The sequence below is a fragment of the Mobula hypostoma genome, chromosome 2 (assembly GCF_963921235.1).
Source record: "Mobula hypostoma chromosome 2, sMobHyp1.1, whole genome shotgun sequence".
Lineage (NCBI taxonomy): Eukaryota > Metazoa > Chordata > Chondrichthyes > Myliobatiformes > Myliobatidae > Mobula > Mobula hypostoma.
The window spans coordinates 29,446,118-29,518,206 of record NC_086098.1 but is presented as its reverse complement, the minus strand read 5'-3'; the positions used below and the strand labels follow the sequence as shown (position 1 = coordinate 29,518,206).

The 72,089-nt window shown below is 40.0% G+C and overlaps 1 protein-coding gene across 1 annotated transcript; it reads left to right on the top strand.

Annotated features, from left to right (window-relative positions):
• The first annotated feature begins 17,524 nt into the window (after positions 1-17,524).
• LOC134338765 (syntaxin-7-like) lies at positions 17,525-68,207 on the top strand. Its single transcript, XM_063034814.1, has 10 exons — positions 17,525-17,612; positions 34,451-34,638; positions 37,507-37,576; positions 39,029-39,119; positions 39,408-39,545; positions 47,830-47,879; positions 51,255-51,348; positions 55,030-55,102; positions 62,990-63,072; positions 63,898-68,207. Exons 2-10 carry the CDS (start codon positions 34,539-34,541, stop codon positions 63,991-63,993), a joined length of 795 nt encoding a protein of 264 aa, XP_062890884.1. The 5' UTR covers positions 17,525-17,612; positions 34,451-34,538; the 3' UTR covers positions 63,994-68,207.
• Positions 68,208-72,089: the final 3,882 nt, after the last annotated feature.

The window sequence follows — 72,089 nt, the reverse complement described above, 5'->3', positions numbered from 1 at the left end:
GAAGTACTTTGGCCTACATGTTGAGTAGTAAAGTACAGATCTGGTTACACTGTGTAAGTGATATTTCACTGTATTCTTTTACAGTTAATTAGCAGTATGTTTTTGCAGATGGTGAAATACATCATGTGATAAATTGAATTCTGTTCTTTCTAAACCAAAATGTTATAGTGAAGGTAAAGTTGATTATCAGTGCTATTTTCTGTATCACTCTGATATAACAGAGTGCCATAGTAGCTTACTCTAGCAGTACTAATTTCCTCCTTACCTACAGAAATGGCCCAAAATATTGTTGTGTTTGGTTACTTCGAAACATTGCTGAATACTTTCTGGAGCTAATATTGACAGCTCCATTGTCATCCCTGGTTGGCTTACAGAAAATAATAATTTTAATTTTTACATTAACAAAATATCCAAATTGAAGCCAGCCCCTATTACCTATAAACACAAGAGATTCTGCAGTTGCTGGAGATCCAAGAGAACACATACAAAATGCTGGAGGAACTCAGCAGGTCGGGCAACATCTGTGGAGAGGAATAAACAATTGACATTTTGGGCCAAGACATCATGACTTTAATTTCCCTGACCTCAGTTCGTTAGTCACGAACTGACCACTTCAGAAGAGCTAATACTACGGGGTCAAACAACAGGAATTCTGCAGATGCTGGAAATTCAAGCAACATACATCAAAGTTGCTGGTGAACGCAGCAGGCCAGGCAGCATCTATAGGAAGAAGCGCAGTCGACGTTTCAGGCCGAGACCCTTCGTCAGGACTAACTGAAGGAAGAGTGAGTAAGGGATTTGTTAATACTACGGGGTCATCTATTGTGTCCAGTGCTCCTGATGCAGCCTCCTCTACATTGGTGAGACCTGTCATAAATTGGGGAACTGCTTCACTGAGCACCTCCGCTCTATCTTTCAAAAGTGGAACTTCCTGGTGGCCAAATATTTTAATTTCAGTTCCCATTCCTGTTCTGATATGTCAGTTTATGATCCCCTCTTGTGCCAAGATGAGGGCACCCTCAGGGTGGAGGAGCAACACTTCATATTCCACCTGGGGAGCCTCCAACCTGATGGCATGAATATCCATTTCTCCTTCCAGTAAAAAAACTCTGCCCTCCCACCCCCTTCTTCCTCTATTCCCCAATCTGGCCTGAAATTGTCCATTATAAAACTGTATTATAAAATAAACAAGACTGATTAACCCAAGAACTCCACTTAATTAACTTCTTTTGCATGCCCAGAGATGATGAGGTTAGACTGTAAGAAGAGATTGAGTTGCCTGGGACTGTACTCGCTGGAATTCAGAAGAATGGGAGGAGATCTTATAGAAACATAAAAATTGCTTCTACTAACTCAACAAGGATCTTCAGGCAAATCTTAGCTTCTTTTAGGCATATCCTTGCTTCCTTATTTTTCTTAAGCTTATCCTCAGGCATACCCTGGGTTTTTCTTTCATCCCGAATGAAAAATCTCCTTTCCTCACTTACTGTACTATTTCCAAGGATTCCACTAATGGGTTTCTTTAGTGTCAGGACATTTAAACAATGACTGCCACATGGCTGGGGCCAATTTATTGACATCAGCGATGGCATGAGAGTTGTGCTCATTTCCATTAAAGCACATCCCTTGCTTCATCCTACTTTTGAGCAAAATGACGTCAGAATGTGGTGAGGCTGCAGATCTACCGATTACTTCCATTATAATTGTTCAGGTCTTTTAAAACTAGATTCTGTGACTAAGGATTACAAATAATGTTCTTTTCATCACACTTTCTCTGTAATTGTAACACTTTATTCTGCATTCTGTTATTCCTTCTCTTCATACTGCCTCAAAATCCATTTTTGTAATGAAATGAACTGTATAGGTGACATAAAAAGAAAGTTTTTTTTCTCTGTATCTCCATACACATGACAATAATAGATCGACTGCAATTATGAGCTACCCAGGATTATATTAACGTTGGAGTGGTTCAACTGGTCTGATGGATTCGAGATTACGTTACTGGATTCCACTCTCATATATAATCTGAAATTTATTCTCTCTGCCATTGATGATCACGACATCAACTATCTCACCCCAAGCTTTGATATGCCATTAAATCTCCCCTTCTCTACATTCTTCTGCTTTATAACAGATCGGATTTTCTCTCCTATTCTACTTTATTCTTAATACAATTTGATTAAATTCAGGCTAATTTGTACAAAAATGGCAGAACTTGGAGTGTATTTTGTGTTTTGCTCAAGTCATGCTTCCACATTATTTCTCCAAAGGTCCCAAAGGATGGAAATGCACCTGCTTAACACACTCTAAAATAATCACTTTGAGTCAACAAAAATCTCCTCACCAAAATCTGAGGACATGCCAAAATTTAGAGAGATATCCCACTGTCAAGTCAAGTAATAAGTTACAGGATTATATCTTTCAAATATAGTTCTATTCTGTTCACTTGAGCCACTCACTTGAAGTAGCAGTACAATGGTATACTGTCAGAGAGAGATGCTGAGGTAATCTCAACATTAAAACAGAGAACATAAAACAGTAACACGAGGAAATCTGCAGATGTATGTGTGTTACATAAAACAGTGCTCTACAGGCACAAATTCTTCAGCACAATGTATCCATGCTGAATATGAAGCCAAATTAAACAAATCGCATTTTCCTGCACACAATTGATATCTCTCTATACTTTGCATGTTCACGTATCTGATTAAATGCTTCTTAAACTCCACTATCATGTATACTTCCACCAATGCCACTAGCAGTGCATTCCAGCCACCTCCCACTCTGTGTAAAATCTTGCTCTGTACATTTCCTTTAAAGTTTCCCTCCTCCCTCATAAACTCCTAACCTCATACCATCAGGTCATATTCATGTAGCTTTGGGAGCAATTCGTGTGAAAATCAACCAAACCAGCTGAAGGGAAAACTCCACGTGTAAACTAAGCTCTGGAATACCTGTCCAAATACTTATTTATATCACTTTGTTAAATTTTGTTTATGACGCACTTTAGGATCTTATACCACTCATAATGCTGCACAGCGTGGCCAAGTGGTTAAGGCGTTCGTCTAGTGATTTGAAGGTCACTAGTTCGAGCCTTGGCTGAGGCAGCGTGTGTGTCCTTGAGCAAGGCACTTAACCACACATTGCTCTGCGACGACACCGGTGCCAAGCTGTATGGGTCCTAATGCCCTTCCCTTGGACAACATCAGTGGCATGGAGAGGGGAGACTTGCAGCATGGGCAACTGCCGGTCTTCCTTACAACCTTGCCCAGGCCTGCGCCCTGGAAACCTTCCAAGGCGCAAATCCATGGTCTCATGAGACTAACAGATGCCTATAATGCTGCACGAAAATACAAACTGTTATTTGTGGACTGGGCCCAAGCAATCATAAGATTGTAAGAACAATCATGAGGGAATTAGTTTAAATCTCACAATGGCAATTTGGAAATTGAATAGAGTTCAGATTACATGGAAGTGGATAATATTTTGAGAAGCACAAACAAGAGAAAATCTGCAGAGGTAGAGTCCTGATGAAGGGTTTTGGTCCGAAACAGCGAGTGTTTTACTGTTATTCATAGATAATGCCTGGCTAGCTGAGTTCCTCCAGCATTACAATATTCTGAGAAGTTTGCTTTATCTAAGCCTTTGAACCGAAGCTGTTCCCCACTTGTGTTTACTTTGGCTGTGTAGATACTACAATTGGGTTGTTGTTCCTCTCAGTGCCTTGCGGCGCATTGGGTGGTATCCTTACCATTTCGTTTGTATTTTTTATGAGGCCAACTTGCTCAACCCAGCACAGATGGGAAGCGTACAAGGAGGTGGCTGGATTCGAACCCAGGACCTCTCACCTCCAAGTCCAGTACAGATGCCACTATACCACCTGCTGGCTTACAATTGGGTTGGTGCAGTTCTAATATTGAAATATATCTCATGTGTTCTACGCAAATTACACATCCTTATTTTTCAGAATAAACGGGTGAAATGCTACTGTGAAACAACACTAGAGGACAGTTATTTTGAACAATTCAGAAACATAATAAACTTTATCTGACTTCTATTTGTAACTTAATTTGGATCAACCTATGAAATTCTTTCAAGGCAGTGAATGGAGTTATGGTGAATGTAAAATGTCAAAAAGATAGAACTTTGGATTTTGGAATGAGAAAGTGCTGAAAATGCAATGTTTTGAATCTCATTGTTCATTTCCTATCTCTCTCCTCACCTTCATGTAATTGCTTTTATTTATACATCCCCCAGACAGCTTAACTGTGACTCTCCTTCATTGGAAGTCCTGGGGAATCGAGGATGACATGCATGCATTCCAGTTCTATATATTCTGAAATGACTGATGAAGCTAATGTGAGACCTGAAGAATTTACTACAAGTGGGACCAGGAGGCATAGGTGAGTAGCTTTTGAGATTTGAAAACTTCAGCTCATAGCCCTTCGCCTCCTGTATGTTCAGTGTCTGTCTAAATGCCTCAAAGTCTCTACTTTGACTACCTCTCCCCACTGATCAAACCTCCTCACCTCCCCCAGCAGTACATTCCAGGATCCTACCATCTCTGTGTAACAAACACCTTCTTTAACCTTTCCTCTTTTCACCTTCAAACTGTTTCTTTCCATTCAAAGTTTCCACTGTGGGAGAAAGAATCTGATGGTCTATGCTGTCTATGCTTCTCTTAATTTGACATCAGGTAATTGGTCAGACTCCAAATGAATTAGGACAATACTTGGAGGGCTCTAGGTGGTATTATTCTCTGCCTTGAGGAGCCAGGTACATGTAGTCTAAATATCATGTGTACAGTCTGACAAGAGACCAAGGCAAGGATCTGGCTAGGACCCAAGTGCTCGAGTATCCGAGACTGGAAGTGAGACACGATGCGAGAGTGAAACGAGAACAGAGTACAAAGCTAGATGCTAGGCAACACTCACAACATGCTGGAGGAACTCAGCAGGTCGGGCAGCATCCGTGGAAACGATCAGTCAATATTTCGGGCCGGAACCCTTCGTCAGGACTGAAGAGGAAAGGGGCAGAGGCTCTATAAAGAAGGTGGGGGGAGGGTGGGAAGGAGAAGGCTGGTAGGTGCCAGGTGAAAAACCAGTAAGGGGAAAGATCAAGGGGTGGGGGAGGGGAAGCAGGGAGGTAATAGGCAGGAAAGGTGAAGAAGGAATAGGGGAAAACACAATGGGTAGTAGAAGGAGGCGGAACCATGAGGGAGGGAGTAGGCAGCTGGGGGAGGGGTCACAGTGAAATAGAGATAGGGGAAGGGAAGGGGAGGGAATTACCGGAAGTTGGAGAATTCTATGTTCATACCAAGGGGCTGGAGATTACCTAGACGATATATGAGGTGTTGCTCCTCCAACCTGAGTTTAGCCTCATCATGGCAGTGGAGGAGGCCAGGTATGGACATATCCGAATGGGAATGTGAAGCAGAGTTGAAGTGGGTGGCTACCAAGATATCCTTTTTTTTTGTGGCGGATGGAGCGGAGGTGCTCAATGCAGCGGGCCCCAATCTGTGTCGGGTTTCACTGATGTAGAAGAGGCCGCACCGGGAGCACCGGATGCAATAGATGACCCCAACAGACACACAAGTGAAGTGTTCCCTCACCTGAGAGGACTGTTTGGGGCTCTGAATGGTGGCAAGAGAGGAGGTGTAGTGACAGGTGTAGCACTTACGCTTACAGGGATAAGTGCCGGGTGAGAGATCCGTGGGGAGGGACGTGTGGATCAGGGAGTCGCGGAGGACCGATCCCTATGGAAAGCGGAGGGGGTGGAGAGGGAAAGATGTGCTTAGTGGTGGGATCCTGATGAAGGTGGCAGAGGATAATGTGCTGGATCCAAAGGCTGGTGGGGTGGTAGGTGAGGACAAGGGGAACTCTGTTCCTGTTGTGGTGGTGGGAGGATGGGGTGAGCTTGCAAGCTATAAACCACCAGGTTTACTCCTTTGAGACCTTGAAGGGTCCAATGAATTTGTGCGCCAATTTCCTAGACTCCACCTGGAGAGGCAAATCTTGAGTAGACAGCCAGACCTGTTGGTTGCCCAGATTGCAAAGCTGGTCACTGTCTCCTCTTGAGGTTATCCTTTATTTCAGCCTTCCATGTAGAGGCCAACAACATCTCCCAAGCCTAGTCCATTACTCTATGCAGTGCTGGGCGAGGTCTTTGGCCACAGGAACCCCAACCTCAGACTCCTGCTCAGGGAATAGTGGCAGAGAATACCCCAAATTGGCAATCAGATCAAGACATCTTGTGCATCAAATGCTGAAAAGTGTCATGGGTGAACTCTGCCCACATCATATGGTCACACCACTTGTCTGGTCTTTCTGAAGCTAGGCACCTTAGGGTTCGTTCCAAAGCTTGGTTCACCCACTTTGTCTGGCCATTGGACTGCAGGTGAAATGCAGAGGAAAGACTAGCTGTTGCTCCAATCAACTTACAGATCACCTTCCAAAAACATGACGCGAATTAAGGACCATGATCTGACACAATATCCAACAGAAAACTGTGGATCTGAAGTTCTGGTGCAGAACAATTTTGGCTGTCTCTGCCACAGATGGTAGACTGTCCAAAGCCATGAAATTGCAGGCCTTCAAAAAACGATCAATAATTACCATGATGAAGATCTTCCCCTTAAAAGGAGGAAGATTCGTGACAAAGCCCATGGATATGCGTGCCCATGATTTGTCTGGAACAGACAGGGGTTGAAGAAGCCCTTGAAGTTGGATACTGAACTCCTTGTTCTGGGTGCACACCACACATGCCTGCATGCAATTTCAGACCTCTCTCACCATTCCAGGTCACCAGTATCTTCTCTTGATGAACTCAAGGGTCCTGGTGATCCCTGGGTGAGCGGTCACTCTCGAAGCATGTCCCCCATTGAAGTATCTGAGACCAGACAGATCTTGGGATGAACAGCTGACCTGCAGGACTGTTCTCAGAAATCTCCCCTTCCGCCTGGGCTTTGCGAACAACAGCATTGGTTCTTCAATGAATTGGCGCTATCATCTTGGCTTAGGGCAAAATGGTGGTAGGCTGCTTCTCTCATTTGTTGTCAAACAGACAATACAAACCATCTAGTCTCTGGTTTTTAGACCCCAGATTTTAGGTCAGGACAAAATTAAAACCGTTAAAGAAAAGGGATCACCTGGCCTGCCTGAAATTCAGTGTCTTGGCCTCCTGAATGTAATCCTTCTGATCTGTCCAAATGATAAAAGGGTTTCTGGCCCCCTCAAGCCAGTGATGTCATTCCCCCAAAGCCAACTTTACAGTGAGCAGCTCTCTTTTCCCGATGTCATAGTTCACCTCTGCCGGGGATAGCCACCTGGAGAAGAACGTAAACAGGAGCAGTTTACTGTCTAAAGCTGTCCATGGAGACAACACTGCACCCACTCCAATGGCCGAAAGGTCCACCTCCACGATGAAGGGTATGTCTGGGTTTGGTGAAACCAAAATGGGAGTGGTCATGAACTGGTGTTTGAGCTCTGCAAAAGCAGTGTCCACTTTGAAAGTCGAAACAAAAGGGCCGAGGGATTTCTTGGAGTTGTCGGCGGAGCCACTATGGAGCTTAAGTTCCTGATGAACTTCCGGTAAGAGCTGGAAAATCCCAGGAACCATTGCATTTGTTTCATATTGGATGGTTGTGAACAATCTCTGACTGCCTGGGTCTTAGTAGGGTCCATCTTGAGATTACCATCAACCAAACTATCTAATTGCCTTTAAAGATCATAAAATCCAAAGATGAAATGATGGTCACATGAAATTTGGACTTCTCCAGCTTGACATAAAGTCCAAGGTCTAGAAGCCTCTTTAAAATGTCCCTGACATGAGAAGATTAGGATATCATCAAAGTAGACGAAGGTGTACTTATGGAGAATGTCGCCTATAAAGACCTAGAAAACTGCTGGAGCATTCACGAGGCCGAAGGGCATGATCAGGTATTCATAGTGCCCTGTCCACATGTTGAATACAGTCTCCCACTTATTGTCCTTCTTTATATGGACCAGGTTGTACACACTCTGCAGGTCTAGCTTCAGGAAAACCCTTGCCCCTTGGAGAATCTCAAAGGCAATATTCATAAGTGGAAGTGGGTAATGATGCTTTTGGGGGGGTTATGTGATTCAGCACTCTATAATCAATGCATGGCCGCAGGCTCCCATCCTTTTTCCATACAAAGCCAAAGCCTGCACTAGCTGGTGAGTGGAGGTCTGAATGAAATTCATGGAAAGAGACTCCATTATATACTCCTGCACTGTGTTTTCCTCCGAGCCAGAGAGTGCGTATTATCATCCCCATGGAGAACAAGCACCAGGCAGAAGATCTATACCACAGTTATAAGGTTGGTACAGTGGAAGAGTTAAGGCCTTTCTCTTGCTGAAGGCCTCTTCCACATCCTTGTGGACAAAAGGGATTTCAACCAGTTTGGATGTAGCAGTTCCCTCCAAACCCTTCTCCAAGGATGATCCCTGAGACTCCTTAGGTAGCAGGGCAGATTCAACAGACCTCAGAGTCTCCTCCAAAGGTTCACTACACTTTGAAAGAGTGACCAAATCAAAGTCCAAATCATTGTCCTTATCCTCAGCCAACAGCAATGAAGTGTAACAAAAGGTCATTGTGCTCTCGGGACTAGGCTCCGAGGGTCTGCGTTTCAGAGCCTTTCCCGTCATAGGGACCTGGCGGTTTTAGGCTTAGCTGCTAGAGTTTCACACTGCTTGGGCACTTCCTTGGGTTGTTCCTGAACTACAGATCCCCTCTCTCTAGTTCCAGCATGCACCCCCCCCACTTCCCCTAGCCACCTAGACAGGGTCTTGTAGACTGGAGCCAGCTTGCCTTGTCTGTCCTTGAGGGCAGGGACTGGGTCTCCAGATTACTCACAACTGAAGTCTGCCCCTCGTTGGTTCTTGGACTCGGGAGAGTCTGGAGGTCGGAACACCATGCCGAAAACATGCCCTCTCGCAGTGAGTGGACTAAACAATGTCCTACTTTCCTTCCAATTCACGGAAGGGTTATGCTGGGACAGCCAAGGGTGCCCGAGGATCAGGGTATGAGAGGTGAATCGATGGCATAGAAACTAATGTCCATGCATGACCCTCAATCCTCATCTGCAAAACCAATGCCTGCAGCTGGGTCTGCCCAGAACCTAGCAGATGGCCGTGCAGAACAGGTGCGGACATGGACTGGCTCAACTCCTGCAGTGGTGTGTTGAGCTGACAGGCGGTTCCCCCAGTCCAGGAAATTACCAGCTGTCCCACAGCACACAAAAGCATTCACCTCTCTTTGGTTCTCACCCCAGGAGATCTCCGCCTTCAGTGTGACACCAGGATCCGTGGGGTTGGGGGTAGTAGCTGCTACCATCACGGTCCTCCCAACACTGGACAGCCCTAGCCGTTCTCCCGAAGACTGTAGCTTTGGACATTCAGCCCACGGGTGACCTGCTTTGCCGCAGCAATAACAGCCACCTCGACTCCGACACTGGGGCCTCTCATCAGCGGAGAGCATTGTGCAGCCAATTTGCATGGGGTTGACGGGATCCGGAGCAGGAGATGAGTTGGTCATTGCCTATGACCGGGAAGTGGAACTGTGATGCACTGAGGCGAGCTTGGGCGAGCCTTCTTCGACCTGGTGTGTGGAATGCTCTGCCAGCGACAGTGGTAGAGGCGAATATAATAGGGACTTTTAAGAAACTCTTAGATAGGTACATGGAGCTTAGAAAAATAAAGGACCATGCGGTAGGGAAATTCTAGGCAGCTTCTAGAGAAGTTTACATAGTAGGCACAACATTGTGGGCTGAAGGGCCTGTAATGTGCTGTAGATTTCTATGTTCTTGAAGCAGTCCCACTTTTGCTTCGCCAGACAGTTATTGAGGCAGATGGACTAGTCGATCAGAACCTATAAGTCCTCTGTTGGCTCTCCCAAGGTAAGGGCATCCTTCAGTTTGTCTCGGAGTCCCTGGTGGTATAGAGTGGCCTTGGCTTCTTGGGTCAAAGCCTGAAGCTCAATAGTGTAGTCAGCCACTGACTCTGTCTGCCCTGATGCACCTTCACCAGGTGGTCCAAGGGTCAGTTTGCTCCAGAGGGATGATGGAACACCTTCCTCATAGCGGCCATGAACTCCTCCGTCAGTCATTCCCAATGCATGGCTGCCCAGGCCAGATCTCTCCCAGTTGGAGGAGAAATAATGAAGGCCACTCTTCCGCACTCCAAAGACCAAATAGCATTGAGTGAGGAAGCCACGGCAAGAACTTTGGTCACCGTTGAATCTCTCTGGGGTCGGAAGATCTACTGACTCTGCAGAGCGATCGACAGCCTCACCTAAGTGACATTGGCTTCCCCCTTGTGAAAATTGGCACATGGCAACCTGGAGGTCGCGTATCTCCAGGCTCTGTCTAGAAATCCTCTTGCTGTGGCCAGCCACAGTAGACAGAAAATTCTGATACCCCGCTGAGTCCACATCAGGGCCAATCGTACAGTGATGAGAGACCTAGGTAAGGATGGTTAGACCTCAAATGCTGCAATATCCAAGACTGGAATCGAGACATGACGTGAGACAGAAACGAGAACAGAGTACAAAACTAGATGCTAGATGATAATCCAAGAAGAGCTGATGACTGAGCACTGAACATCCGTTCAGGTGCTCCTTAAATATTGAAATCCTGGTGCCAAAACGTGTCTGCCAATTAATGTGATGGCCCTGAATCCTTAAAGGGGTGGTGCCAGCTATCCATACTTCGGAGAGTTAGAGTGCCTAAACCCTGGAAGCTGGTGAGGTTGGGTGCATATTGTAACTTAGGAGGAAAGAGACCACGAGCTTTGTACCAGTTTTAAGGTTTTGATTTCCTCTTTTGTCCAAAGACTATGCTAGCACACTGAAAGTTACTGTGACATTCATTAACGATGTCTGATTTTTCTGAGAGCTGGCTCCTAAGGTGTGACTAATGGCCCTTATTTTCCCAGGTCTTATCATTTTTCTTTATTGTTAGCTATGGTGTTATACTGCAAAGAAGTAAGTTTGGTGGACCTTGTGTGCAAGGTTGTTTCACTGAACAAGTCAATAATGACTTGAACCTTGGCCTTTGACTGCACATTTCAGCTTGACTACTGCATTTCTATTTAACCCTGTCAGTTAGTTTCACATCAAAGGGAAACTTATGTGAGAGAATTACATCATTGCATTGAGGACTTTTGAAAAAGAATTCTGGGGCAATGAAGCAACCTTGCCTGACATTAGACTGCACCGGGATTGGACATGCTGTGGAATGATGAACATCATTAAGAATTGAACGCAAGAGGGAGGTGAACTTTAGGGAGGAGGCTTCACAAAGAAGTCCAATTAACAGGCATAAAAGCCTTCACCATTTATCCTCAGCTGACATCAATATTGCCTGCGTCATTCAGTGTCTCTTTGTCTCCACCTTATTACAGATATTCCCTTTGTTCTCTCCACACCCCTTCCTGCTCTACAACTGAAAACATCTTTGCTTTCTAACTAATGTAATTTCTGATGAAAGATTATTAATGTGAAACTATAATTCTGTTTCTCTTTGTACTGATGATGGCCAATGGGTCGAATATTTCCAATAATTCAGCTTTTTATTATAAAATAGAAATATAACATATCAGTAAACTGAGACATGATCACGCGCATAACTTTTTTCCCTTAAAATGGAGTCAGCATAAAATTTTTTTGCAAGTTTTTAGCCTCCAACCTAATGGCATGAATATTCATTTTTCAATCTAGTTAAAAAATATTCCCCTCCCCCTCCCCTCTTCTATTCTCCCCTCTGGCCTCATACCTCTTCTCACCTGCCTATCATCTCCCCCGGGTCCCCTCCTCCTTCTCTTTTCGCTTTGGTTCACTCCTAAAAGATTCCAGCCTTTTCCCTTCCCCATCCACCTGGCTTCACCTATCCTCCTTCCCTTCCTGCCACTTTTTTATTCTGGCATCTTCCCACTTTCTTCCCAATCCTGAGGAAGGGTCACAGCCCAAAATGTAGGTTGTTTATTCACTTCTATGGATGCTGCCTGACCTGCTGAGTTCCTCCAGCATTTTGTGTGTGTGTGTTGCTTTAAACTTTTACTGTTTCTCAGTATTTACCTAGTCACACCACAAGGAGTTACAAAATCTTTAAAAATATCATCCTTCAGTTGTCCATCAAAATCTGATGACGACGTCCACTCCTTTAACGGTGAGATCTTTGATGACTATACGGTCCTATCCTGGACCCACAAGCTCTATTGCAGGTGAGACATGTATATGTGGTGGTGGTGGCAACCATGGCTGCATTTCTCCTGGCTCTCTTCTGCTGTCTTCTGGTTGTTCTTTCCATCTCCAGAATACGAACCCCGTCCCTACACAGCTGTCACCAAGTGGTATGGTCAGAAGCAACATTCTCCAGATCCTCAGGTCTGATCTTGCACTTCCTTAAAGCATTCTTCATCTGATCCTTATAGCGCTTCTTTGGCCTTCCAGCTGAGCGTCAACCATGATGTAGCTGGCCATAGGACACTCTGCAGGGTAGCCGACATGGGGGCATCCTTATCATGTGCCCCAGCCATTGCAGCTGACGCTGGGTGATCATGGCCTCAATACTTCTGCAGTTGGTCTTTACAAGTATTTCAGTGTGAGGCACCCGCTCACACCAGGTAATTCCCAGGATGTGCTGGAGGCAGCTTATGTGGAAGCGCTCCAAGGACTTGATGTGACGGCTGTAGGTTACCCAAGCTTCACAGCTATAAAGGAGGGTGGTGACACAGACCGCTTGGTATACGGCGACCTTTGTGGAGGGACGAAGGCTCCTGTTCTGAAAGATTCTACGCCGAAGTCTCCCAAAGGCAGCTGTTGCCTGTTTAATGCAGCTCTGGGTGTCGTTGTCAATGCCGCTATCCTCAGAGAGAATGCTCCCCAGATATCCGAAAGATGGCTACTGACAGCTTTTCATCACCAACAGTGAAGGCAGGTAGAGTGGGTGGGACACTGGTACTCCATTGGCAAACCACTTCTGTCTTGGTGGTATTGACAATCAGCCCCAATCTGCTGGATGCTCTCACCGCCACAGCAAGGACAGTCTGAAGATCCTCCGGAGTATGGGCCACAAGAGCACAGTCATCTGCATACTGCAGCTCCAGGACACGCTCTCTACGGAGTTTGGTGGTTGTGTGGAGCCTCCTGATTTCAAAGAGGTTGCCATCTAATCTGACGTCCACTGCCACACCGCTGCTGTCTTCAGTCTTGTTGTGGAGAAGCTTGGTAACACACAAGAGGAAGATGTTAAAGAGCACTGGCGCTGGCACACACCCCTGCCTCACCCCTGTGCGTACAAGGAAGGGCTCGGACTCTTGTCCTTCTATGGTCACCCGAGCAGTTATCCCATCGTGGAACTGGTGGAGATGTTAACAATTTTATTGGGACAGCTAAACCTGAGGAGGACACTCCGTACGAGCTCTCTTTGCACAGTGTCAAATGCTTTGGAGAGGTCGACAAAGGCCATAAACAAGTCCTGATGTTGCTCCCGGCACTTTTCCTGAAGCTGCCGGGCTGTAAAGATCATGTCGATCGTGCTCCTGTTCTTTCTAAATCCGCACTGCGATTCAGGCAGCATTGACTCAGTGATGTTGCTGATGAGTCTCTGAAGCATCACCTTAGCCAGGACCTTTCCAGCAACAGAAAGGAGTGATATGCCCCTACTATTGCCGCAGATGGCCTTGTCACCCTTGTTCTTATAAATGACAACGATGTTTGCATTTCTCCATTGCTATGGGATGTTCTCATCAGTCCAGGCCTTGGTGATGTACTGGTAGAGGGTGTGCATACACATGTACCCTCCGTTCTTCAGTAGCTCAGCAGGGCTACTGAAATATCATACGTTGATGTGGATCAACAGTATCAGGTTACACAATCCACAATGTTGAAACATTTCGTAATACTATCTCACAGTAAAGATACAGATGACTGTAATGTGTTACACAGCAAAAAAAATTAAAGCCAAACCGCTGTGTAAAATCTGATCAAATGTATGATGAACGTAAGGGCTTATCTGCATTCACACAACTGAAATATTAATGGAATGATTTGATTTTTAACAGAAAAGTAGCACAAAAATTTTAAAAATCAGTTTGATCTGTTTGAATGGAAAAGCAGGCACAAGGAGCAATAAGAACTGTTCTTGCTTTTCTTGCTTTTGTTCTTGCAGCATCTCATAACCGTATATTAATTGCACACAGAAACACATATATAAAATAAACCAACTACATATTACTGAAATTTTGGAATTTGTACATTAGTTTTTGTTTGAACTTTTGTTTATTTTAAACTATAGATTTTCAAGAAATACAAGACTCTTAATTGTTTCAGAACCTAAGAATAAAGTTTAAGATTAAGTTTGACAGTGAAAACTCAATTTAAAAATCCCAGTTATCTAAATCAAACCGAAATGGTTCTTAAGAATAATAGTATTGCAGAATGGATGTCTTCTCTTACAATGGGCCAGTGTCTCAGTAGTCCACCTGTTGATTTATACTGGTACAAATATAGCCCTGTTCACCCTTCTGTGGCTGCAGCTGACAGATTTTGTTTTCAAGCTGGCTACTATCAACGGTAATTGTTACTTTCCTTTTGACCCAATGCTAACTGTCGTACTTTTCCCTCCTCACTGGCCTGATGAAATTCAGCTCCTGCTCAAACTTCCTCTATTTGGTATCTGCAACCAGCTCTTTAATGTTAAACATTAGAATGTAAGAGGTTGCAATTCCATACTTACAATGGGAAAGTATAAGTTTCAAGAAAATACAGATTGCAATTCCAATATACAGATAAATGCACACACACACACACCCCCCTATAAATCAAGAGCAGAAGTAGACCAAATAGTCCCTTGAGCAGGTTCTGCTCTATAAAGTCATTGCTCATCTGACTTTAACCTTGGTTCTGCATTTTTTTCCTATCTCGTGCAGCTTTTAACCTACTGCTTATCAGGGACCTGTATGCCATTGCCTTAAGAATAAACAAACTCTCCACTTCCACTACCTTTTTAGGAAGATAGTCCCTAAGATTCACAATCGACTGAGGACAAATTTGCCAGTGTAAATTTCAGGGTAGCAAGGGCACTGAGGCCCTGGTGAGTTGTGTGGGAATGGGACTCCAATGGGATTCGGGGAAGAGTGGGAACTGGAGCCCTGGTCAGTTTTAGGACGGCACCTGAACTGGAGGCCAAGTTAGTTTCAACCACAGCCCCATGAGTTCGTGTATCATGGGAAATGGAGCCCGGTAATGTTCCAAGTGGGGGGGGGGGGGCAAACTGAATCAAGGGGTGTGGGAACAAGGGCCCTAATAAGTTTCAAAGGAGCAGAGAGAAATCATTTGTAAGTTAGATGTCCGATTATCAAGATTTCAGAATAGTTAGACATTGGATTATTGGAAATTTATTTTACTTCCCTTTGTTGGATTCTTCCATCCTTATACAACTTATTTTCTAACATATCTTTGAGTTAACAGCAGCTTTTGCAGCCAGATCTTTGGCCCCTACATCCAAATTATTCATAGGAATTCTGAGAATTAAGCATCAGTCACTGAGGCTCCCCTTCATTACACTTGTTACTAGTCAGTAAAAAGACCTATTTATGCATTATCGCTATTTTCTATTTACGGACTAATTTTCATTCTATGCTTGTATGTTACACAGTGAGTTTTTATTTTCTGCAATAATATTTCATGCAAGAGCTGGAGTGACTATTTACATCTATAACCTCTCACTTCGGCAGTCTGATGTACCCACATGATTCAAGCAGGCTTCAATCATACCGGTGCCCAAAAAAGGTGTGGTAATCTACCTTAGTGACTGTCCTCTATGTCTATTGTGATGAAGTGCTTTGAGAGGTTGGTCATGAAACTCCTGCCTGAGAAGCATCTTGGATCTGCTCCAATCTGTCCACGGTCCCAGCAGATGCCATTTCATTGGCTCTTCACTCAGCCCTGGAACATCTGGACAGTGAAGATGCATACATCAGGACACTCTTCATTGACTACAACTCTGTTTTCAGCACAAGTTCAAATTCAAGTTCAAGTTCCAATTTAATTGTCATTCAACCATACATGAATACCCATGAATACAGCCAAACGAAAGAGCGTTACTCTGGGGCCAAGGTGCAAAACATAGTATCAATAATTATACACAGAAAACAAGCATAGGGGTAAAATACAGTCACACATAAAATATAGTCCAAGTCCCTGAGTCCGTGAAAGTTACAGCAATCTGCAGCTGAACGCAATACAGATTTTCTTCTGCCGAAAAAACACTGGGGAGCAGCCCCAACTCCAGCACTGACGTTGTGCCACACCACCTCTAGCACTCTGGTGGAGCAGCCAACTCTGGCACCTCCCTGTGGGCGGCTTCCAAACAAGCAACACTGGGGCTTAGGGCTTAGTTCTCACTATGACCAAGGCCACGCAGTTTTCCTACCATCTGCCCCCCGCTGTATGCCAATAAACCAATGAATTGGGCTTGCAACATCCACACCTCTCCAACAGGTTCTTGAGATGATAAGAAAAGTGACTCAGGTGATTAGTCACCATTAGACTGAACACTGCCTTGGTGTACCAATGCTCCTCTGTTGCAGGCAGCATCACGTCCAGCTTCTCAGCCAACAAGCAACTTGCTGATGAGGTAGACCTGCTATACTTTAAGTTTCTAATATCCATCAGGCTCTTGTGATCATAAAAAATGTTTAAAACAGACAATGACACCTTTGGTTGACCCTATAGAAGCCACTACGCCAGAGCCCGCCGCTACCTTACTGGCAGTTAAAGGGGATTATCATATCCTTCAAACTAATCGATAAGCACTAAGACCTAGGCCTCCAAACCACCTTGTGTATCTGGTTCCTCAATTTCCGCTCTTGCAGACCCCAGTCGGTTCAGATTTAATATTTATTTATTGATTGTAAGTTATTACACAGCTTGCATTGTATGCACATTGGTTGTTTATCTGTCTTTGTATGTAGTTTTTCATTGATTCTATTGTGCTTCAGTGAGTGCCTACAAGGAAATGAATCTCAGTGTATGGTGGTTTATAAGTTCTTTGATAGTAAATTTACATTGAACATTGAACTTATCAAATACCTTCTGGAATATAAGCATAACATCAATCTAAGCATAGTAAATGCAAAACACACAATGAAATAAAACAAATTTCTATTTTGGTTCATGTTGTTCTCATGTATTTTCCTTTTAAGTATATTTACGCTATCATTCTTCAAATAAACTTTGCATCAAGTGGTACTTTAATTCACTCCATTCATTGTATGTTTATTGATTGATGGACAAACAGCAAGTACCCTCTCAAGTGCCGACTGGCACTACTCTCCAACCAAAGTTGCGGCTATAAGATTTTTTAAAAATGCTGATAACTTTCACCAGCTGACATCAGTCCCTTCCTCTCGCCCCCTACCTGCGCTTCCACAGCCCATCCCTGCATGGGTCAAGCGCGCTTGCGCGTTGGCAGCCAGTGACAGGTGGAGAGGGGCGGGGCCTCTGGGGTTAGAGGTCGTGAGGGGTGTGCCGCGCGAGCAGCTGAGGATTTGATCGGCGTTGCTGTCCGCTCACGGTATCGGCCGTCCCGGGTAAGCGGCGAACTCCTCGGTCCCTGTCCGCTTTGTGCTGCTGTCCTCTGTCCTTGTTCCAGCTCTGTTTGCGGGCTGCTAGGCCTTGGAAACTTGCCTACCCTGGTGTCAGGCTTCAGCCTGCGTCGGACGCCGCAGCGGCCAGGCCGCCCCCCTCCCCTGGACGGGTCCCCCACGTACCCCGGAGTCCCTCTGCTCGTTCCCTTCCCTCCACGGCCGCTCTTCGGTCCTTTGTTCCTCCCTCAAGTCTTGGCATTGGATGTTGTTATCTCTCACGGCAGCTCTCTTGGGAGAGCAGGAAGAGCGTCGATTTTTGTTTCTGTTCTCCTTCCCCCCCCCCCCCCATTAAATTCTGCAGCTTGTCGCCAGCTTTTACCAATGTTTAGTTGCTGGGAAATGAGCGAGTTGTTACTTGCTCTGAAAGGCTCTGGGTCAATAATTCGTCGTTTTGTTGTGGGTGAGCTTATTGATGCGATCAGAAATGGCATCTGCTCTGTCAGTAAGATTTCAGAGCCCACAGAGTTACCAAGCAGGAAGCTATCTCCATTCACCTGAACAATATTTGGCTCCCAGTCAACATCACTGTAAAAAGAAAAAGAAGCATTATTGCATTCCTGTATGTGGGAGCTTCCTATGTACAAATTGGGTGTTTTCTATGTTGTTAAAGTGACAGTGAAGCACTGAGATGTGTTAAAATGAAAATGAAAGACACTGTATAAGTACAAATGTATTGGCTTATTGCCAAGGACATAGTGTGAATTGGCAGTTTGCTGTTTATTGTCACTTACCCTGCGTGCAAAGGAAAATCTTATTTGAATTGTGAGTATTAGTGTATTGATAAGTATTGCAATCCTTGCAATAAGTACACAGAGTAAAATTAATGTCCTTGATTTTGGCGTGCCACTTTGGTCTCCATCAGTGAATAAATCAGCTTACATTACACAATCAGAAAAAAAAGCACTGATTAGAAATTGTGAATTGCAAAAATTTATCATCAGCTTAATCAGTTAGAAATTATACGTGCAATCCTTTTATGGGACATTTCTTGCATTTAAAAGAGCTTCAATTAGGATTCTTAAATTGACATGAATCATTTGAGGTGTGTGCATAATTTGTCTTAAGACTTGCATTGTGTACTCTTGTAAGACTGTTCTTGTCTCTAGAGTTAGACATTTATGTTGCTGGAGCATGTGGAATAAGGCTATATAAATTTTCCAGCTCTTTTTCCTCCCCTCAAGAAAGATAGGATTTAATAAATTAAATGCCACAGAATGATGTTTTACCTTCTATACCATTAACACATAGAGACTGCAAATGCTGGAAATCTAGAGTAACACTTAGGGGAAAAAAAACTCAACCAGTCAGGCAACATCTACAGAAAGGAACAAAACCTGTAAGTAACTCAATTCCTTTCTATAGATACTGTCTAATAAGCTGAGTTCCTTCAGTATTTTGTATATATTACCTATATACTATTCATGTATTTGCAATGGCTTGTAAAGTAGAAGATATTGAAGAACGGTGATCATGGTGCGTTAAAAATACCTGTAAATATGCAGGTGTATTCTCCTCAAAGATGGTTCTTTTGTAATGTTTAATATATAAATAAGAGATCAATAACTGTTTTTCCTAGAGACTGGGATAAAAAAAGGCAACCCCCCCCCTCCCCATTGCTCATTTGATTATGTGTGTTACAGTATATTTGTTTTTGGACTGAACCTTTTGGTTGACTCTCATTTAAGGAATTATTCTTGTCATAGCAGCTGTTTTGCCATCAGCAGGCTGCTTAACTATAGAAGAGTATAGTGTCTTATAAAAGTATTCAGCCCCAAATCCTTTGTTCACATAAATATTACATCTGGGATCTTGATTAGTTTAACTAAGAATCTTTATCTGTGAATCTCAAATCTTTTCCTTCACAGTAGAGGCCAAAAAACAGGGAAAATTGTAAAACATGGAGAAATAAAAAGTTGAAATGTCAGCACTTAAAAGTATTCATTGCCCTTTGCTCAATACTTAGTTGAACCACCTCTCACAGCTATTACAGCCAATGGTCTTTTTGGGTAAATCTCTTTTGGCTTTGCCTAATGTGATGGACCAAGAATCTTCGGTGGTGCAAAATTGCTTAAACTGTTCCAGATTACTTGGGGGAGGAATTGCCAGATTAAGTTCAGGACTCTGACTGGACATCAATGTTCTTCATTTGAAGCCACTCCGTGGTTGCTCTGGCAGTGTGCTTTGGGTCATTGTCCTGCTGAAAGATGAACTTTCTCCCGGGTTTAAGCTTTCTGGCAGTGGCGAGCAGGTTTTTATGCAGGATCTCTCTGTATTTAGCAGCATTCATCTTCTCATCAATCCAGGCCAGAATTCCAGTCCCTCCTGCTGTAAAGCATTCCCATAGCATGATGCTACCTCCACCATACTTTACAGTAGGGATTGTGTTACCTAGTTGATATGCAGTATTAGATTTATGCTCTATCTACTGCTTAGTGTTGAGGCTAAGAAGTTCCACTTCAATTTCATCTGACTACAAGACATCTTTACAGGCTGTGATGAGGTCCTATAAGTACCCGGGGGTGCACCTGGGTGACAGACTTGAGTGGAGCACCAATACGGAGGCTGTGTACAAGAAGGGCAGGAGTCCCTCTGTCTGAGGAGTCTGAGGTCTTTTAGAGTATGCAGGCTCAATAAACTGAGTAGAAAGGTTGGCTGTGTTATAGGAGTCAAACTGGACACACTATAGTAGAACAAGGGACCATATGGAAAATACTGACAACTCTGGACAATGTTTCTCACCCTCTGCGTGCCACCTTGGCTGAACAGAGGAGCACTTTTAGTAAGAGACTAAGACAACTGCGCAGTTCCAAAGAGCGCTTGAGGTAATTCTTACCCTTGGTCATTAGGCTGTATAATGAGTCAACCTTTTGCCGGGGAAGTGATGACACCCTCTTGTTAGACTGTTTGAGGTAACTTATTTTTTAGTCTTTCTACTTGAATTCTAATATTTATATATCAGTGCACTTGTAATGCTACTGTGACACTATCATTTCTCCTGGGATCAATAAGGTATCTACCTTCTAAGTGAAAGTTTGCAAAGTCTTTACAGGGAAGGATATGCTTTATTTTAGCCGGGGCTTCTTCCTTGCCACACTTCTAGAAATGTTATTTTTGTGCAAGGCCATAGAGATTGTGGAACCATGAACTTTATCTCCATTTGCAGCTCTCTCAGTGACTTTTGGAATTACAGTAGCCACTCTTATATAACAAACAATAGACAATAGGTGCAGGAGTAGGCCATTCGGCCCTTCGAGCCAGCACCGCCATTCACTGTGATCATGGCTGATCATCCACAATCAGTATCCGGTTCCTGCCTTATCCCCATAACCTTTGATTCCGCTATCTTTAAGAGCTCTATCCATCTCTTTCTTGAAAACATCCAGAGACTTGGCCTCCACTGCCTTCTGGGGCAGAGCATTCCACATATCCACCACTTTCTGGGTGAAAATTTTTTCCTCAACTCTGTTCTGAATGGCCTACTCCTTATTCTTAAACTGTGGCCTCTGGTTCTGGACTCACCCATCAGCGGGAACATGCTTCCTGCCTCCAGCGTGTCCAATCCCTTAATAATCTTATATGTTTCAATCAGATCCCCTCTCATCCTTCTAAATTCCAGTGTATACGAGCCCAGTCGCTCCAATCTTTCAACATATGACAGTCCTGCCATCCCGGGAATTAACCTTGTGAACCCACGCTGCACTCCCTCAATAGCATGAATGTCCTTCCTCAAATTTGGAGACCAAAACTGCACACAATACTCCAGGTGTGGTCTCACCAGGGCCCTGTACAGCTGCAGAAGGACCTCTTTGCTCTTGTACTCAATTCCCCTTGTTCTCAATTCCCCTTGTTATGAATGCCAGCATGCCATTAGCTTTCTTCACTGCCTGCTGTACCTGCATGCTTGCTTTCAGTGACTGATGTACAAGAACACCTAGATCTTGTTGTATTTCCCCTTTTTCTAACTTGACTCCATTTAGATAATAATCTGCCTTCCTGTTCTTACCACCAAAGTGGATAACCTCACATTTATCCACATTAAACTGCATCTGCCGTGCATCCGCCCACACACCCAGCTTGTCGAAGTCACCCTGCATTCTCATAACATCCTCCTCACATTTCACACCGCCACCCAGCTTTGTGTCATCTGCAAATTTGCTAATGTTACTTTTAATCCCTTCATCTAAATCATTAATGTATATTGTAAACAGCTGCGGTCCCAGTTGTGTCATTCTTCTATGGTGGCTGTTTAAGGGACGCACCTGACTTTAAGCAGTGTGGCTGTGGTTTCATATTTTTTCCACCTTTTCTCGATGGACTGCACTGTGCTCCAAGCTATGTTCAGTGCCTTTGAAATGGTCTTGTACCCTTCTACAGATTTGTGCTTCTCTGTTATCATTTCCCTGACTTGCCTTGAATGCTTTTTTGTCTTCATTTTAGTTTGGTCTGTTGAAAATCTACTATATTGTTGGACTTTATAAGAGCATGTATTTATTCAAGTGATCCTTTAATTTTCTATATCAACAAATAAAGTAAGTTGGTAAGGAAATATGAGGAAAGTTAGTGTAGTAGTCATAAAGGGAATGAATCCATTTTCAGCCTCACAGTTTGGGTTTTTAATATTTGGTAAATTGTTGACAGGTTTTGAAATTTTTCTTTGATTTGACATGATGCACAATGTTTTGTAGATTAGCTCAAATATTCTATTTCAATATATTTTAAATTGAAAATGAGACAGTAAATGTCAAAATAGTTGTGGGGGCTGAATACTTTTGCAAGGCACTGTAAGTAACAGCTTCTTTTGAAACCTGTTCGTATGCTGTATTTTTATTGAAGAGAGAGCCTTCCAACATTGAAAGAAGGCAAGTGCTAAAACAAAACTTAAGGCTTCTAATCTTCATAGTTCATGTAGTTACAACTTTGGAAAAAAAAATTCTCCAGCAACCTTTCAGCTTAAAATTGGTCCTCTTGAAGATCAGAGTGGTCAGCTATGTGCGGAACCAAAGGAAATGGGGGAGATCTTAAATAGGTTTTTTGCGTCTGTATTTACTAAGGAAACTGGCATGAAGTCTATGGAATTAAGGGAAACAAGTAGTGAGATCATGGAAACTGTACAGATCGAAAAGGAGGAGGTCCTTGCTGTCTTGAGGAAAATTAAAGTGGATAAATCCCCGGGACCTGACAGAGTGTTCCCTCGAACCTTGAAGGAGACTAGTGTTGAAATTGCAGGGGCCCTGGCAGAGATATTTAAAATGTCGCTGTCTACAGGTGAGGTGCCGGAGGATTGGAGAGTGGCTCATGTTGTTCCGTTGTTTTAAAAAAGGATCGAAAAGTAATCCAGGAAATTATAGGCCAGTAAGTTTAACGTTGGTAGTAGGTAAGTTATTGGAGGGAGTACTAAGAGACAGAATCTACAAGCATTTGGATAGACAGGGACTTATTAGGGAGAGTCAACATGGCTTTGTGCGTGGTAGGTCATGTTTGACCAATCTATTGGAGTTTTTCGAGGAGGTTACCAGGAAAGTGGATGAAGGGAAGGCAGTGGATATTGTCTACATGGACTTCAGCAAGGCCTTTGACAAGGTCCCGCATGGGAGGTTAGTTAGGAAAATTCAGTTGCTAGGTATACATGGAGAGGTGGTAAATTGGATTAGACATTGGCTCAATGGAAGAAGCCAAAGAGTGGTAGTAGAGAATTGCTTCTCCAAGTGGAGGCCTGTGACTAGTGGTGTGCCACAGGGATCAGTGCTGGGTCCATTGTTATTTGTCATCTATATCAGTGATCTGGATGATAATGTAAATTGGATCAGCAAATTTGCTGATGATGCAAAGATTGGAGGTGTAGTAGACAGTGAGGAAGGTTTTCAGAGCCTGCAGAGGGACTTGGACCAGCTGGAAAAATGGGCTGAAAAATGGCAGATGGAGTTTAATACAGACAAGTGTGAGGTATTGCATGTTGGAAGGACAAACCAAGGTAGAACATACAGGGTTAATGGTAAGGCAGTGCAGTGGAACAGAGGGATCTGGGAATACAGATACAAAATTCCCTAAAAGTGGTGTCACAATTAGATAGGGTCGTAAAGAGAGCTTTTGGTACATTGGCCTTTATTAATCAAAGTATTGAGTATAAGAGCTGGAATGTTATGATGAGGTTGTATAAGGCATTGGTGAGGCCGTATCTGGAGTATTGTGTTCAGTTTTGGTCACCAAATTACAGGAAGGATATAAATAAGGTTGAAAGAGTGCAGAGAAGGTTTACAAGGATGTTGCCAGGACTTGAGAAACTCAGTTACAGAGAAAGGTTGAATAAGTTAGGACTTTATTCCCTGGAGCATAGAAGGATGAGGGGAGATTTGATAGAGGTATATAAAATTATGATGGGTATTGATAGAGTGAATGCAAGCAGGCTGAGGCAAGGGAAGAAAAAAAACCAGAGGACATGGGTTAAGGGTGAGGGGGGAAAAGTTTAAAGGGAACATTAGAGGGGGCTTCTTCACACAGTGGTGGGAGTATGGAATGAGCTGCCAGATGAGGTGGTAAATGCTGGTTCTTTTTTAACATTTAAGAATAAATTGGACAGATACATGGATGGGAGGTGTATGGAGGGATATGGTCCGTGTGCAGGTCAGTGGGACTAGGCAGAAAATGGTTCGACACAGCCAAGAAGGGCCAAAAGGCCTGTTTCTGTGCTGTAGTTTCTATGGTTTTGAAATTTGTGTGATAGCACATGCTGTGACTTAGTTTGCAAATAAATATTGACTCTTTCTATTGCAGCTGTTGTCATTCATCTCTATTTCATTCATGTAGTTAAAGGGACTTCCCTTAAAGTTTTGCATAAGTCATTCTTTTCCCTTTGAAAAGTAAATAGACCTGAGGACAGTTATTTCCATCTGTATATTGATTATTATGATTATGAGGACACGCATTCCCCTTTTATTGTCATTTAGTAATGCATGCATTAAGAAGTGATTAAAATGTTTTTCTGGAATGATATCACAAAAACACATGACAAACCGACTTAAAAACTAACAAAAACCATATAATTATAACATGTAGTTACAACAGTGCAAAGCAATACCGTGGTATTATCAATACCTGATAAGAACAGATCATAGCACAGTAAAAATCTCAGAGTCTCTCGAAAGTCCCATCTTCTTACACAGATGGTAAACCTCCAGCGCCGCAAAGTTGCCAATGCAGCATCCCAGAAGCATCCAACCACAAGCCGACTCCGAGTCCGTCCGAAAAACTCCGAGCCTCTGACCAGCTCTCCAACACCGATGCACTGAGCACCATCTCTGCTGAGCGTTTTGACCCCGGCCCCGGCAACAGGTGATACGCAAAGCCGAGGAATTGGGGCCTTCGTCTCTGGAGATTCTCAATCGCACAGTAGCAGTGGCAGCGAAGCAGGCATTTCAGAAGTTTCTCCAGATGTTCCTCTGCGCTTCACGGCTGTCGCCCCATCAAATCCGGATTGATACACAGCCCCTAGTTAAACATATCGATATCAATTTGGAACGGCCGCATGCGCTGCGTCGCGCCACAATCTTCTCCTCCCTCCGATTACTGCCAATCAATCATAGCTCCAAATACCCCAACTAAGTCTACTCATACAGGTGGCTGGATAGAAGCAGTATAGTGGTGATACTTTTTTTGTCTGTTTTCTTCCTGCTTTCTAAAACAAACCTGTCTGGTTTTAAAAATTTCTTCTCAAAATTCTGATTTTTACCAGGTATTCTACCAACATAGAACAGTGTGGACAGTGAATTTTTTGAATATGCTTGTCAGTATTTGCTGATCAGTGTTACTTTCAGTTTCACAATTGGCTCAATGGGAAGAAGCAGAGTGATTGTTGGACATTGTTTCTTGGACTTGAGGCCTGTGACTAGTAGTGTATCATGAGTTGGTGCTAGGAACTTGATATAGACATTTTGGATGTATGTGTGCAAGGAATGGTTAGTAAGTTTGTGGATGGCACTAAAATGGACAGTGAAGAAGGATATCGAAAATTATAGGGGATCTTTATTAACTTGGTAAATGGGCCAAAGATTGGCAAATGGTTTTTGATTTGGATAAGTGTGAATTTTTGCACGTTAGCAAGTCATACCATATTAGCCATTGTATAGTGAATGATCCAACCCTGGAGAGTGTTGTGGAACAGAGGGACCTAGGAGTATATAGCTCACTAAAAATGGTGTCATGGGTGGACAGGATGGTGAAGGAGGAGTTTGGCACCTAGCCTTCTGTCAGCGCGTTGAGTATAGAAGTTGGGGCAATATAATCCAATTGTACGAGACCTTGGTGAGATCACACTTGAGTGTTGTGTACAATTTTGGTTGCCCTGTTACAGGAAAGACATAATTAAAATGGAGAGAATGCAGAGAAGATGCCAGGGTTCAAGGGCCTGAGTTTGTAGAAAGGAGTTGGGCCGGCAAGGACTTTATTTTCTTGAACAACAGAGATAGAAGGCTGACCTCATAGACGTGTGCAAAATCATGAAGGACACAATAGGACAAACCCATATGGCCTTTTTCCTTTCAAAAGAGAATTAAAGACAAGAAGACATGTAATAAATAGAGAACATAAGTGAGAGAGAAGTGAAAGATTTAAGAGAGACTTGGGCAACTATTTTCACAAAGAAAATGAGTTGCCAGAAAAAGTGATTGAAGCAGGTACAATTAAAAAAAATTTAAACAACCATAAATAAGTGGATAGGAGGGATTTAGAGGGATATAGGACCAGCGTTGTGGGCACTGTGGTCAGCATGGATAAGTTAAGCTGAAAGACCTTTTTGATGATGTTATGACTGATTAGATTGTAGAAAGGAAAAATAAACAATTATAGACAATATTTTCTTATGAGGCTTGAGCCTAAGCTACAAAATGTTTTAAGCACATATTTGCAGAATGATAATCTTAGTTGAAAATATTAATTAGAAGGTGCAGGGAAGATGCAAAGCTGCCATTTGATAATTATGAACAAAAATATCAGTGATTATTAAATGGAAAATTTGCTGTTTCTATTGCTAAAACGATGGAATTTTACTATGAATTTATAAATGGGTCAGATTGTTCCAAGAATCACAAATTGATATGTGGTTGCCAGTCATTGCCTGCAAAATGACCTTGGTTCATGTGTTTTCTGTTAGTTTATTTTAGAATGTCGAAACCAAGAGTTGATCATTTCATTGGATATAAACATCAATTATCTTTCAGTACCACATGCAATTCATTATCACTCTTACAAACAGCAAATTATTCATTTTTGTCGGATAAGGCAGGCCCTCAGGATTGAGGATAACTTGCTTTCATTTTGGTCACTTGGGATCTGCCATAACTGGGGCCAGGGTAGAAGTAAAAATTCTTCTACAATTAAGGCAGAGATTCCCAGGATTATTGCAGATATTGTATTTTTAATGTGTTTTGAACAATAGGAATCTTTTCCTTTGCGATTTCATCTTTTCCCGTGACTGATGAGAGTGTGTGGTTTTCGCATACAAATATCTGCCGAATGGAACCAAATGAACGTAATTGGGAATCAAACAGGTCAGGTTAGCACCTCTAGAAAGACTTTTCAGTTTGAGGAATTCAGATTTTGCCGTAAGTTGAGAGACTGAGTGGATAGGAGAAAGGAAATATTTCTTGTAGGACAAGGCCAGGATTATCCATGTCATGCTAGTGTCTAAGGAGCCACCTGGATTTATACATTAAAGAAGCTAGAGGGAAGGAGAAAAGAGGTATGTTTTGGAATTCCCCAACAGATCAGGTAGTGCTTGTGGCGAGAGGATACAGTGAGTTAATATCACAATAGACTATGTAATTAGATATTCAATTGTTTCAGTTTGAGGTAACTAATAAAAACATAGAAACATAGAAAACCTACAGCACAATGCAGGCCTTTCAGCCCACAAAGTTGTGCCGAATATGTCCCTGCTTTAGAAATTACTAAGCTTACCCATAGCCCTCTATTTATCTAAGCTCCATGTACCTATCCAAAAGTCTCTTAAAAGACCCTATCGTATCCACCTCCACCACCGTTGCCGGCAGCCCATTCTACGCACTCACCACTCTGTGCAAAAGAAAAACAAGCAAACAAACAAACTTACCCCTGACATCTCCTCTGTACGTACTCCCCAGCACCTTAAACCTGTGTCCTCCTGTGGCAACCATTTCTGCCCTGGGAAAAAGCCTCTGACTGTCCACACGATCGGTGCCTCTCATCATCTGTATCAGGTCACCTCTCATCCTTCTTCGCTCCAAGGAGAAAAGGTCCAAGTTCACTCACGTCAGTGGAAGTATTTTATGCATCTGACATCTATCCATTTTTCTGCTGGAGTGAAGCTGGTCTGTAAGACTAAGGAAAATGTCATTGCACGTCCCAAAACCAAGGTCACCTCAGCTTCTTAATAGACATTTGTATTGATATGTGGGTACAGAGGTCTGACCAAAGAAAAGCAATAGACTTAGATTTGCATATGATGCAAGGGCTCAAAGAAAGAAAATAGGTGCTAGTTGTATAAATTCAATTGTATTTCCTTATGTTCAGTAGTTTGTATGATGTCACAAATTGCATTTGGAGAAACAATCTGTTACCAGGGTCCAGACCAGGTGATATTGTAAAATTAGAAGTGACTATTTCAGGGTGAATGGAAGAAACATTATGCAACCATACTTTCCTGTGTACAATAAGTACTTTTAGTTTCTGCAGTTGAGCGGAAGGTAGCAAATCTTGCTATGTGTATGAAACAGCTTTCAAAAGCAAAAAGGGGAAGTAACATCAGTATAGTTAGCTGCATGGATATTCTCACTTATTCTCTAATTTAAGCTGTTTTCAAAATAACAAATCCCTTTTTCAAATATTCTTCTCAAAACAGGTGAATTTTTTTATTTTGCTTTCTCACATAATCTGAGCCAGCTGTTTCTTTGAAACAGGTTGTTACCAGGCCAAGAAGGGTTTGATTTACAAGGATAAAAATAAGACAAGTAAGCCAGCTGAGTGATTAAACAAACCAATGTCAGCATCCTTTCCAAGCTAGTGTCCCCAAACTGAGACTTTAACCATTCTGGGCCAAGTCTGATGGGTAGGCTACATTACTGTAATGCCAGAGAACAAATTTCTGAAACAGGCCTTCAGGATGATGCTGAAAACCAATTAAAATGTGGAAGGAACATATTACTTCCCATATTACACACCTGGCCCATCAAGTTCCTTCTACACCAATGGCAGAGTTTGCACATCTTACTACGGGACATCAGCCAACTCCTACGTGCAGTAAACTGAGCAGAAATAAATCACCCTTGAATTTGAGATAAAATTAGGGCATTAGACGTCTACTACTTTGGTTAAGGCGATCTGGGTATCAACATCTATGACATTTCACTCCTGTGCCTGAACAATTAACTGTTGTTCCCAACTAAATACACATCATCCTACTTTTGTCTTGATTTTTTATTGTTCTTGTTTTATTGCTTTTAGCAAAACAGCTCTTCCCCAGTTAAGAAGGTGCTTGATTTCCTACATAACCCTTTGTTTGAATTAGTTGTCAAATGGAAGAGCGAGGTTACGTAAGAATTATTTCCATTTTAAAAATGGCTTGTTTATTTAACAGATTATTTTCAATTTGTTTCTTTAATCAAATACTGGTTTTACAAATCTCTGAAAGGTGGTCTCCAAATTAATTTACCACACTTCATTGTAGCTAATAAAACATTTATTAAGCAGCCAATAAATTAATAGATTTTCACTACAACTGCATTTTATTTAAATAAATCTTCATTGGTTTGATAATTGTGGGAGAACAATAGTCTATTTTAGTTTTTCTTCCAAAACAAGCTAAATCAATAGGCATGATCGTATCAGTTTTTGACACAGATCCACCTACCTGCGCCGACTATATTTATGTATTTTTGAGATACAAATGTATTTATTTATTGAAATTTATTTATTTATTGAGCCACACTGCCCCAGTGATCCCTCGATTTAATCTGAGCCTAATCATAGGACAATTTACGATGATCAATTCACCTACCAACTGGCTTGTCATTGAACTGTGGGATGAAACCAGAGCACCTGGAGGAAGCCCACACTGTCAGGGGTAGAACATACAAACTCTTTGCAGGCAGCGGGTGAGAAATGAACCTGGGTCATCTGTACTGTAAAGCGTTGTGCTAACCACTACGCTATCGTGCCACCCCGTCTGCCTTGAGGTGAAGCAGACTTTAGTAGGCATGTAGGCCCTGAAATCTTTAGACAGCTTGCCACTGTAAAAGGCCTTTTAAAGTGTCTTAAATGTCTCAAATGATCAGACATTTAAAAGTAATTCAAATAGATTTAAATTACTCTAAAATATTTTAAAAATTAACTTGAATAAAAATCTTAAAATACAAACATTTTATTTAAACTTAATGTTTTTAATTAATTTAAACATTGCCTTTTACCATACGTTTGGAACCCAGACACAAGAAAAAAATGAAAATACAACAGAAGATGTGGAATATCAGGTAATATCTGTGGAAAAGCAAATAGAGGTAACATTTCAGACCAATGATCCTTTGTTAGAACTAGAAAAGAAAGAAAACGACATTGTTTTAAAATGCAGAGAAGTGTGATGTGCAGAAAGCACAAAAGGAGTATGTGTGACTGGATGAAAATCAAGAGAATCACGATGACACAAATGCTGTTGATGCGATCTATGGAAAGGTGATGGATTCTTGTTCATATTTGATGAATTTTCAGAGGACTAACAGATGGAAATAATGTAGATCGAAGCTCTGGAGAGGAGGGGAGTGAAAAAGCAAAAGTCAGAATTATGAGATGGGCATAAGATGTAGGAGCAGAACTAAGGAATTTGGCCATTGAGTCTGCTTTGCCATTCTGTCGTGGCTGATTTATTGTTCCTTCTCTACCCCATTCTCCTGCCTTCTCCCTGTAACTTTTGACAATCTTACTAATCAAGAACCTATTAAACTCTGCTTTAAATATATCCGAAGACTTGGCCTGCATAGTCATCTATGGTAATAGATTCCAGAGATTCACCACCCTCTCACTAAAGAAGTTCCCATTATCTCTGTTCTCAAGGCATATCCTTTTATTTTGTGGTCTGACCAATGCTTTAAAGTATTGGCATTACATCTTTGCTTTTATATTCTAGTCCTCTTGAAATGAATAACATTTCACTTGCCTTCTATACCACTGACTCAACCTGCAAGTTATCCTTTAGGGAATCCTACACTGGAACTCTCAAGTCTGTTTGCACTCCTGAATTCTATCACCAGCCAAATATAAAACAGTCTCTTCACAAATGAGAGAGAATCTGCAGATGCTGAAAATACAAGTGTGACGAGAATACACATAAAAATTAAGATGTTTGCTGGCCTGGGCTAGCATCAGTGGCATCAGCAGTTGGTCTGCCACCTGCCCTCAGGGGAAGGAGAGATAAGGAACAATGGAGCAGCATCTGGAGATGTGTAATGAAGGGACGTGGGAGAGAGAGAGCTGTCTGGAGCGGCTCCCCCCTTTGAACCTTGAACTGTTTGAAGTGATGGACAGGCGATACCCCAGCAGGGGGATAAAAAGGGACCGGTTCGCTAAGGCAGGACACACGCCACCCGAGGTAACGAGACCCTGGAAGCGGTGCGCCTCTCACGAGTGGGTGAGAAGTATCAGACAACGACCAGGGTGGAAAGGTACGATCAGCGGGAACCCGGTGTGTGTCCGCCCTTGCCTGGGTGCCGGGTTCACTGCAGAGGATCGACCGCATCTGGAGGAGGGGTCAGTCGGTGACCTCAGGTGACATCACCAAGGACCTGCCCAAAAGTTGCTTGTGAGCAATCTCGCCGGTCTGTGAGTGAAGCCGTGTCTGAATGATCAGTTGTTCCTGTTCCCTCTCTCTCTTCCCCCACGTTGTCCATCACCATGGCAACGATTACTGCGAACTGAACTGGACTGAACTTTGAGTCATTTTGAAATTTGGTCATTTACCCCTAGACAACGATAGAGCTTGATTGATGCTGTTATCTTAATTCTGTGCACCTGTGTGTTTATCATCGCTGAACTGTTGCATTTATTATCCTTTCGATTACTGTGTTGCTTGTTTCTTTAATAAAACTTTCTTAGTTCTAGTACTCCAGACTCCAACTGAGTGATCCATTTCTGCTGGTTTGGCAACCCAGTTATGGGGTACGTAACATAAGCAACACACACAAAATCCTGAAGGAACTCAGCAGTCCAGGCAGTATCTGTGGAAAAGAGTAAACAGTCGATGTTTTGGGCTGAGACCTTGCATCAGGACTTTTTTCTCTAATCCTGATAAAGGGACTCAGCCCAAAATGTCAACTGTTTACTCATTTCTGTAGATGCTTCGTGGCATGCCAAGTTCCTCCAGCATTTTGTGTGTGTTGATAGAACAATCTATGCCTTTATTCCTTCTGCCAATGTGCATGCCCATACACTACTGTACAGTGTACTGTATTCCATCTGCCACTCTTTTGGCCATTCTCCCAATCTGTCCAGGTCCTTCAGGCAACCTCCTTCCTCAACACTGCCTGCCCCTTCACTCATCCTTGTATTATCTACAACCTGGCCAGAACTAACCAATTCTGTCATCCAGAGTATTAACATATAACTGAAAAAATTAGTTGATCCAACACCGGCCCCTGCAAAACATTGCTAGTTATTGGCAGCCATCCAGAAGAAGCCCCCATTATTCCCGCTCCTCTCCTTCCACCAGTGAATCTTCCATCCATTGTAGTACATTTCCTGTAATGCTATGGGCTCCTATCTTGTTTAACAGCCACATGTGTGGCACCTTGTCAGAGGCTTTTTGAAAATCCACGTAAAGAACATCCAGGAGAAAATCTGCAGATGCTGGAAATTCAGGCAACACACACAAAATGCTGGTGGAACACAGCAGGCCAGACAGCATCTATAGGAAGAAGTACACTCGACGTTTCGGGCCGAGACCCTTCGTCAGGACATCCGCTGACTCTCTTGCCTGTTACTTCCCCAAAGAATTCCAACAGATTTATCAGGCAACATCTCTGCATATGGAAACCATACTTACTGGCCAATTTTATCACGTACTTTCAAGTACCCCAAAATATCATCTTAATAATGGACTGTAAAATTTTACCAAGCACTGAAGTCAGGCTAACCTAGTCTATAATTTCCTGTCTTTTGCATTTTGCTTTTATCCCTTCTTAGAGAGAAGTGACATCTGTCATTTTCCAGTCTTCTGGACACATTAGGACATAGAACATAGAATAGTACAGCACATTACAGGCCCTTTGGCCCACAATGTTGTGCCGACCCTCAAACCCTGCCTCCCATATAACCCCCCACCTTAAATTTCTCCATATACCTGTCTAGTAGTCTCTTAAACTTCACTAGTGTATCTGACTCCACCACTGACTCAGGCAGTGCATTCCACGCACCAACCACTCTCTGAGTAAAAAACCTTCCTCTAATATCCCTCTTGAACTTCTCGCCCCTTACCTTAAAGCCTGAGTGAAACATTCCTGAGTGATTCCTGATCGATCACTACTAATGCTGCAACAATCCCTTCAGCTGCAGGCAACCTATCCACTTTCAGACCTTTTAACTTCCCAAGCATGTTCTTAGTATTAATAACTACACTTCTGACTCTCGGACTTCTGGCACATTGCTGGTGTTTTCCACAAATACTTATTCAGTTTATCCACCTTTCCTTTGTTCCCATTTCTAGTTCGTCAGCATCATCTTCAGTGGTCCAATATTCAATTTTAATTTTGCCTCTTTATATATAGGCAATTGGAAACATAAGGTTACCCTTGCAGACTGAATAGAGCTATTCTGCACTTAGTTTACATTTTGCTTTTCTAATACAGTAGAGACATTTCTTTTTGAGCACTGAATGAGCGGCACTAAATTAGAAGATCATTAGGATTGGAGGCTAGATGTGAGCAGCAATCAGCCCCTCTATTCAGCACTTTAGTGCTTTGACATTGGGCTCAATTGTGAAACCAGTAGTGGTGCAGCTCAGGTCTAGATTCTTTACTGCAATCCAGATAATGTATGAAGAAATTCTGTTCTGAGATGCTATTCTTTAATAAGAGCATGGATATAAGTTTTTTTTTCTTCAAGCGGCATTTTATTGAATCTACTCATAATTAAGTGAGAGATTGTCTTATGCAGTTTCACAAAGCTTCATATTCAAAAGGATACAGCTAATATCCAAGTTATTTAATGTATTCAACTTTAAATCAGAATTGCATAAATAGTTGCCAGATACACTTAGGTAAGGTAGAATTACTTGTGACCAAGTTTAAGGAAGCAGCTTATTTTTGCTTGCCACCAAGGAAATCCCCTGTGACTACAAAGTAATAATCTGGAGTGATTCTACAAATGAAAATATTACTAACTCTGTGGATACAAAACATGCCACTTAGCCTTATGGCAATTTAGGACACAGCCAGAAATGTGGAAAAACATGAAATCTGGAAGGTGCAATAGAGAAAATGTGTCAAGTCAAGGGTGAATTTGCCAAGTTAATGCTCATACAAATTTGCTTATCTTGCTTCATTTGGTTCTCAATGTATAGTTGTACTACTCAATCCCTTATGTGCTTATGTAGCTTTAATTTAAATGCATCAATGACATTCAGCTCATGTATTTTTATTGGATTTATTAATAACTATCCTGCATCTGACTCTTTATTTCTAGTTCTTTACAGATAGAAGCACCTATTCTACAGCTGTTGTTTTGAATCTTTTTATATATTTATATTTATTTTGGTTTATTTTTAACAGGCCACAAGTAAGCACTGCAAGAAAATTGCATTACTTCCTGATGCTGGTCAACTTCCAGTAAAGAACTTATTTAAACTTCTTATCAGCCATGTCTTACGAGCGAAGGGAGGCCAACTACTTGGCTAATGAAGATCCAGACCAGCTTTCAAGAACAATAACTTCCAACATTCAGAAAATTGGACAGCATTGTAAGTTAAATGGATTTTCTGGTGAATAACTTGTATATTCCCAAAACAAAAATCTACCAGTATAATCTAGTCATGAAGGAATGGACAACAGTACAGTGGCAAACGTTACTTAGTTTTAGCTTGTCATAAGTACTTGGTTTTGAGCGTATAAAAATTTTAAAATAAGAATCAAAGTTGAGCACAGGCCTGCAAATAGACAGTACAGGACTTTGTCGGCATAGACTTGATCAGAGAATCTTTTATCATTCACCTAAGAAGATTTCATTGAATACATTATTTCCTGCTTTAATGGAAACCCTATAAGTGAATTCAATGCCTGGCTGTATATGTAGAGGCATCTGTCCTTCTAAAGTGGGCTAATTCTCTTGCATTTAATTTTTTGTGTGTGGAACGCATGTAGAATTTTTGAGTTGGAGCAGAGGCAGTTCTCACCAACAAATGCACCATTGAAATGACAACAGTAGTGTGAATTACATGATTAATAGTCATCAATGAAAATGGTTGAAAATGTTATGTAAACAACAGGAATTCTGCCGATGCTGGAAATTCAAGCAACACACATCAAAGTTGCTGGTGAACGCAGCAGGCCAGGCAGCATCTCTAGGAAGAGGTACAGTCGACGTTTCAGGCCGAGACCCTTCGTCAGGACTAACTGAAGGAAGAGTGAGTAAGAGATTTGAAAGTTGGAGGGGGAGGGGGAGGGGGAGATCCAAAATGATAGGAGAAGACAGGAGGGGGAGGGATGGAGCCAAGAGCTGGACAGGTGATTGGCAAAAGGGGATACGAGAGGATCATGGGACAGGAGGTTCGGGAAGAAAGACAAGGTGGGGGGGACCCAGAGGATGGGCAAGAGGTATATTCAGAGGGACAGAGGGAGAAAAAGGAGAGTGAGAGAAAGAATGTGTGCATAAAAATAAGTAACAGATGGGGTACGAGGGGGAGGTGGGGCCTAGCGGAAGTTAGAGAAGTCGATGTTCATGCCATCAGGTTGGAGGCTACCCAGACGGAATATAAGGTGTTGTTCCTCCAACCTGAGTGTGGCTTCATCTTTACAGTAGAGGAGGCCGTGGATAGACATATCAGAATGGGAATGGGATGTGGAATTAAAATGTGTGGCCACTGGGAGATCCTGCTTTCTCTGGCGGACAGAGCGTAGATGTTCAGCAATTCGTCCCCCCCATCCCTCCCCACTGATCTCCCTCCTGGCACTTATCCATGTAAGCGGAACAAGTGCTACACATGCCCTTACACTTCCTCCCTTACCACCATTCAGGGCCCCAAACAGTCCTTCCAGGTGAGGCAACACTTCACCTGTGAGTCGACTGGGGTGATATACTGCGTCCGGTGCTCCTGATGTGGCCTTTTATATATTGGCGAGACCCGACACAGACTGGGAGACCGCTTTGCTGAACATCTACGCTCTGTCCGCCAGAGAAAGCAGGATCTCCCAGTGGCCACACATTTTAATTCCACATCCCATTCCCATTCTGACATGTCTATCCACGGCCTCCCCTACTGTAAAGATGAAGCCACACTCAGGTTGGAGGAACAACACCTTATATTCCGTCTGGGTAGCCTCCAACCTGATGGCATGAACATCGACTTCTCTAACTTCCGCTAGGCCCCACCTCCCCCTCGTACCCCATCTGTTACTTATTTTTATGCACACATTCTTTCTCTCACTCTCCTTTTTCTCCCTCTGTCCCTCTGAATATACCTCTTGCCCATCCTCTGGGTCCCCCCCCCTTGTCTTTCTTCCCGGACCTCCTGTCCCATGATCCTCTCGTATCCCCTTTTGCCAATCACCTGTCCAGCTCTTGGCTCCATCCCTCCCCCTCCTGTCTTCTCCTATCATTTTGGATCTCCCCCTCCCCCTCCAACTTTCAAATCCCTTACTCACTCTTCCTTCAGTTAGTCCTGACGAAGGGTCTTGGCCTGAAACGTCAACTGTACCTCTTCCTAGAGATGCTGTCTGGCCTGCTGCGTTCACCAGCAACTTTGATGTGTGTTGCTTGAAAATGTTATGTCCACATTTCCTTATGACATGGGAGGTCAACGAGAGGCTCCTGGGTCAATGCAAGCACACAGAGCAGTCCTGGTATACATGTTAATCCTCTGTATCACCTATCCTTATGTCATCATAAATATGACCGTCCACACTACACTAGTGGCAATTTATAGCAACCAATTAAGCCATTGGGATGTGGGAGAAAACCTATGCTGTCATTGGGAAAGCGCACACACACCACAATAATGCCATAGGAGTTTAGGATCAAACCTTACTGCTGCGTTGTGAAGCATAATCTCTTCTAGCTATATCACTGCATTGAATTGAGTGCTACTAAATTCAGGAGTGTATGCATGCATTATGTTATACTATACTGTCATGAAAAATATGATTTTAGAAAAGTAGCTTTCTACTTTGAAGAATGCTGGTGCTGTAGATTTTTTTATTTTGTTGTCATCTTTCTACATCAACCTCATCTATATTATACAATTTTTTTGTACACCTTCAAAATTTTTATCTTCCGCTTTACACTTGCTTGTGCTATAAACGTTGAATAGTTAATGTGTAGAATCTTCTTGTTGCTTATGCCTTATTAAATGCTACAGATTTTGTTGGACAAAGCCAAAGCAGAAAAGTTGCTAGATAAGAGGAAAGTGCTTAAGACAGCGAACAGCTGTTAGTACAGTATGCCCTGTTCCTCCAATAATGAAATCCATATCAATGTTTGGTTTATGTATTACATGTGTGCACTTACAAATCTATTAACTCTATCTATCTCAGATCTGTAAATCAGCCTGTATGCCTTTCATTTGCTGAAAATTTATTGGTTTAATGAACCATTCGATAACTTTTCATTTCAGCCGCAGAAATCCAAAGGATTTTAAGCCAACTAGGAAAACCTCAGGATAATGCAGAACTTAGACATCAGCTGTGAGTATGCTATGTAAATACTATTAGATGGAAACTTTTTTTCCTGCAGTTTGTGGAGGGATAAAGCTATTTCCATTGGTTGTTATGTTAGTAATACATGAATATTAACTCAAGAGAATCTAAAATACAAAGGGAAGAGGTTTTTATTTCCAGACATTGTGACTTCCTTATAACTTGTGGTTCAGGTTGTTAAGTATGTAGTCCAATTTTTGTAGTGACAATACTCTTAATCTTTCAGTGCAGACAGAATAGGACATGTCTGGTAATCCCTAATTGCTTTCTTTGTGGTATTTGAAGAATCATGGCTATAAATTGTTCCTGATCACATGTGCTTTAGAGTTGAAGATGTACGGAATAATATAGCAACACACAAAATGCTGGAGGAACTCAGCAGACCAGGCAGCTTCTATGGGGGGGGGGGGGGGAAAGAAAAGTACAGCCAGTGTTTCGGGTTGAGATTCTTCGACAGGACTGGAGAAGAAAAGTTGGGGAGTAGATTTAAAAGGTGGGGGTGGGAAGGGAAAAACACAAGGTGATAGGTGAAACTGGGAGGGGGAGGGATGAAGTAAATAGCTGGGAATTTGATTAGTAAAAGAGATACAGGGCTGGAGAAGGGGAAGTCTGACAGGTGAGGACAGAAGGCCATAGGAAGAAAAGGGGGGAGGAGCACCAGAGCGAATACAGTTAGGTCTCAAAGTTAGCCATTTTAATGATCCTATCACATGAGCTGCTATCAGATAAAGTATGGCTACCATAATGTAACCTGCATATTGTTAGTTATTCTGCTTGGGTTAGTTATCCTTTAAGAATTATGGCTATAAGAATTAAATACCAGAGAGAATTTGAGAATATCATCAACGTACTACTTGTGAGTCCGTTACTAGTCAGGCCTAGCAAAGCTGAGCTCTAAGGCAATGCCTGCTAAAGATTGGTGTTGTGCAAATGCATGGAAGATGTATGTTGAAGGCCAGTCATTGTTTTCACAAAATAATCTTACAGGAGTCTTTGATAATCTTCAGTGCAAGCATTGACTGCTTCATTGATGGCACTCATTCAGTTAGAAGGAGGTGACCAGTTCCAAGTATGTAGCTCATTTTACTTCTCCAAGAAGGAAGCTTACCCAAAGCAAAAAGACATGGAGGCTGTGCCTTCTGTTGCAGGTAATAGTTGTTCCATATTAGTACTAGCCAATGATCAATCATTCAAGAGCAGTAGGCTAATTTTCCTTCTGACATTCAGCAATCAAGAACAATACCACAATAAACTTGTACATACAGTGCAGTTTTAGATCTGGGTATGCGAGCAGTGTGTAATTTGCTTTGCAGTGCTGATCATTTAGTGTTTTGGTCTAACCAGTTTTTGCAGAACTGCCAACATCTATCTGCTCTCTAAGATTTCTGCTGATAGTTATTACAATGATACTTAGTATTAAATGTCTTCTTTCACTACTAGTCAGCAGAAGCAACAGTTAGTCAGTCATCTGGCTAAAGAAACTGAGAAGTACATCAAGGAATTTGGATCATTTGCAGCTGTAAATCAACAGGTGAGTTCTGAGTTTCTTTCTCACGTTAAAAAATGTCTGCCAAAGTCTATGATTTTTAAACAATTTAGCAAACTGTCCTGGTTCAGAGTTTTTCTAATGAAAATTAATAATAAAGATTTTGTTAAAAAGTTAACTGAATATTCCCAAAACTATAGCCCTAAATAATATTGTAATAATATGGTAACTTGGTAATAATTTCAGTCAAATTTGGAAGTCAACGATTGTGTGCAATTAACTTTTTATTTGCAAAATGGAAATTTCTTTATAATGCCCTTGTTTATGTCTTAGCGACAAAGAAAGCTACAAAAGGATCGTTTGGTTGCTGAATTCACCACTGCATTGACTAATTTCCAAAGAATCCAAAGAGAGGTCGCAGAAAAGGAAAAAGAATTTGTAGCAAGAGTACGTGCTGGTTCACATCTGTCTGTAAGTATCCATTTATCATTGAAACTAATTAGGGAAATTTTCATTTGGACTTGTGGATCATTCAACACAATCTTACTCTGAGCTGTGGTATCATTAATTCAGAAACCAGCAGAACAACTGTACTGTTAACAGTTGTTGAGAAAAATGTGTAATTCGTTAGTCTTAGTGCATGAAATGCTCATTGTCCTGAAGATGAATTTGTACAAATCTTTAGGCTATGTTTTAGTTTGACTTCTCAATTGATTTCTCTACTATACAAAAAATTCAAAGTAAATTTACTATCAGAGTCTCTTGGATAACCACATCTGTAGCAGGTGCAGCAAGGTGCAGCTCCTCAGAGAAAGTGTTGAGGAACTGGAGTTACAGCTTGATGACCTTCAACTCATACAAGAGATTGGGGAAGTGATAGATAGCTGCAGGGAGCTGTCACGCCTAAGCTGCAGGAGGCAGGTAACTGGGTGACTCAGGAGAAGGAAGGGAAATCAGCAGCCAGTGCAGAGTACCCCTGTGGCCGTTCCCCTTAATAATATGTATACCACTTTTAGGTACTGTTGAAGGGGATGACCTACTGGGGGAGCCGCAACGACCAGGTCTCTGGCAATGAGTCTGGCTCTGTGGCTCAGAAAAGAAGAGTGGTGAAGAATTCTGCAGTAGTGATAGGAGATTCCATAGTTAGAGGAAAAGAAATGAAGTTCTGTGGATGCAAGAGAGATACCCGGATGGTATGTTATCTCCCAGATGCCAGGCTCAGGGATGTCTCAGATTAGGTCCACGGCATTCTGAAGAGGGAGGGAGAGCAGCCAGAAATCTTGGTACATATTGGCACCAATGACAAAGGTAGGAAAGGTGAGGTGGTCCTGAAGAGATTCTGGGATTGCAAGGCTTATCATACGAGGAGCATTTGATGGCTCTTGGTCTGTACTCATGGGAATTCTGAAGAAAGAGGGGGCAATGTCTTAACAGTGTTTGTGGAGAGGATGTTTCATTTGTTGGGGGAAGACCAGAGTGGACAGTCTATCAATAAAGGGGCATCCATTTAGAATGGAGCTGAGCAATTCATTTAGTCAGAGTGATGAATCTGGAATTTGTTGCCACGAGTGGCTGTGGAGACCAAGTCTTTGGGTATATTTAAGGCAGAGGTTGATAGATCGTTGATTGGTCGGGGCGTGAAGGGATACGGGGAGAAGGCAGGATATTGGGGCTGAGAGGGAAGTAGATCAGCCATAAAGAAATGGCAGAGCAGACTTGCTGGGTCAAATGGCCTTATTCTGCTTATGGATTTATGATCTTGCATGCATGTCACCTTATACAACCCTAAGATTCATTTCTTGTGGGCATACATAATAAATCTAGGAAACACAAAAGAATTAGTGGAACACTAAACCCAAGACAACAGACAACTAATGTGCAAAAGACAACAAGCTATACAAATACAAAAGAAAAAAAATACCAAATAATAAATAAATATTGAGAATGTGAGATGAAGAGTACTTGAAAGTGACTCCTTAGGCTGTGAGAACAGTTCTGTGATGGGGCAAGTGAAGTTATTCCCTCTGGTTCAAGAGCCTGATGGCTGAGCATGGCCACTGAGTATGGCCACTGAGTGCTAATGTAAACTATACACAAATAGTGCAGACCTAAACAAACATACAGTTGAGCAACCTTCCAGATACCCGTCTTGTCTTTGCTCTGTCCTACCTATCTCCTGAGGTATACTGGGCAAGAGGCAACTTTAAAAGCAAAACTTCAGGAAGCATAGGCCATCAGGCTGACAGTCATGCAATCCTGAAATGCTTACCCCTGCCAGAGAACAAGCCCCCACCCTGGATAAAATCGGATAATAAAGGAAAAATAAGGTGTGAACCATAGGAAGAACTGATTACTCAGTCCAGCTGGAACACTCCTTTATCTAACTAAAGTACTCGTACACTAGTTAAATCAACAGCACTCAAACAACCATACTCACTCAGCAGTTGTACCAAGCAGGAGATAAATGGCAAAGCAGCAGAACACTACAAAACAAAGTAACAAACCAAAGGCCTATGCACTGCAAAAATCGAGGGGCAAGCACAACTTTGGTCCATCCTTTCAAAATAAGAAAATTTGGGTGAGGTCCTGTTATGTTACAACCTTGGCCTCTCAGGAAATAACATAAAGGAGCTAGGCCACAACAGGAATTACAAATAATAGATATTTATTAAAGTTAAGGTAAAGGGGCAATAAAGGTGATTTGTGGTGAGGTAATGCTGGCTGCAGAATGGGATCACTTCTGTAAATATGTGTAAATATATTGCAAATAGGACAGCCTGTGTCTGCCTTGGCCTTTTCCAGCCACAGACATCGCAACACACTGAGAATGGACTTGTTTTTATGTTGCTTCCCCAACACCCCTAGATAAGAGCCAACAAGGGGATGTAACACATAGTCTCCTTGATCTTTTATTCATTGTCCTGACCATTGAAGACCAGTATCCGTATGCCTTTTAAACCTCAGTATTTACTTGCCTGCATTTTTGGATTTGTCCAAAAAGTATGGCCTAGGTTCCTAACATTCATGTCCTAGTCCTATTAGTACTCTTAAAATGCATCACCTCCAATTTACTGGATTAAATGCCATCTGCCTTTTCTCGGCTCATTTGACCAAGACTAGCCTACACACAACCAACTGCTCTAACAGTTTTTGTGTTATCTACAAACTTACTGATAATGCCTTCTATATCTGACTTCAGATGATTCAGATACATTACAAATAGCAAGGGTCCCAGCACTGATCCCTGTGAACACCATTATTCATAAGCATCCAATGACAAAAACAACTTTCTGCCTCCCAATATCAAACAAAATTTAGATTAAGTTTACCAACTTGTCCTAAATACCATAGGCTGTAACCTTTTGATCTCGTCTAAGACTTTATTGAAGTTGATTTAAACCAAATACACTGTATTATCCTAATCAATGTCTCTTCAAAAGTCAACAGTCTGATTGGTCAGACAGAATCTGCTCTTTATTATTTCTAAGTAATAACTATTGTCATTCAGAATTTTTTCTAATAACTTCCCTAGTATTTATGTTAAGCTCATAGTAATTATCAATCCTTTTGTCTGTTGACCTTGAAAAAGTGGGCCATGTTTGCTGTCCTTCAGTCATCCACTCATTTGTGGGCAATAAAGAGTAAAGATTCTCAGAGCCCCAATAATCTCTTTCCCTTGCTCCCATAGAAGCTTGGGATAAATTTTATCCAGCCCCCTGGATTTATCTGTATTTTTTTTGATTGAAGCCTGCAGAGGATTTCATCTTTTCCTTTGCTGAATCCTCTAGCCATAAAGTCTACTCTTTGTGAATATCAATGATATCTTCTGGTCAACATAGCATCAAGCTGCGCTCTCCAATGAGGTCGTGGCTCAGACTTAGTTTATTTTAAGGTTCTTGTGGATACTTTTGGGGACAGGGAAGCTAGATGTCAAGTTATGGTTTAAGGACAGGGATGTGGGAAGATTAGAGGTTAGCCTGAAGTCCAGACCTCCATCCCGCATTTGAAAGCCAGTGACATGGATGTGTTATGATAATGTTCTTTACCAGTGATATTTTGAGATCCATCTTTGTCTTTCTAATTACATTTACGTATCTCCCAATACTTTTTATATTCCCTTACGTGCCTCCCCTGCTTTTAGTTCTTTACTACTGCCAAATGCTTCCTTGTGGATATATATTTTCTGTTGACCAGACCCAGTAATGGTGGGGGTATCGGAATGATTAGTTTCACGACTTGTGTCTTGTGGTGTTAAATTCAAAAGTAATTGAACAATAGATAACTAGACTTGGAGAGGGGAATATGTATGGATAAATTGTGTGTGTCTTTTCTGTTTTTCTGATCAAAACTAACTATTTTAGTGATTTATGAGTAAAGTGACAGCATTTTAAAAAAAGGCACTAAGGTCTAACCTTAAAATTTGAAAATTAAAACTGTGGGTGTTGGAAATCTGGGGAAAATAAAAACACAAAACGCTGGAAAAACTCCATATTGTCTTAAAAAAACACAACTGGGGACCTTTGTGTAATAGCTTTCTCTTTCATTTGGGAGATAAAAAGCTAGATGGGGATGAATGTCAGCAGATGGTTAATCAGCAGCATATTGAGTGCTGTTTTAGGAATACCAAGAATGTCTTTAGTTTGCTTCTGAAACTCTGCTTGTTTCTTTTGCTGTGTGTACAATATTGGATATTAGTTAATATGTTCCATTTTTGCACTGAAGGTAGCCAATATCTCTTACTGCTCTGATAGATTGCCGTGAATTCTGGATCATTGTCAATAAAGGTTGCCCATTGATGCATGAGTGGGGAGGTTCCTCACTTCCAGTGGTATGAAGGAGGATTGACTTCACAATTGAATAGTGATCAGTTGAGGGGCCATCAACTCAGTGATCATTAAGTGACACCACTAGTCTAGCCACCTTCCCACTGAGGGGAATGTAACTTCTGGTTGGTGAGTGGACTGCTTTGCCCTGTGTAGTGGGATGTGAGTTGTTGTATGCAAATTCTGCCAAACTTGACAACCTCTTTATTGTTTAAACAAGGTATAAGTAGTCTGTAAACAATGCACACTTGCCTTCAGTAACTAGGTGTAGACTAGTATGGAAACACAGGAGCAATCAAAATATTCAGATTGAAGTTTTGTGCCAAGGTATTAAGTTTGCTGCTACTTGAATGGACCAATTAGCTAATCTGTCCCTTGAGTATTTAGATAACAGGTTTTTTTTTCCCGTGTGTTGAGGTGAATGCAATTTTCTGTTAGGTGTTAAAGATTTTTAAAAACAGGAGTCAAGTTGGAAAATCTTAATAGTTTTTCCCAAGGTATCTGTATGGATCATGTTTACAATTGATGTACATTGATTCATGTAAATTGTCTTTGAAGCCCTTGGGTCTTAGTCTCTGAGGCTGACATGAGAGCATCCTTCAGGAGGGTGAATCCATGGAAAGCATCCGGTCAAGTACTGAAGACCTGCACATTCCGGCAGGAATGTTTACCGACATCTTCAATGTCTTGCTCCAGCAGTCTGGGGTACCTGCCTGCTTCAAGCAGGCATCAATCATACTGGTGCCAAAAAGAATGTCATCATCTCCCTCAGTGACTATCACCCAGTAGCACTTGCATCTACCATGATGTGATTCCAGTGGTTGATCATGAAGCATAACAACTCCTGCCTGAGGAGTGATCTGGATCCGCTCCAATTTGCCAACTGTTACAGCAGGTCAACAGCAGATACTATTTCTGTACCTTATAACTCAACTCTGAAACACCTGGTCAATGAAGATGCATATCTCAGGATGCTCTCATTCAGCACTATTATCCCCTCGAAATTAATCACTGAACTCAAAGACGTAGGCCGTGATGCCTCCCTGTGCAACTGTATCTTCGATTTCCTCATTGGCAGACCCCAGTTAGTACAGATTGCAACAATATCTCCTCCACAATCACCATCAGCATAAATGTACGAAGGCTATGTGCTTATCCCCCTGTTCTACTGACTTTTTACTTGTGATTTTTGTGGCCAAGTACAACTCGAATGCCATACTTAAGTTTGTCTAAACCATTGTTGGCTGAATCAAAGGTGATGAATAGGAGAGAAATTGAATATATGGTTTGAGTGGTGCCACAGCAACTGCCTTTCACTCAACATCATTAAAACCAAAGAGCTTGTTACCCAGCACAGGAGGAAGAAGCTTTGATGACCTATCCTTATAAGGGTAATAGAGGTGGAGAAGGTCAGTAACTTTAAATTCTTTTTGCATTAATATATCAGAGGATCTCTCCTATGATCAGCATACACTGTAAGTGCCATCGCAATGAAGGCAGTACTGTGCCTCAGAATTTTGTGTAGATTCAGCACGTCACTAAGAACTTTGACTAATTTCCATAGATGAACAGTTGAAAGTAAGCTAACTGGTTGCATCACAGCCTGTTGTGGAAGCGCCCAGGAACAGTGGTTGGAATTACAGGCAAAGCCCTCCCTACTGTTTAGTATATGCGCATTGAGCACTGCTGCAAGTAAGAGCATCCATCATCAACGTCCCCACTGTCCAGGCCATGCTCTTTTCTCATTACTACCATTATCTGACAACCATCACTTCACTCATCACATCCCTGAACTTTTATAATCTTTACAATTCTTTACAACTTATGTTTTTGGTATTATTTTTACTTACAGTCAGTTTGTTGCCCTTTGCTCATTGGTAATTTATCAGCCTTTATAATTTTCTGTAAAATTCTTTTCTGAAATGCCTACAAAAAATTAATCTCAAGTTAGCATATGATAACATATATACTTTGATAAATTTACCTTGAATTAATGACACTCTAGTCAGTATTAGATGTTTCTGCTTTCTCTATCTTTGATCTCGGTTAATATCAAGTGAAACATCTAATTTGTAGAATTATAAGTTTGTGATTGTGCTGTCATAGGCTAAGATTAATAGTCCCCGATTAAAATGTATGAAAATCTGAGCAGGAGAATATGTACCCTCATTTGCTAACTGAGAAAAGATGAACTTTTGGTTCATGTACTACTGACTTGATTGAAGAAGTGCTTATCAGAATGTTGGAGATCGGCCTAACCTGAATAGTTTGCTTCAAAAACAAAGACAGAAAATATTGGATATGTTCAACAGGCCACTGATGTTTCAAGTTCAAATGTACCTGATCTGCCAAGCCTTCTTAGCATTTTTATGTTTTTAATTAAAAATTTGCACCATCTGCAGTATTTTACTTCTGTGTTAGCGAGTTTCAGGTTATTTCCAAGAACTTGTTACTGACAATTGAAGCATGCCAGATGGAATAGAAGCTGAGAAAACATTTCTTGAGAGGTTGTGCAGATTTATAAGAAAAACAACTGGCAACATTCATGGAAGAAACTGGCCTGGAAACAGAAATAATGATCACTTGACCTTCTGTTTTGATACCTGTTAAAACTGAAAACCATTAGATCCTAAGATATTTGATAAGGCAGATCATATAGAAACAGAAATTGTCATGGACATGGAGATAACTTTATACTGAGTTAATGATGAATGACATAAGATTTGGAATCAATTTGAGTTCTTTATAGCACTGAATGGGAGTGGTGCAGCATACACAAGGATGAGTTAGGGAATCAAGGGATGTGATTATTATATACTGCATCACCCACAGTGTTAGTGGTCCTTCACACCTGAGACTTCCTACTTTTAATTAATATAATTATTAGGTGCAAAAATAGGACATTTGAGAAGGCATTACTATTAAAAAATTTAGGACTGATTTAATTCTAACCTTAACTCTACATTCAAACTCCCTATGGGAAGGATACCTCCCACCAATTCCCCCACCCCATACTTATCAAGAGCCTGTGCACCCCTGCCTTATATTCAAGATTGATTTCACTGCTTTAGGGAAAAAAGCTCCAAAGAGGTACAACTTTTTTTTTCCCCATTTCTCTTTGTCTTAAATAAGTGATTCCTTAATTTTAAATAATGACCCTAGTTCTAGATTCTTCCACAAGAAGAAACATCCTCTGCACATCAGCCCTGTCAAGATACCTACAGGATCTTGTAGGTTTCAGTCATTCTTCTAAACTCCAGTGAATGTAACCCTAGCTCAGCCAACCTGGCCTCAGAAATTACCTGTCCACTCTATTTGTCTATAATGCGGTCCCTAAACAGCTTCCAATAAATTGAAAATTTTCCATAAATAAGGAGATTACTGCAGATGTGTTGTTGCTAATGTCCATATATAATTGAAAAATAATCTGCTTAGTTTTGTATTCAATCTGCTCAGAGTAAATATAACATTCATTGGATTTTGTAATATTTTATTGGTATTAGCCATTCATGGGTCACACAGATAACCCAGGTCCCTCTGCATTTTAGAGCTGTTTATTTTTCCACCATTTAAAAAAAATCCTACAAAATGGAAAATTTCATATTTTCCTCTATTATACTGCATTTGCTAGATCTTTGCCCATTCACTTAGCCTATTTATTCACTAGATTTCATTCGACTTTTTAAAAAAAAATACATATTAGAAACATTATCTGGAAAGAAAACATTTTTATGTTTTTGTTTCTTTGATTTGGGAATAGTTAGAATAAATTAAAATCGTAGATGCATGAAAGAGATGGATTACTTAAATGAAACATTTTCTGTATGGATATATCTCAGTACAAAGCATAGTTTACATATTTTGTTGCGTAAGATTGTTATCACCTTCTCTTCCCCCCCCCCACCATATATTAACCTTTAATTCTCTTTCAGACAGGTGTGCCTGATAGCCAGAAAGGAGAAGCTCTGCTGTCTCTTGAAAGGTAAATAGTAGGTTTAGTTGCACAATATTTTCTTACAGTAATCCAGCGGTCCTCAACCACCGGGCTGCAAAGCATGTGCTATTGGGCTGCGAGGAAATGATATGAGTAGCTGCACTTTTCCTCATTCCCTGTCATGCACTGTTGAACTTGAACATAGGGTTTCCAACTGACCCGTATTTGCCAGGACATCCCGTATATTGGGATAAATTGGTTTGTTCTGTATTTCCCCCGCTAAGGCAGAGCGTTCCTATGAAACCTTTCGTGCTGAAATGGTGTGAAGCGAAGAAGCAATTACCATTAATTTATATGGGAACATTTTTTGAGCATTCCCAGACCCAAAAAATAACCTAACAAATCATACCAAATAACACGTAAAACTGAAAATAAATAACACTAACATATAGTAAAAGCAGGAATGATATGATAAATACACAGCCTATATAAAGTAGAAGTAATGTATGTACAGTATAGTCAGGAAGATGAAGGCAAAACCCATTTGTGGGGAAAAAAATCAGCACGTGCGCGCATGCGCACATCGCACACGACACGCATGTGCACACGGGTGCCCGCGCAAGGCTTCATGGTCATGGTAGTCTTTCCTGGGGTAAAGTGTCCCAGGATTTGACTGCTACTTTTGTCCCTTATTTGGGAGTAAGAAAGTTGGCAACCCTAACTGTAAAAGACATGTTGAGGTGAGTTTAACCCTACTTGAACACCCCCCGGTCGGCCGGTCCACAAGAATATTGTCAATATTAAACCGGTCTGCAGTGCAAAAAAGGTTGGGGACCCCTGCAGTTATCAATCCAAGCATATTGATTTAATTCAAGTGATGACCACTAACTGTAAAATGTTGAAAGCAGTATTACTAATGTAGAGTTTTTGGCCAGCTTATTGCTTTACACTGAAAAATGTCTGCATAAGATGGTAGGTTTTACATATTTGTAAGGGGTCTTTTTGCTACGATTTCAATTTTAATGTATCTTGACAGAAGTATCTTGACAGAAATTGTTGAGATTAAAAGAAATAGTTTGCCTTTCATGTATAGAATTTTAAAGTTTTGCTTAAATTTCAATTTAGATTGCTCACCTTTATAAATATGGTCTCGGCCTGTAACGTTGACTGTACTACTTCCTATAGATGCTGCCTGGCCTGCTGTGTTCCACCAGCATCTGCAGATTTCCTCGTGTTTGCGTTTATAAATATGGTGTCCATTTGACCCAGTACAGCTTGAAATCACTTATTAGGCACACATTGTAGGTTTTTGTATATGAGCCTTGAAGCAAGACTCAGACTTGGCATTCCTGTTGATATAGAGCATTTACATTGACTGTATTGATATTTAGGCTTGAAATCTTTAATGGGAATAATATAACTGAAGAAATCACCTGTCGCCATTATAGTGGAAATCTGACAGCAACTTCAGGAGTTTACTCATTGAGTTAAATCTATACAACTAAAAAGCGATGTCATTAATTCCTACTTAATAGAAACATGGAAAACCTACAGCATAATACAGGCCCTTCAGCCCACAATGCTGAGCCAAGCATGTACTTTAGAAATTACCTAGGGTTACCCATAGCCCTGTATTTTTCTAAGCTCCTTCTACCTATCCGGAAGCCTCTTAAAAGACCCTATTATATCCGCCTCCACCACAATAAAATATTATTATTATATTTCTAGCTCACATTACACAGAGCCAGACTACAGCTCTTACTGTGGTTGTAGAAGTACTGGGGAGAATATGACCTTAGGCTTTGGGGAATGGAGGTGGCAATAAGGAAGACCTACAGGCACATGAATGAGGAGACTAAGGGAAAAGTAGTGTCAACTGGTTAGTACCAGCACTGCAACCTCAAGGCAGTTTCAGAGGATGCTCAGTTATCTCCCATGCATGTTCAGTAACAATAATTAACTCAAGTACTGTTTATAATGAATAGTATCACTTGTCCAAACCATTTTTCAATTTAGCATAATATTATATACTTAGCTACTAAAAGTTCTATTATGTGGAAATGTACAAACTTTACCTTGTCCTCATCATTGTTGAAAACCTCACGCTGACACCTAGTAACTGATAAAGGCTGCTGGTTATTTAACCATAATAGGTTGAAAGCTTTGCAGCCTTTATATAAAATCGGTGCGTCAATATTTACAAAACTTTTTTTTGGATATTTTAAACTTCTTTGTTTAAAGCAATAAAATTATATAATGAAGTCATATTTTTTAAAAATTAAGTTTAATTGAGTTTTAATGGTGTCGTAAGCCAAAATTAATAATTTCCAAGTATTGATGCTTTCGGGCATGTGGGGCTTGTCAGCCTTGGATGGCAGCCCACCTAGGAGAAGGAAAACTCTGATTTTAAACTTTGCTGCCTTGCGGCCATACCCACCCATGTGAAAGGCTTCGGAAGTAAGCCCCAAGGAAGAAATCCGGAGCCGGGATCCCTAAGGCAGTTTGATGTTGTTTACAACTTCACTCTGGAACGTTCTGCGACGACATTGGTGCCAAGCTGTATTGGCCACTTGCCCTACCCTTGGACTGCATCAGTGACGTTGAGAGGGGGAACCCACTGCATGGGCAACAGCCAGTTCTTCAAACCTTCTCACCCTGGAGAGGACACAGCACCAGAGGTGCAAACCAATGATCCCCTGGGATTGACGGGTGCCTACTAATGCTCTCTTCTCTGCTTGTTCAAAAGTTGTATGGATTGCTTTTTCATCAATTGAAGTTCTGTTCTTCAATTTATTTTTTTCAAAAATTGTTTATATTTGTTTCCTTGCTTTGCACTTTGTAAAAGTTTTTAAATGGTTAAATTATAATTTTTACTTTTTTCGTTTAAATTTTTTTCACGACTGGCTTGCTAGATTCTTCAGAATAATTGATGATTCAATCCAAACTACTGTACCACACCAAGACACTCCAGAATTGCATTTGACAGCAGAAACATTATCAAATGTTAAATCCACTATAGAAATTGCTTAATATTTATTCCCCACTTTGGCTAAGGACTATAAAATTTGAGTTTTAATATTCGTTGGGATTTGACTGATTTTTATCAGTCTTTAAATGAGATGCTTTATAATTTTGTAGCTGAAGGAGCAACAGTTGACATAGATGCTAAGGATGTTTGGGGGAATACAAAAGGAATTAAAACAAAGATCAATATAATGTGCCAGCGCCTGTGGAGAGAAGTACATTTAATATTTCAGGCTGATGTCCTTGTGTCAGAGCTGGATGAAGTTAGGGATAACAAGCTTTCCTTAACACAGCAACGAAGGATGGGAAATGAGGAAAAGTGTTAATGTCTCTGCTAGGGTAGAATGCGGAATAAATGGCTGATGTATTAATACTAGGTTTCAATTTTATTTCATGCAGTCCGAATCAGTTTCAAGATCAAGTAGAAGATGGGATTACAGAAGAAGACCTGGAGCTCATTAAAGAAAGAGAGAATGCTATTAAGCAACTGGAGGTAGATTATTTACAGTATATTGAATATTACTTGATTAAATGTCTAATATTTTATGTATCTTTAATGAATTGTCATTCTTGAGGATTTGGTATGTAATTCTCCCTTTGGAGTGTTATATTTTGATGCTGAGAATTGTGTGATATTCCTATAGAATACTGAAACCTAGTGTACAAGTTTTATGTATGCTAATACTATGACATTGATGCACTTGTTAAGATTCATTATTAGTGATTGTTTCAGTGACCTGCGGATCAAAAAAACTAGTTAGTTATTCCATATACGTTGAACTTTCATTGAGAGAGTAATCTCTGACCTTTTGAGACATTGAATTTCCATATCCATTACTGAAGAAATCATAAATGCCAGATGCAATTGGAGCAGGATTGGAGATGTTGGTTTGCCTGCTGCTTAAAGGTACTACCAATTTGAGTAAAAGTAGTTAAGCTACCCTACCATAAAACAGTTATTATTGGTATTAGCTATCTTCAGTTAATATGTTCCACTACAATTTATAAGAACTATAAGGCAACTAAACATCAGTTAGTCTAACACTATTTTCTACATAGGAGAATTCTAGGAAATCAAAGCAAATACACATTTCTAGAATGTACTGTAGGCTATCAGTTCCAGAGCACTTGTCAGCCTTCAGTCTCATTAGTTTGCCTATAATCCTTCTATCCTTGTGCTTCTGGGTTTTCTATTAATAATGGGACATCTTTATTGTATCACGTAAATAGAAAATATTTCTACAAAGTGTCAGCTGTTTTGTTTCCTTTGATTAATTCCCCAGTCTTCTGAAGGACCACTGGTTACTTTTTTCCTTTTCTTTCATATGCTTATACTCACATGTTTATTGCTATTTTACCTTAAGACAGTTTCTCTCATTATTTTGGTCATCCTTTGATTTCTAAAATTTTTCCATGGTTGGGCCTAGCTTAAATCATCATAACACTGTATGTCTTCCTGTTCCCTTCTGTTGAATTTGATATCATCTCTAATTTATTTAGTTCACCACTTGAAGAACAACCTCCTTGCAAAGTCTCTAGTTTTTTGGAATGTGTATTTGAGTATCATGAAAATATTTATTATTTAATGTCTCCTATTACTTTATCCAGTGCTTTACCTTTTAATTTCTATTTCCTGTACACTTTGGCCATTTTTTCCATATGCCTACTAAAATAAGGATACCAGTTATTACTGTAATACCATGCCTGTTAGTTGTTACTCTTTTATACTCTACCCTGCAGACGACTTCCAACTGTGACTTTCTTTACTTGCTATTTCTTTTCCCTTTTGAAACTGATTCTCCATCTTGATCTGAGCTACCGCACAATCGTACTGATTTCCTCGATTATTTTAGCGCTGCCCCACTTCCCCTGTGAGTTTCTGAAATATCAAGAAGCCCGCAACAACATTCAGTTCCTTGGTTAGATTACCTTGTAATCATTATACCTGTTCAATGGCTACCATGTCATACCTATTGATTTCTGTTTATGCCATCAATTGATCTGTTATGCTGTTCATGCTATGCGCTTTCAGATCATTTTGAATTTTGCCTTTTTACTATTTTCCATACTTTTTACTGTTGCACTGTTTTATTATTTCAATGCTGTCTATTCTTGCCAAACTGACTTTTCACTATAGATAGGTAGATACACTTTATTAAACCTGAGGGAAATTTGGTTTTGTTACAGCTGCACCAACCAAGAATAGAGCGTAAATATAGCAATTCAAAAAAACCCCCAACAATCAAACAACAAATGCAAAACTATGCCAGATGGAAAATAAGTCCAGGACCAGTCTATTGGCTCAGGGTGTCTGAACCTCCACGGGAGGAGCTGCACGTTCGATGGCCACAGGCAGGAACGACCTCCCATGCCGCCAAGTGTTGTTATCACGGTGGAGTGTGGCTGAAGTCCAGCAGTAAAAAGTTCAATATTCAGTCTGCATACACGTTCCTCGATCGTAATATACCCCGGATTGCACCATCCGTTGTTAGCCAGATCAGTAAGCACCCCACTCCTTCACGCCACTTACCGCTCTCGGTGCACTTCCGGTCAGGTGGAATAGTATTACCCACCAAACTCCTCTTCTCCAAAAGTCTCTGTTTTCTCGACCCAGTCCTCTTTCCTCAGCTTTGTGATCCCCCTCTGTGTGTTTTCCTCCGGATTTCAGCAGGGGTGTCTGCCGCTCTGTTCGCTGAGCCAACCGGAATTTGCTGGTCTGTGAAATACACAATGCGACCTTGCTTCTGTCCCACGTGTCGGGATGTAACCATTTCCAGCGCTAAAGAAAACCCAAATAAAACACTCTCTACCAGCATGTTAGAGAGGGTGCAGCTTCGACGTGCACAGCACTATCCTGAACTGTTGCCATATCCTTTAACTTTCTATATGTCCTCACACCCCTAACATTTTGCCATTTAACTTTAATCCTGTTTACAGCCCAAATTATTCGATTTGCCAAGATGCTTGTCCCGGCTGATTTAACTGACACCCACTCTCAGAGAACACAACATCTTTTTTTCCCCCGGAACTGGTGCTATTGCCACAGAAATTTAATTTCACTTCTTTCACGCTGTTCCAGAACCACACATTCAAATCTGATCTAGTTGACATCATGCCAGTTTACAAATAGTCTGTATAGTAATTCATTGATTATTACCTGTGGTTCTATGTTTTAATTTAGATCCTACTTGCTCAAATCGTTTTAGTTGAACCTCCTTTCTTACTCCAGTATGGATCATTGCATCAAAATCTATCGCCTCACTCGCAAGTTTCTCTTTAGGTCTGACGAGATCCTTTAATCCAGGCACCAGACAGGCATCACAGCCTTAAAGCTTGGGGCTACAGTGAATGGTATCTCAATAGGTGTACTCTTTTACTACATTTTTTTCTAATTCACCAGTTTGTATGGCTTTTAATCATGTTGCTGTAGTCATTTTACAGATTGAAGGCTTTGTTCTTGTTTATACCATCAAGAGCTTTGCACCTGTTGGATAAGTGCAAAGATGGATGCTTATTTCATTCTACTTTCTAGATCTCTTGCTTCAGTTGAAACACTCTTATACTTGTTTCAAATACTTGGAGTTATAGGTGTATTGCATACAACACATTTAATCCACTTACATTTTGGCCATCCATACAAATCCCATTTGCCCACATTATGACTACCCTTTTATGACTTGCCTGTTTGAATGACTGTCTAAATGCTTCTTAAACATAGTAATTTATTGGATTCCACCAGGACCTCTGGCAGTATGATCCAGATATCAATCTGTTTTTTAAAGAAACACTCATCTTTCAGATCTCCTTTAAAACTTCTTCCTTTAGTTTGATACCCCTATCATGGGAAAAAGATTTTAATTTGCTCCCTTATCTAGCTTCTCCTTAATATACTCAGGCTATTTCTTGCCCTCTTTCCTAATCTCACTGTCAAACTAAGCTCGTCCAATCCAAGGCAACGTCCTGGTGAATCTTCCCTATGCTCTTCAGTGCAATCACATCTTTCTTCCAGGGTGGCCTCTAGAAATGCACACATTACTCCAAATACGGCTTAACCAAGGTTTTGTAAAGTTGGATGTAGAAATTTATAGAATTCTCATTGATGGAAGAAATAACTGAAACACTTCTCAATTTTAAAAATGCTGACATAAACACTTACCAATTCTATTCTTTTTAGTCTGATATCTTGGATATTAATGAAATATTCAAAGACTTGGGAATGATGATTCATGAACAAGGAGATCTAGTTGGTAAGCAGCCTGGAATTCCAATAAATTCTCAATTGTGCAGTCTTGGGTTCTGTTTTATATGGATTTATGTTGACTGTTAATTAAATGCAATTTTTTTTACTTTGAGTGAAAAGCTTTGTTTAAAAGACAATGACATCGGTATCTTGAGATCCTTCTGGAGTTGTTATCCTGTGTTAAAAGTAATTTTTTCCATCTTTTTATTTCCAAATATACTATTTTCCTAACTTGTATGTGAGTGAACATTTACCTATTTAAGTAAGCACCTAAATATCCCTTCACAGGTATAAAATTTAGAAGCTTAAAGTTTAGGGCAAGGTAAGATGAGTTGGTAGCAAATGTGTCTTGCAAATTGTAACACTACTGCAACCTCATCCTTCTGTGTATGTGGCAAATAGTTTAAGATGATATAGAATAATGACTACTAGTTGATGTTGCCCCATACCATTACTTGTTGGTCAAAATGCTGCATTTATGGTGAACTTGTGTCTTACTATTATGTTTCCTGAATGAATAAGGAGGTTAAGGTCTGAGTCTGACTCATAGAAAGTAGAACCAAGGGGAGGTGACAGGTTGATGGGGCTAAGTGCTTGAGAGAAGTGTTACCAGAGAAGCAAATAAATTTAAATAAAACAGAAGTGAAAAGTGAGCTCTGGTCAGAGCTGAGGCAGGTGCAGTCTGGTGAATTGTCTGAGGAACTGAGCCCGAGACTTTTATTTTTGTGAGCATTAATAGCGCCTTGGATCAAAGTTTACATCAATGATTGTGACATTTAAAGTTTTTGAGGTGGAACTCTTTAAAATAACCAAGATAAATTAAGGACAGTCTTCAAAAGAAAGTGCAAGAAGAGCAAAGTGACGTGGTCAAAGTTGGGATGGAAACTGAAAAATGTTCATTTTTAAAATCTTTTTTTATTAATTATTATTAAAGATCAACAAAAAATATATTAAGATAATTAAGTCAATATGTCAAAATGTACAATAAAGAATTAAATTAGCAAATAACTGATTAACAAAGCTAAGCAATATATCAATAAGAAGAAAAAGTAGTGTTAAGAATTTCTTTTGAAAGAAAAAAAAGAGAGGAAAAAAAGGACCCCTACTAAGGGGGGGGGGGAACCCCTACTAATTTAAAAAAAAATTGAAAAAACCCACCACTGGGAGCACAACCCCAGAGTTGTACGTCATACAAGCTTCCATAAAAGAAAAACATCAATCCGCCAACTCAAATCCATTTAAACAAAAATCGGAAGGAAACCGTATTAATTAACTCAAATCAGATGATGATAATGGGCAAAAGACCCTCACCTTTTCTCGAAATCAAATCAAAGATCAAAAGTTTGACTTCTGATTTTCTCCAAACTAAGGCATAGCATCACCTGCGAGAACCATTCTACCAAAGTAGGAGCAGAAGCATCTTTCCATTTCAACAAAATAGTCCTTCTGGCTGATAATGTAACGAATGCAATTACATGTTGGTCTGATAGAGAAATGCCATGAATATGTTGAGGGATTATACCGAACAAAACTGTCAATTTATTAGGTTGTAAATTAATGTTTAAAACTTTAGAAATTGTAGAAAAATAGATTTCCAAAAATGTTTCAATACAGAACACGACCAAAACGTGTGTCAATGTAGCTATCTCAGTTTTACATCTGTCACATTGACTATCAACATTAGGAAACATTTTAGACAGTCTCTCCTTTGTCAAATAATAACGATGTACAATTTTAAATTGAATTAAAGAGTGACTAGCACAGATCGAAGAAGAGTTAACCAACTTCAAAATCTGCAACCAATCCTCTGTTATCAGGTCATGTTAAGCTCTCTCTCCCAATCTTGGTTAATCTTAAGTGAAGGGTAATTGTGCTGTTGTAACAATAAATTATAAATTTTCCCAATAAAACCTTTCAAATAAAAGGGTTCATTTTTAAAATAATGTCTAACAGGTCAGAATCCTGTATATACGGAAAATTACTTAAATATTCTTGTAAGAAGTGTCTGACCTGAAGATTTTGCAGGAAATGTGAATACGAGAGAGTATTTAGTACTAATTTCTCAAAAGACATCAATCGGCCATCTTGAAACAGATCCATGAAGAAATAAACTCCTTTATTCCTCCAAAGAAGAAAGGTAGGATCACTTAATGAAGGTTTAAATTAATAATTTCGATAAATTAAACTAAAAGGTTTAAATTTTTAAGATTAAAAAAATTATGAAACTGGAACCAAATTTGTAATGACTGCTCAATCACAGGATATAAATTTAAATTGGCAATTTTGGCCAGTTGTACAGGTAGAGAAGCTGCTAATAACGAGATTAAGTGAAACTGTTTCACAGCTTTCAATTCCAAATCAACCCAAGGTGGTCATTCATTTTTATCAGCCCAATATAACCAAAAACACATATAACATATATTAACAGACCAAAAATACATTCTTAAATTAGGCAGAACAAGACCTCCATCCTTTTTAATTTTTGTAAATAATATTTACCAATTCTTGGTATTTTAGTATTCCAAACAAAAGATGAAATTGTGGCGACCCACTTTGCAGCGCACACGAACCGGCTCACAAAACAGCGTGCGCCAGCAGAGAGGCTGGCCCCAAAAAGGGCGCCAGGCCATCTTCACCAGCGGGAGAAAAACCCGCGCATGGAAAGGGTCTGCGAATATGCATTCCCCACAGTAGTCCCGCCCAGGGAGGTCGAGGACGGGAAGGCTTTAAAGGAGGCCGCGAAGTTTGAATAAATCTTTTTTATTGCAACTCCAACTAACCAACTACGTGTCGTTATTCTAGTGCTGTGTGTAGCATACCGCTACAAAATAATAGTCAACCTGATCAAAAAACATGGTAGATTTAAAAAAAAAGGGATATTTTGAAATGTATATAAAAAATTTTGGTAAAATCATCATTTTAACTGCATGAATTCGGCTGGCTAACGAAAGTGTAAGTGGATTCCATCTACCAAATAATTGCTTCATAAAATCCACTAAAGGAAGCAAATTAGCTTTATAAAGGTCTTTATAATTTTTAGTAGTAATAATAATATTACTAAATATTTAAAAGAGTCAGTAACTCTAAAAGGAATGTCATCATATATAGAAGCAGAATCATTTAGGGGAAACAATTCACTTTTTGAAGGTTTAGTTTATATCCTGAAAACTTTCCGAACTCGTTTAATAGTTTCAATAAACTAGGAATGGATTTTTCAGGATTCAAAATATAAACTAAGAGATCGTCAGCATAAAGGGAGATCTTATGAATAGTCCCATTTATGAAAATTCCATGGATGTCTTTAGCTTCACGAAGTGCAATAGCCAAGGGTTCCAGCACCAAATTAAATAACAAGGGACTTAACGGACAACCTTGTCTCATACCCCGCGAAAGCTGAGAAAAAGGAGATCTGTAATTATTGGTAATAACAGTAGCAATAGGGCTTTTATATATCATTCTGATCCACTTATTAAAATTAATACCAAAGCTGAATTTCTCTAAAATGTTAAATAAATATTTCCGTTCAACTCTGTCAAATGCCTTTTCAGCATCGAGAGAGACAACACATTGGGGAGTCTTACAAAAGGATGAATATATAATATTTAACAGTCTCCGAACATTAGAGAAGGAATAACAGCCCGTTACGAAACCTATTTGGCCCCGAGAGATAATTTTAGCTAGAATATTCTCTAGCCGATTCGCCATTATTTCTGAAAGAATTTTAGCATCCATATTTAATAATGAAATAGGCCTATATGAAGACAGTCAGTAAGGTCTTTATCTTCCTTGAGAATTAAAGAAATAGAAGCTTCATAAAATGTGGGAGGTAACTCTCCTATCAAAAAAGAATCTTTATGCATTTCTAACATATATGGAGAAAGCAATTTTTCAAATTTTTTATAAAATCCTACAGAATAACCATCCAGTCCAGGAGCTTTACCAGATTGTATTGAAAAAATAGCTTTCTGGATTTTGTTTTCAGTAATAGGAGCATCAAGAGTTTGTTGATCTTCAACAGAAATTCGAGAAAAATAGATCTTTCGTAAAAGGGCATTCATTTTAGAAGAATCAACTGGAAACTGAGATTTATAAAGTTCAATGTAAAAATCTTGAAAAATTTTATTAATGTCTTCATAATTACATGCTAAACTACTGTCTCCCTTACGAATTTTTAAAATTTGTCTTTTGGCTCTAGCTGCTTTTAATTGAGATGCTAGTAGCTTATTATTTTTATCTCCAAACACATAAAATTGACTTTTCAATTTAAGCAAATTTCTTTCAATAGGATAAGTTAATAGTAAATTATATTGTGATTGGAGTTCAACCCTTTGTTTAAATAAATCAGTGTTAGGAGAGATTGCATAAATATTATCCAAGTCTTTAATTTGTTTTGAAATCTTATCTAACTCTGTTTTTGTCTGTTTCTTAAGCTTAGCTAAATAGGAGATTATCTGACCTCGCAAATACGCTTTAAATGTATCCAATATAATCAATTTGGACACATCTCCCTTATTATTAAAAAGAAAAAAATCTTTTATCTGAGTCTCAATAAATTTGACAAAGTCCGAACTTTGTAATAAATTTTCTGGAAAACACCAAGGCAAATTTGCAATAATGACATCATTCAATTCAAAAACTAAGCTTAAGGGCGCATGATCTGAGAAAACGATAGCATCATATTCACATTTCTGGACTTTAGACAGAAGCCAGAGATCGGCTATAAAATAATCGATTCTCAAATACTTTTTGTGTACATGTGGAAAAAGAAGAATAATCTCTGTCATTAGGATGTAAATGTCTCCGAATTTCAACCAGGCCATAATCAATTTAAAAAAAGAGTTAATAAGTGATGCAGAACAACTCGGAAGCTGCTGATTGGTTGCACTCTTGTCAATCCAAGGTTTAAACAACAGTTCAAATCACCACCCATAACAACAACATATACTCATTTAAATCCATCAATAAAGCAAATACATTTTTAAAAACAAACAACAGGAATTCTGCAGATGCTGGAAATTCAAGCAACACACATCAAAGTTGCTGGTGAACGCAGCAGGCCAAGCAGCATCTATAGGAAGAGGCGCAGTCGACGTTTCAGGCCGAGACCCTTCGTCAACTTCCTTCAGTTAGTCCTGACGAAGGGTCTCGGCCTGAAACGTCGACTGCGCCTCTTCCTATAGATGCTGCTTGGCCTGCTGCGTTCACCAGCAACATTTTTAAAAAAGAAGGATCGTCTACATTAGGTCCATATAAATTAACCAGGACAATTTTTCTATTACAAATTGTTCCTTTAACAATTAAAAATCTACCATTAATATCTGACACAATGTCTTCTTGGATAAATAAAATATTAGATTTAATAAAAATAGATACTCTCTTTGTTTTATTTTGACAAGTAGCGTGAAATTGAAGGCCCTTCCACATTTAAAAAAAAATCTATTTTGATCGCCCGTTTTGATATGCGTTTCTTGAACAAAAATTATATCAGGTTGGAATCGATTAATGATTTTAAAAGTCTTCTTTCTCTTAATAGGATGATTCCAACCACGTTCATTCCAACTTATAACGTTTATCTGTTTAGCTACCACAAAAAATTTTTATTTTATTTAACACATAAATATGCGCATACCAGCACGGGCTAATCAAAACTGGTGGTGATAAGTATAACCATATAGAAAACACACATGCTCCATCCAGAACTCTGTAATGGGGAAAAAATACAATAAAGAAAACTAGAATTAATCCTACAATTAATCTTATAACTCAAAACTAACCCCAGTCCTCCCACCACCCCGAAAGACCCGAAATTCGGCAAAAGAAAAAAGCCGAAATGCGTCCCCATAGAAGTAAAAAAAGAAGGGAGACTGCGCGAGCTGCCCATTTTATAATGATGATTTTAAAAGCTTTCCCTAATTCTTCCCCCAGTAACAAAACAAAAACACACAGCCCTAAAATAGGAAAGCCCTGCAGAAGAAAAAAAAATTGTTTATACTTAATCCTTAAAAATAAGCTGGGGAATGTAGAGACAATTTCCAAAAACACAAAAACAGTAAAATTAAACAAAGAGAAGAATGCCTATGTAATCTCTAACAAAGAAAAATCAACACCATTTTCCATTTAACTTACACACCCAATGAAAATCTGTTTTTAGAAATAAAACTAAATATCTATCTACTAAGCACTCCCAACTATGTGTATATATAAGAAAAAGTCCTTAAGAACTATGAAAACTATCACTTAATTAAAAAAAAAAGGATAGAAACAAATAATCAAACCGGTTAACAATCTGTCCGCTGTGTTAATTTGCTCAGTAAACCAAACAGATTTTGGGAAAGTCATTCATCAGTCACATGAAAAAGTTCACATCTTCTTTAAATGGTCCATCGATCAGAGGACGTCTCAAGCAAATCAAAAATCTTCAAAGCTTGTTTCTTTCCGAAGTAACAATTATTCAGCAGACCTAAAACAATTCAAACCTTGGCTGCAACCAAAATAGAGTTAACATAGTCCATTGCCGCTTTGGGGTCCAGAAAAACACGTGGAGTCGAATCTTTGGGAAATAATTTTAATCGGGCTGGATAGCAAAATGATAGCCTATGATAAGGGATTATTCCTATCTTCATGGTTGGAGCGAATTTAGACTGCAGGTCCATAGCTTCCCGTGGATAATCTTCATAAAAACAAATCTCAGAACCATTGAATTTAAAAACTCTGTTTCCTTGCATATTTCATGATTTGGTTTTTAACTTTGAAACGAGGAAAGCAGACCAAAACTGACCTTGGTTTATTCGGATCCTGAGATTTCGAAGTGAAAATTCTCTGCACTGTTTCCGGAGGTTGAGGTAAAATATCCGGAAACAAAGATTGAAACAAATTAGCAAAATAGTCCAATAATTCCCCACTCTCAGATCCTTCCTTCAATCCAACAATTCGAATATTATTCCTACAAGATCTTGCTTCCAAATTGATAATCTTATGTTGAGACTTTTCCAAGTGGGCTGAAATACCCGCTATCTGACGCTTCGTCTCTTTAAGATCAGAATTCAAGGAAATAATATTTTCCTGCACAAATTGAAAACTCTCTTGTAATGACTTCATCTCAGAAGAGGTAGCATTAAGTTTTACCGTGTTGTTGTCTATTTTCCTGTCGAGAACCATCAGTGAATGTTCTAAACGCTCAGCCCAAACAGGCATCTCCTCTGATGTTCCTTTTAAAGTTTTCCCCTTTCCATTGCTGGATTCAGGAAGCTGCTTTCCACTTCTTAAAGCTTGTGACATAATAACAACTATTCCCCTCTAAGATCCGACAAATAAAAGTTAACAATTCAAAGTTTAAACTGGGGAAAAGGAAGAATTAATCGCAGCCACACAAAATGTGTGTCACTGCATTGGGCAGTAGGCGGAGTCCCCCTGGAAATTGAAAAATTCAATGAAGTCATGAAAGGCACGTATTTTCAGATGGATCTTTCCATAATTTATAACCTGGTATTGAAGTCCATTAATTACAGTGCAATTATATGGTGCAACTATATGAAATTAAAACAGCTTTAAATACAGTTGTCAGCAATATAACATCCTAAACATTCCCAAGTTTCAAGCCTACCTGCTTGCCAAAGGAATGTGCTTGGTGTGTAATGGTAAAATACAAGGTTGTAAAGAGGCAGCAAGATGTCTGATTAATACTTAACACTCAATTATTTCTGTATATGCATTATAACTACACTCCTATTGATTCTTGAATTTATTCACAAGTGATTGCACTGTGAAGAGTAACAAATGCTATCAAATGTACTGCAATGACAGGATAATTTGAGAAGTTAGTGTGGGTTATTTTTCTGAATGTATGAAAATTTGTTATTTTTAGTTTTAATGATTTATTATATTTTTTCTGCAGATAGCATAGAAGCCAATGTGGAAACTGCTGAAGTACACGTACAACAAGCAAACCAACAGCTTAGTAGGGCAGCTGAATATCAAGTAAGATCTCTTCTGAATTGCATATAGATTATGTGGCAAGATGCATTCTCAAATTTGAGAATGAATTTGAACTTGGGCTTTTGGCTGTTTTTAGATCTAATTCACATCAAAGTATTCTTTTGCTGAACTTCTGGCCTGCATTATGCTAAATTAAATGCACACTGCTTTATTTCTCTTGCACACAAGGCCCACTACTGTTGAATCTGAGTTTTCATTTAGTAATACACATGTGAATTAGGGAGCACTTTGGGTGTTGCTAAATAAGATCATAAATTATTTAATTTTAGCCCAACACATACTACTACCTCATCTTTCTTAAATTGATCGCATATTTTTAAATGGGGCTCTACTTCTGATTCTCTCATTTACTCTATCAAGACCTTTTGGGATCTTGCATGCTTCAGTCACGTTGTCTCTTGCTCATCAAATTCCAGTGAACACAAGCACAGCCTTTTCCCTTAAGACATTACCAAAACTTTTCCCCCTCACTTAACCCATTTATATTCCTTTAGTATATATAGATATATATAAATATATGTACTCTTAAGAACTTGATTTTTAACCCAGAGTACATTTGTGTTATCAGCAAATTTAGCAACCAGACCCTTGGTCCCTTCATCCAAGTCATGTATATAAATAATTAAAATGTCAATGCCCCAGCTCTACTTGTTCAGAAAATAAATACCTTCTGTTTTTGGTTAGCCTGTCACTTGATTGCATGCCATTATATTAGGTCCTCTGTTACAAGCTTTAATTTCTACGTGAACCTTTCGTTTTATTGCTTTCAATGTTATTAGAAATTAACCTTTTTTTTATTTCCCATAGCGCAAATCTCGTAAAAAAATATGCATCTTAATCATCGTATTGCTAATCCTTGCTGTGGTGGTTGGACTCATTATCTGGGTAGTAGCATCAAGATGAAGTCTGAAGATCAAGCATAATATTGCACCCAAATTCTGGTTAGCATTAAACATCAGAGTTTATTTACAGATGGTAAATACTTTATTCAAACACATTTAGAAATTGAAGTGTGCTTTCTAGCAATGTAATCAAATCTATTTTATAATTGAAACTGCCATGCTTCATTAATTTGGATGCCATTATTTAAATAATGTAGAATGGTTTATTTCTTTAATGCTCAGGCCAAACATTGTATGGAATCTTTTATCTGCCATGTTGCCATAACTTAACTAAATTAACTGCTAGGATCTGCTGATAATTGTAAATTTATTTTAGTTTGACCTTATTAATGTGCAAAAGGCATTCCATTAGGCCTAAGTGTACTTGGACCAGTGCCGAATGGACTCTTCAATTTTCTGTTAGAGTGATGCCACTTTAATGCTTTTTGACAGCCTTGATTTTGTGGTTGTCCAAATGAGTTATTAAATGAAGTAATAATGCATCTAGTTTTCATCAACTGTGTACCTACTGATTTCGTACTGGAAGTTAACTTGCCATTATCCTGTTTTTGCAATATTTGCACTGAATAGAACCAGTCTGACTTTGTACCAGATTACACTCCTTTGTTTTGTGTTTTATCTTAATGAACAATACAGAATGGACTATATTTGTATTCCAAGGGATGTATTAAACATTTTAATACACTCAAGATAGCATAACTTCAATGCGTCCACATAGTTTTGCAAATTTGCATTTAAAATTAGACTGGTATAGCAATCTAAATGCTGCTTAAATAAACTTTTTCTATATAAATTGTGTTCCTGACGCTGTTAAACAACTTTATACAAGGTGGCAATTGAGGAATATTGAAGTCACGAAAGAATTATGTAATCTTTCAAATCTGTACAAATACACTAATTTGAATAATCAATTGCAATGAACTGCTGTGCATTTGCCTTGTTGAGTGCACCTCTGTTGACACTTCATGCTCAATGCCAAAGTAATTGAGACTTTATTTTCTATCCAATACATTTACTCTCACTTCTGTAGATATATAGCTGCAATGTGAATGATTTATAAAATTAACCTCAATTATTTGTTAAGGCCTTTAGCAGACCTCTGGACTTGAAACACCAATCACAAGTGGGACCAAGGGAGCAGTGCAGTGAATACCACTACTTGTATGTTTTCTCCATGTCACACACACTATCTTGGAAATATTCTATTGTTTCATCAGTGTTAAAGGAGCAGTATGCTTTTAAATCCTCAAGTCCGTACACAAAATTAAAAGCATTGTGGACTATCTTCACCAGATGAACTGCAGTTGCTTAAAAAGGTTTCCCATGAACTAATTTGATGTTAATCAATACTTAAAAACTGCTGGTGAACGCAGCAGGCCAGGCAGCATCTATAGGAAGAGGTACAGTCGACGTTTAGGGCTGAGACCCTTCGTCAGGGCTAACTGGAAGAAGAACATAGAATAGTACAGCACATTACAGGCCCTTCAGCCCACAATGTTGTGCTGACCCTCAAACCCTGCCTCCCATATAACCGCCAACCTTAAATTCCTCCATATATCTGTCTAGTAGTCTCTTAAACTTCACGAGTGTATCTGCCTCCCCCACTGACTCAGGCAGTGCATTCCACGCACCAACCACTCTCTGAGTAAAAAGCCTTCCTCTAATATCCCCCTTGAACTTCCCACCCCTTACCTTAAAGCCATGTCCTCTTGTATTGAGCAGTGGTACCCTGGGGAAGAGGCGCTGGCTATCCACTCTATCTATTCCTCTTATTATCTTGTACACCTCTATCATGTCTCCTCTCATCCTCCTCTCCAAAGAGTAAAGCCCTAGCTCCCTTAATCTCTGATCATAATGCATACTCTCTAAACCAGGCAGCATTCTGGTAAATCTCCTTTGTACCCTTTCCAATGCTTCCACATCCTTCCTATAGTGAGGCGACCAGAACTGGACACAGTACTCCAAGTGTGGCCTAACCAGAGTTTTATAGAGCTGCATTATTACATCACGACTCTTAAACTCTATCCCTCGACTTATGAAAGCTAACACACCATAAGCTTTTTTAACTACCCTATCCACCTGTGAGGCAACTTTCAGGGATCTGTGGACATGTACCCCGAGATCTCTCTGCTCCTCCACACTACCAAGTATCCTGCCATATAATAGATATAATAGAGATGGTAAGAGATTTGAAAGTTGCTTGAAATTCCAGTATCTGCAGATTTCCTCGTGTTTGATCAATACTTGTTTTGCCAGCTCTTACTTTCCATTAATGTGAAGCAATAAGTATCAAACTGGATAACCTTCTGCAATAACCTGTGGGTAGAAAAGTGAATGAGATCCTGTCAAGTACAAACTAGTCAATAACTGTAAGATGTTGAATAGCCAGTACGATGTTGGAAATCCAGAATGATAGATTTAGCCTAACCTACTGAGTTCCTCCAGCACTGTGTGTTATGCATACCAGAATTAAGTTTTCCCACTGGTGTTCATCTCTGCCTTGGCTTTAAACCCCATCATGCTGATGGCACAAACTTCCATTTGCTCAGCTGCAAAGTCTGTCCACTGAGTCCACATGAGAGTGAAACAAACTCAAATATAGCAATCCCATTCAAATGAATCACTGCAAAAAAGATGAGTGAAATTTTTCAATTGTTAAATATTTTGAATTACTCCTTGAAAGTAATTTTCTTTCCAACTTTTGGTAAGTGCTGTGATGGTAACTTCACATTAGTGAGCCATAATATGTATGGGGACAGGTGCAAGTGCACGTGCAGTGCCCTAGCTGGCAACTCTTTTGATCTGCTTTGACTTTTAACAGAGAGAGCATGAAATCCTTGGCCCAAGAGCAGGTAACCAGCAGTCTTGGAGCAATGAGCATCCACCCCATACAGTTTCTTGAAATCTTATCCATTTGCAGAAATCACATTCTGAGTGTATAGGTTTCCTGGTGGAAACCCAACATGACACCATAGGTTTTCATTATCTGCTAACTTTGTTACATTATTGAGATTGCATTCAGCTATTTTTAAATGCATATTTTATTTTAAATGATAGATCATATTTTAAATTATTGGAAGTACTTGTCTGTCACAAACGTGAGATTGCTTCCCTGCTGAATATTTAGTTACTATATCTTAAGTAAAATAATGCAGGGTGTATGCAGAATTTTTTCATCATTATTGTTTGAAATATCTTCTGTTAAAAAGTTACTAAGAAAATACAGATGTCTCATCAACCAAAGCAGGGAGACAGTTTAAATCTCTACCCAAGAAGGCAGCTTTTGATGGTGTAAAAGGTTATTAAAGGGAAATGAACAAAAGATTCCATATCTTTAGATTTTCTAGATTGAGAAAATAGGTTTCCAGTTTTGCCAATTGCAAACGTTCATCTGGACTTCTGATAATATTTGGTCATTTTCAAAGCAAGCCTAAAAGCAACTGTCATTGACTTGTAATATTAGATGAAATTCTTACCTCCATAGTATTAAATGGAACTCAAATTTTGCTCTGATAAAAGACTATATTTGGAGGGATAAATGGATTTCTGACCACCTTGCATGGTAAATGCAATTCTCTGCAGAGAAAGCGCAGATTGATATTGGGCACAGCATCTCAGCAATGTAATAATGAGTTAAAAGCTAATTAAGCATTTTGATGTACAGTAAGCTATAAAATAATACATGGAAAGATTATAGCTATGATTAAAAGAATCCATGACAATTGTTTATTAAATTCTAACCAGAATTTTAACCAAAATACAAGTTGTTAACTTTTCATCTGTATAAATTAATCTTTGTTTTTCCACTCCGTTTACTGTCATATGCACAAGTACATGTATGCAGAGGCGCAATAAAAGATTTGCAGAGCAACACTGGCACATAGTATTGTATAAGCAACTTTCACAAAGAAAATGCAAATCATACATGATTTTTACAAGAAAACAATTAGAACAAAGCTCAAAATGATCGTAGTACTTTCGGTAAACAGTAGTGATTAGGGTTTTAGTACTAGCTGTTTGTTTGATAAATACCCAGACTTTGGTTTTCCATTGTGAGGCCATATTTCACTCTAATAGTAAAGCTTGTATATGTAAGGAATTGAAATAATGCATAAAAACATCCTTTTAGACTTTCCATCTTTCAATGTAATATAAAAATGTTTTAAAATACCGGTTGTGAAGAAATTGTTTTGGTAATTATGTATTTCTGAAGTTGTCGAGTAAAGTTCATAATTCTGTGTGTTTGAGTTCATCTTGAGTCATGGGTAAAATGCGAAGGTCTTTCTGAGCATGAACGACCTAATAGGACAAACACGAGGAAATCTGCAGGTGCTGGAATTTCAAGCAACACACATAAAAGTTGCTGGTGAACGCAGCAGACCAAGCAGCATCTCTAGGAAGAGGTACAGTCGACGTTTTGGGCCGCGACCCTTCGTCAGGACTAACTGAAAGAAGAGCTAGTAAGAGATTTGAGAGGGGGAGGGGGAGATCAGAAATTTCACCAGCAACTGCAATGGGACAAAGTTAATTTTCTGAGGGAAAACACTGGAGGTGTTAAAAGATACACCTTTAATTGTTCTGAGTCATTGAGGAAACACAGCCAGCCCCCAGCTTAAAAATAGAATAAGCCAATAAAAATGCTGTCATACTGTTCTGCCCACATGTTCCCTCAGTTCAGAACAAAACTAAGGGCTTTTTAATTTTTGATGCTTTTGCAGAATAGTTGAAACTCGCTGAGCAGTTGACTACTTTTGGTGTCATTAAAATGTTACACTTTGCACACATCTCAAAAATACAATAATTAGGCTGTATTGATGTCTTCCTTTGACACAGTATAAGCATCAGAAATAAGGTTTAATATCACTGGTGTATGTCATGAAATTTGTTAACCTTGTGGCAGCAGTACAATGCAATACATAGCAGAGGAAAAAAACTGAACTGCAGTAACTATGTATATCAAATAGTTAAATAACAGCAAGAATAGAAATTTTAAAAGTATTCAGGTAGTGTTCATAGGTTCAATGTCCATGCAGAAATCAGATAGTAGAGAAGAAGAAGCGGTTCCTGAGTTGTTGAACGTGTGCTTTCAGGCTTCTGTACCTCCTTTGTGAGAAGAATAAGAGTCTTAATGATGAATGCCACATTTTTGAGGCACCGCTCCTTGAAGATGTCCTGCATACAATGGAGGCTGGTGCTCATGGTGGACCTAACTAAGTTTATAACTCTGCTAAAATTAGACCCGGGGCTAAAAGAGGTGCAAGGATGGATGGCAAAGCTTGATCAGAGTTTTAAGACAAATTCAAAATCAGAGAAAAGAATGAGATGTGCAGGGCCTAAATGAGGACCAACAGAGGAAGGCAAAAGGAGTTAGTAGTTTCAATGGCCAGAACTGGAGGAACACTGATGCTGAGCACTACTGATTAGAGAATGAAATTGTAAAATTGCAGATGTTCATAAGAAATATATATAGTATGGATCAACAAGAATAATGGATGAGTGGAACCCTGTGCAGGATATATGGATAACTGTTGTTTGTTGTGATGTTAAACTACACAAGATGAAAAATAGACTAATTGGAATGATTAAGTCAGGAGGTGGCTATAACAGCAGATGTATGATGTAGAGAAAGAAATATGTCATCTGTTATTTTGTTTTCATTTTAATCAAATGTGTAATAGTAACAGAAATGGATGCACTATTTGTTATTAACACACCAGACAGGAGAACTGATCATTAATTCACTTTTTTACAGCTAGTTTTACATATGTAATGGTGACAGTACTTTTAAGTATGTGACATCCTGTGATAGTAAGATACTATTTTGGTTTCTTTACTTACCATTGGAAGTCCTGATCTCAGCTTTAAGTAGATAAATCAGAGTTAGAATTAGGGTTGGGATTAGGGTAGTTTGTCTTTCCCTTTGTATTTCATTTTTCCCAGGAAATTAAAACTCATGATACCAGTTGAAATGCTCGAGAATAAGGAAGACAGAATCAATGTATTCAGGTTATACTGTAGCCCTCCCATTAGCCAGCCGGGGATAGAGGAACAGATATGTGGACAGTCAGGAGTTGGCTATGGAATGGACTTTGGCAGCAGATGTATGATGTAGAGAAAGAAATAAGTTGCAGAACCTGGACCTCTGTGCCTACCTCTGCAATTGGATCCTGGACTTCCTAACTGGAAAACCGCAGTCTGTGCAGATTGATGATAACATATCCTCCTTGCTGATGATCAACACTGGTGCACCTCAGAGGTGTGTGCGTAGCCCATTGCTCTACTCTCTATATGACATGACTGTGTGGCTAGGCATAGCTCAAATACCATCTATAAATTTATTGATGATACAACCATTGTTGGTAGAATCTCAGGTAGTGATGAGAGGTGTACAGGAGTGAGATATGCCAACTAGTGGAATGGTGCCGCAGCAACAACCTGGCACTCAACGTCAGTAAGATGAAAGAGCTGATTGTGGACTTCAGGAAGGGAAAGATGAAGGAACATGTACCAATCCCTCATAGAGGGATCAGAAGTGAAGAGAGTGAGCAGCTTCAAGTTCCTGGGTGTCAAGATCTCTAAGGATCTAACCTGATCCCAACATATCGATGTAGTTATGAAGAAGGCAAGACAGTGGCTATATTTTATTAGGAGTTTGAAGAGATTTGGCATGTCGACAAATACACTCAAAAACTTGTATAGTTGTACTGTGGAGAGCATTCTGACAGGCTGCATCACTGTCTGGTATAGAGGGGCTACTGCACAGCATCGAAAGACGCTGCAGAGGGTTGTAAATCTAGTCAGCTCCATCTTGGGCACTATCCTACAAAGTACCCAGGACATCTTTAGGGAGCAGTGTCCATTATTAAGGACCTCCAGCACCCAGTGCATGCCTTTTTCTCACTGTTACCATCAGGTAGGAAGTACAGAAGCCTGAAGGCACACACTCAGCAATTCAGGAACAGCTTCTTCCCCTCTGCTATCCGATTCCTAAATGGACATTGAAGCTTTGGACACCAGCTCACTTTTTTTAATATACCGTATTTCTGTTTTTGCATGTTTTTTTAAAATCTATTCATTATACATAATTGATTTACTTATTATTATGCTTTATTTATTATTATAATTTTTTTTCTCTCCACTAGATTATGTATTGCATTGAACTGCTGCTGCTAAGTTTACAAATTACAAATCACATGGCGGTGATAATAAACCTAATTCTGCTTCTGATTCTCATTCTGATGCATTGAAATGTTTAAAAGAAACTAGGTCCTGATAAAAGGTCTCACTGCAAAATATTAACTGTTTCCTCCCCTTGACTGGTGCTGAGTTCCTCTGGTGTTTTGCATGTGTTGCACAAGATTTCCAGCTTTTGCAGAATCCCTTGTATTTATAACACAACAGAGCAATTGTAGTGGGTGTTTCCCCAGTTTTGATTGAGTGCTCTTTAATGCCATAGGCTTAGATAGGGTAGAATTGGTAGGTACATCCATGAGGAATTCTTGATTGTCCTACCAGAGGATGAGCCATATTAGACCTGGGTTGGGAAATGTGCATGGACAGGTAATCAGAGCTTCAGTGAGAGTATTTTGGGAACAGTAATTTTTCAGATAGTTCTGACTACCATCAGCTACAGAAGCAGAATTAGGACATTGGGCCCATCAAGTCTGCTCCACCATTTCGTTATGGCTCATCCAATTTTCCTCTCAGCCCTCATCTCCTGCCTTCTCTCTCTATCACTTCATGCCCTAATCGATCAAGAATCTATCAACCTCTGCCTTAAACATACATAAAAACTTAGCCTCCGCAGCTGCCTGTGGCAATGAATTCCACAGATTCTTTGGCTAAAGAAATTCCTCCTCATTTCCATTCTAAAAGGATGCCCCTCTATTCTGAAGCTGTGTCCTCTGGTGTTAGACTCTCCCACCATAAGAAACATCTTCTCCACATCTACGCTGTCAAGGACTTTCACCATTCAATAGGTTTCAATGCAGTCACGCCTTTCTTCTGATTTCTAGTGAAAACAGGCCCAGAGCCATCAGAAACTCTTCGTATGGTAAACCTTTCAACCCTGGAATCATTTTCGTGAAACTCCTTTGA

What these genes read in the sequence shown, in the direction of transcription:
- LOC134338765 (XM_063034814.1), top strand. Translation starts at nt 34,539, where the DNA reads ATGTCTTACGAGCGAAGGGAGGCCAACTACTTGGCTAATGAAGATCCA. An exon ending in TTGCAGCTGTAAATCAACAG is followed by an intron (nt 39,120 to 39,407) that starts GTGAGTTCTGAG and finishes TTTATGTCTTAG; the next exon opens with CGACAAAGAAAGCTACAAAA. An exon ending in GTGCTGGTTCACATCTGTCT is followed by an intron (nt 39,546 to 47,829) that starts GTAAGTATCCAT and finishes ATTCTCTTTCAG; the next exon opens with ACAGGTGTGCCTGATAGCCA.